At 39.1% G+C, this 72089-nt stretch overlaps 4 protein-coding genes across 4 annotated transcripts; 2 read left to right on the forward strand and 2 right to left on the reverse strand.

The window, feature by feature from the left end:
• Window positions 1–237: 237 nt before the first annotated feature.
• On the reverse strand, window positions 238–9850 carry LOC113583737 (protein SSUH2 homolog). Its single transcript, XM_027020217.3, has 12 exons — window positions 9592–9850; window positions 8866–8946; window positions 8538–8607; window positions 5649–5778; window positions 5201–5261; window positions 4998–5119; window positions 4205–4267; window positions 3300–3382; window positions 2730–2822; window positions 2336–2441; window positions 2032–2139; window positions 238–1887 (listed from the first exon to the last, which is right to left on the reverse strand). The coding sequence occupies exons 1-12, from the start codon at window positions 9611–9613 to the stop codon at window positions 1747–1749; spliced, it is 1080 nt and encodes a 359-aa protein (XP_026876018.1). The 5' UTR covers window positions 9614–9850; the 3' UTR covers window positions 238–1746.
• A 4901-nt stretch (window positions 9851–14751) lies between these two features.
• Window positions 14752–17398, forward strand: rpl32 (ribosomal protein L32). The gene is made up of 4 exons (XM_027020181.2): window positions 14752–14852; window positions 15505–15605; window positions 15824–16005; window positions 17227–17398. The coding sequence occupies exons 2-4, from the start codon at window positions 15510–15512 to the stop codon at window positions 17354–17356; spliced, it is 408 nt and encodes a 135-aa protein (XP_026875982.1). The 5' UTR covers window positions 14752–14852; window positions 15505–15509; the 3' UTR covers window positions 17357–17398.
• A 144-nt stretch (window positions 17399–17542) lies between these two features.
• cand2 (cullin-associated and neddylation-dissociated 2 (putative)) lies at window positions 17543–26400 on the reverse strand. Its single transcript, XM_027020180.3, has 15 exons — window positions 26200–26400; window positions 25517–25660; window positions 25096–25250; window positions 24759–24882; window positions 24100–24356; window positions 23503–23608; window positions 23262–23407; window positions 22677–22963; window positions 21700–21841; window positions 19919–21421; window positions 19699–19794; window positions 19335–19504; window positions 18538–18702; window positions 17964–18071; window positions 17543–17886 (listed from the first exon to the last, which is right to left on the reverse strand). The coding sequence occupies exons 1-15, from the start codon at window positions 26265–26267 to the stop codon at window positions 17662–17664; spliced, it is 3696 nt and encodes a 1231-aa protein (XP_026875981.2). The 5' UTR covers window positions 26268–26400; the 3' UTR covers window positions 17543–17661.
• A 35-nt stretch (window positions 26401–26435) lies between these two features.
• sec13 (SEC13 homolog, nuclear pore and COPII coat complex component) lies at window positions 26436–32879 on the forward strand. Its single transcript, XM_027020211.3, has 9 exons — window positions 26436–26648; window positions 27453–27497; window positions 27672–27787; window positions 28167–28318; window positions 28434–28567; window positions 28781–28914; window positions 29998–30118; window positions 30346–30492; window positions 32326–32879. Exons 1-9 carry the CDS (start codon window positions 26451–26453, stop codon window positions 32434–32436), a joined length of 1158 nt encoding a protein of 385 aa, XP_026876012.3. The 5' UTR covers window positions 26436–26450; the 3' UTR covers window positions 32437–32879.
• The last annotated feature ends 39210 nt before the right edge of the window (window positions 32880–72089 follow it).

Consider the following 72089-nt stretch of genomic DNA (forward strand, 5'->3'; position numbering starts at 1 on the left):
TAAAACGCTAACAATGGCAATGGAATGAAAACGGAAAATTAGAATCTTTAGGTTACTAATTCCTAATTAATTACTACAGAACGTATAATACTATAATGCAAGCCTGCATAGGAACATTTTAGTCTTCCTAAATATGACTCTGACTACTCATGAATATTTCTATATTGTCTAGATTAATGATTTAATGTAACATTCATCATTGCCCCTTTAAAGGAAAGAAAACAATGGAAATGGAGATTCCACTTTTAATGTTAAGTTTATTTTATGCATGTAGATGTCTGATAGTCATTTGCCTCCCTGGCATTATTCAGAAAAATAAATCAACTATTAGCAAAATTGATTTCTTTTTAGAATCCCACCACGATGACTGCCACCCCCACCCCCCACCACCGCCCAATACTACAGATGGAAGATATGCATTAACATCTACGGGTTTTGATACAGATACAGTGTACATACACCCATAATAACACACACACACACACACACAAACATCTCCACATCTCCAAGTTTTCATATAGGTAACATATACCTCCAAAGGCCCTCATAGAGCTAAAGTGTACATATAGATGTCTCAACAGGTTTTCATGTAGACAACATACACTTGAACAGGTATTCTTATACATATAGATGTCTCCACAGGTTAACATATAGAAACGTATACGACCACAGGCCCCCATAGAGCCAAAGTATATATATAGTTGTCACCACAGGTTTTCATATACATACAAATATATAGATAATATAATAGCTCAGTACAAGCCCTTCTGCACAGGTGCTTACAACAAAAATATGTAGTTCCTCTACTGTAACTATGCAGTGGTAAGGCATGTGCCATATAACATGCAAATGTTATCTTTCATCATTTAGTAGATGTTTAGCCAACTTTAAAACTGAGTGCATGCAAGTTAGTAAAAATCACACTTTTACCATCTTAATTACATTAATACTAATGCTAATTCCTTTTCAAATGCATAGCATAATCATAATTCAGTAAACATGTTAAAGACCTGACTAATTTTTTAATCTAATTGTTCCAGTTATAATATCATAGAAATGCCAAAATAGAGGTAATAAAGGCTGCATTTTTTAAACAGTGGTAGGAATAAAGCACACAATGCAAGTCTCCATTCTTTACCTCCAAGTCTCAAGTGATGTCTTTAGTGTCAAGGTACCATGTAAGTTAGGTGCAGTCAGACAGGCCAAGCCATCACATGGGCATATCAAGATTTCTGAAAGTTGTATGCCAACAACATCTACATAACCAGTAATGAGCTGCAGATTCTAGTTAACACATTAGCAGGAAGCAATTCTAAAAGGAGGCGACCGAAGATTGAGACTTTACCATGTCGTACACTGCAAGTCCATGTCTAGTCTTGATTTATGCATCTTCAAATCGAAGTCGGGTCAAGCTTTGGTTTATATTTTATCTTTTTGTCCAATTTTCTGCCATTTTTCTTCCAATTTCATCGTTATGCCAATTCCCACCCTCCCCCTGTCAACTACCAAAAGTGGAAGGTATGGCCAGCAAATCCCACAAACATCCACAATTGGCTAGTGTAGCAGTGAATGACAGGGAAGTAAAGCCATCCCAGGACTCCTGGAACCAGTGAACACTGAACACTTTTCTGTTGTGCCACTTGGCCATCTATTATTTTTTCTTATATAAAAGCAGTTTTAAAAATGAAGTCAGGTGACTGTCACATCCCCTGGTATTTATGCTTATGGGGTGTATAGTACAGGTTTTTACAGTATAATGCAGCAACACGTGGCAGGATAGTCGTCTGCCTTCACTTTTGACTCAGTACCGTAGACAAAGTAGAAATACTGTTTTCCTTTCCACTGGTAGTTCACCTTGGAGATGGGAATTAGTTCGATGCTTTGTTGCTGGAACACAGAGATTAAATATTCAGAATTAGTTCTAACATGGGTGATTAAGGACTTTCCTGGAAGAGGAACGTGCTTCAATCAGTTCAGTCACAAAGGCTCCTGTGTCATTGATCACGAATGAATTGCAAACATGGCATCTACCTGTTGCATGATACGACCAGACTGTGAATATTTGCTGCGATGCTCCATGACCATTTTTTCAGAGGCTTCAGCCACACCAGGATGTGGGAAACCAGTCATTGGATATACCTGTAACAACAAGAACAATAATAAGAAGAATGCAGATGTGTGATGCCATCACATTATGTAAGCACAAGTTGTCATGTAAAATTTAAGGGACACTGAATTCAGTATTCACATGAACTAATATCTTATATAGTCACAGACTCAAACAGTAATCAGTTCTATTATTTAATAATAGTTGGAGCAGTTTATATTCGCTAACCATTTGCAGGGCATCTTTGAAGAGTGGCTTTCCAGAAACCTCTCCCAAATTCGCTACATCCAAACCACTTGACTGCTCCACAATAAAATCTTCCACATTGTTTTTCCTGGAGTGAACAGTGCAGGTTTGACAAATCCTATTTCAGCAAAAGGTGCATTGGTTTTTAACTTAAATTCTTTAGCTATTAATCTTAAAGCATATTACTCAGTTATTACAATAATTAATTTTAAATAATATGAATGGTGTTCGGCTGCATTTAAACTGAGCTGAAAAGTACAAGAGTGAGGAATAAAGGTTTGGACCTACCAGGAGGTCCCTAGACTTTAAAGGGTGCTAAATGGCATGCGTGACTGAAATAATTTGGGGGTTGGAGATTAAAATGAAAGCGAGCTACCATTGCACCATAAGCTTGATGTATGAGAGAAGCTGCCGTTTCCCTTTACAGGTCCCACATTCCTCAGTTCCCTGACCGGAACAGTCGGAACACCTGGAAAGGCCAAAGGATAGAGTTTGGGGTAGAGTTAGGGGTCAGGGGTGGTGGTGATGGTGTCAGATTGGGGTGAACTGACGAGCTATTGCTTGCATCAAACTCACTGTGTTTTACAGAACACTGCAAGGTTTATGAGAGCTGCAGTGCATGTATGTGAGCTTATCTTCCTATATGGAGACCCACAGAATGACAGGACAATTACAAAGAATGATTTGCTTCTATATGACCTCAAAATGTAAACCATCACAATATTGAACTTAAATCTTGCACACTTGCTCATCGTGTTCAACTGTGCTCATTATCGGCGGATATCAAGAAACCATGGTCATGTGATGCAACATGTAACAGGCACAAGAACCATGACTCACTCATACACTGATGCACTGACAACCTTGATAAACCAGCAAAGCCCCCCATTTCCCCCATCCATTCAGCACCCGGATGTCCTTTATGCATGCAAGCATGTCAACGTACTTCTGTTTCCCTGTGCCATTGCATGAATTGCATCTGTCCTCTGCGGAGTCCTTCCCAGCACCCCTGCATGTCGAGCACGTTATCTGCATTCACACATTGCAAGGGTTAATTCCAAAGCATGGAATATTTTTATATATATATATGTATATATGTGTGTGTGTGTGTGTGTGTGTGTGTGTGTGTGTTCAATGTATAAATATTAAAATGGTTGATTCCATGTATTAAAACATCATTTCTTTGTCTTATTGTCACGGACTGCTCCTGCCTCATAAGTCACATGGTAGGACCCGCCGCGTGCAGGGGGATCCACATGTACTGTGTTTGTGTTGTAACCATGCCCCCCCAGGATTGCACAGACGTGCACAGGGTTTAATGTTAATGTCTTGTGTCTATTTAAACCCCTGTCCGTGTGTACTCCCTTTGTTGATCATTGTCGCTACATCTGTGTCAATCCTGATTATTATATCCATAACGTTGTTTAGTGTAATCATATATTAATGTATCAGTGTTCTATGTTTAACATTAATTGTACAGTCATGTTTTCCGTCAGTGTTGTGTGAGTGCCACCCTTCTTGTACATGTTTAATGTCATTAAATGTTTCACATTGTCAAGGGAGTCTGTGCGTCCTGCAGCACTTGGGCCAGCAGCAATGTTACACTTATTTGTCATTCAGTTAACAAACATATACATACATTATATATACATTATATATATATATATATATATATATATATATATATATATATATATATATATATATATATATATATATATATATATATATATATATATATATATATATATATATATATAAGCATAAGCTCAACATTTCTCATAATTCTGTGCTGGTAGTTGCATATTTCCAATGGACATACAATAAAGAATAAAATTTAGAATCACTTACAGACCCCGTGCCACTACATTTATTGCATTTAACTCTTCCTGAGGCTGAGCATGTGTCACAGGGCTATGAAAGAAATTCAAAGAATAAGTAAATACCAATTTATTTTAGCTGTATTAAAAATAATAAGCATATTTTTGCGATATTATTTTTCCTCAAAAAACAGCATTTTTTTTTGCCATAGTTGCTTTGTAAAGTGGAATAATGAGATCATCTCAATTTGTGTATGCCTATCTATGTCAGTTTCCACAGCTAGAGAGAATGCTACAAGTTAATGATGTACAGAATTTGATTAGTATTACGAGACAGATAGCCTCCGAGTACATATTTTAAACTGGAAGTATTTTATGCACATGATTTGTATAGTAATAGCACTGCATAAGTGTTAGCAAGGAATAACCATGGTAATCACAGATCTGTAGTCACATTTGAAGTTCAACCTGTTTTGTTCTAACTATTTGAAAAAAAAAAAGCTATGAAAAAATCTCATATACTCGTTTATGTAAGACATTTTACCTGTAGACATGCCTCCTCCCCCCACCCACCCAGCCAGCCACTGCTCACAATATTCAATCTTTGTCCCTGAAGAGATGTTTTATGCTGATTTGCAACCTAGCATTTATCTAGGAGACACGTGCTGACACAGAAGCCAATTACATGATTTATCTACTCAGTGATTACAAAAACCTGGATCAGCTTTGGTTTCAAGGACCAGGACTGATTATTAGGAATGTAGACTTTAACTGTGATGCAAGACTGTTGATTATTAAAATGCAGCCCTTTTAGTAGTACTTACCTTGATCGACTGTGAGTTAGGGATTTCAAGTTCCTGAACATGGTCTTTAAACATGACGGGGGCCTTAACTGGCATTTCCCATGGACCAGGAGGCGGCTGTGTGAAAGGGTTCATCGTCTCACCTTTTGCCAAACACATTCACAGCATTAAGGAGAATAAGACCTGGAAGCATTCCACAAAGAATATTCCAGAATAATCATTACCTTCATAAGGCTTCGTGGCCCATTCAGTTTTCCGGGACTCTGTGAAGGTCTCCAGTCGATACTGTGGAAGATGGGGATAAATGGCACACACGTGTTTATCTTAACAAAAGGTAGAAAGTGGGAGGGGGTGAAAGGGGAGAGACTAAAAATTATGATGGTCTTTATTTGTTTGTTTGTTTGTTTGCTTTACATTTGTGTCCTATGGAAGGACCCTACAACATTGTGCACCATCCCTTAAAGTTTACCCTGCAGCTACTGCAGCAGCAGTGTAACATTGTATTATGCAAGCACCATCACGCTTATTCTCTGTCAAAGAGAAGGGTTAGAGGGCACTACTAAGCCACTGTATCTAATGCAGCTTTTTAGCAACGATATATTTGTGTGTGTGTGTGTGTGTGTGTGTGTGTGTGTGTGTGTGTGTGTGTGTGTGTGTGTGTGTGAGAATTACACGGAAGGTGTTGAATTGTTCCATGCTGGTAATCACTCCATCTTTCACTGGCTCAGAAGAATAACAGCAATGAGAGTCCACAAAGCTGGTGAAAGCTTCTCTGGCAGCTTCCTCAGAGAGCCTAGGAATGCTAGAGAGAAGAACCAAAAGACACTGGACTCCCTCACACTTCAAGAAACCATAAAAACAATGCAGAGTGAAAATGAGACAATTAAAACAACCTTCTTCCCTTCACTTCCCCATCCCACAAACTTTATACACATTATAAACATTATACATGACACATCAACTTTGATGTACTTGGAGAACTGAAAAAGTTAATATTTTGTTTAGGTGTTGAGACACATATAAAGAAGCATATAAGTTAGTATTTATTATATGCCTGCATTACTGAATAATAGCACCTTTACATTGCCATTTTCCAAAGTTTGTTTTTTTGGATACACCAAAACAAGCTGTATGAGTCCTTATTTAATCTGAGGGGTTTATCACTTCATTCTCTATTTCAATAAGTTATAAGACTAAATTAGCATTCCTTTTCTTTGAATGAAGTGTGTATCCTTTGATGATCATATAGGGAACAAGCAAAATTAGTCTTCAGGAGCTGTATTGTTAAAACAATGTTTTATATACACTGCTTGGCCAAAAAAAAGGTCACACTCTAATATTTTATTGGACCGCCTTTAGCTTTGATTACAACACACATTTGCTGTGGCATTGTTTCCAGAAGCTTCTGCAATGTCACAACATTTATTTCTGTCCAGAGTTGCATTAATTTTTCCCCAATATCTTGTATTGATGATGGGAGATTTAGACCACTGCGCAGTCTTCTCCAGCACATCCCAAAGATTCTCAATGGGGTTCAGGTCTGGACTCTGTGGTGGCCACTCCATGTGTGAAAATGATGTCTCATGCTCCCTAAACCACTCTTTCACAATTTGAGCCCATTGAATCCTGGCATGGTCAACTTGGAATATGCCCATGCTTCCCATGAGGGAAGAAAAAAATCCACTGATGGACTAACCTGGTCGTTCAGTATATTCAGGTAGTCAGCTAACCTCATTCTTTGAGCACATAACATTGCTGAACCTAGACCTGACCAACTGCAGCAACCCCAGATCATAGCCCCACAGGCTTGTATGGTAGGCACTTGGCATGACGGGTGGACTCATCAGACCACATGACCTTCTTCCATTGCTCCAGAGTCCAATCTTTATGCTCCCTAGCAAATTGAAGCCATTTTTGCCAGTTACCCTCACTGAGCAGTGGTTTTCTTAAGGCTACACAACTGTTTAGTCCCAATCCCTTGAGTTCCCTTTGCATTGTATGTGTGGAAATGCTGTTACTTTCACTAATAAACATATCCCTGAGTATTGTTTTTCTACAATTTGATTTTACCACACGTTTAAGTGATCGCCGATCATGATCATTCAAGATTTTTTTCCGACCACATTCCTTCCTCGAAGATGATGTTTCCCCACTGTCCTTCCATTTTTTAATAATGTGTTGGACAGTTCATAACCCGTTTTAGTAGTTTCAGCAATCTCCTTAGATGTTTTTTTCTGCATATTTTCCACGACTACAGGATGTATCTTTCAACATGGTTGTTTAACAAATGAGAAGCTACTCACTGCATCAGTTAGGGTTAAATAACTTGTTGCCAGCTGAAACAATCATCCATGCAGTCATTATCCAATGGGAGGCTCTTACCTATTTGTTTAGTTAAATCCAGGTGGTGACCTTTTTTGGCCAGGTAGTGTATTTTTGTATAGATGTTTTATCTGTAGTCAAAGTTAAAACTGAATCTCATTCTATTTTCTATATTCATTTCCTTCATAAAAAAAATAGCAATAATAATTATCATTATCTGACAAACCACACTCCCACACACCAAGGCATTCTATCGTTTGAAAAATACATCTTCCAAGGAATCATTTGGCCTTTATTCTTTTTCCTAGTTAACTTTACAAACATGCCTAGAGGTCAGAAAGGAGGGACTATTGTTGTGAGTGACCTGTCCTAGCTTAACTAGTTTAGCTGCCATTCTTGTTAGCAGTGTTTTTTTATATTATCCCTTCATTCTCCCAATGTTATTCGTCATTACACCAATCCCCGCATATAAACTAGCTAACCTTCCCCTGACATACAACTAAAAACCCTAGAGGGTTCAGGTCAACTCAAGGAGCCCACTAGAAGGAACACATTATGGCACAGTCTCAAATGGTGCACTTGTGGCCCTGAAGTCCTGCATGTGCATTTCTTATGTTGGCGTGCCCTCTTTCTGACCTTACTGATAACTGCAATGATGCAGACTTAGAAGCGGCCCATTACCCAAAATTGCAGGTCTGCATATTGTTGATGCCACAAAAATTTTGCCTGCATCTCTGGATGTTGCAGTCATTTACAGTGTAGTTTAACAACGTCTATTCGAATTTCACTGCATTTTAATAAATGTAAGCTAATTAAAACCACAACTACTGCACATTTATTAGCTAGCCTACTTTTTTCATTCACTTAAACGTCCTTGTGCTGGTAGACACTTATTGATATTTCATCTCACCTGTCCATAGTGCCTTGTTTCAGAAACATTCTAAAAGTAAATTGTTGATTTTGTTGTAACCAAATTTTGCTTCTGTTCTTATAAGCACTCGATTTTCTTGTTTCTTCGAGTTTTCAAGACATAGCTTAGTGTTTTATGCTTACTTCAGAGACATTAAACAGAAGCTTTCTTACTTTTGAATCTTTTAAGTTAGTATAGCTTATGCTATAGCTTATACACAGATAGGTGGTACTTCACACCAAAACATCTTCACTATTCCGAAGTACGCCTTGCACGTCATAGGTAAAAATGTTCAGTTTGCGCAGGTATAACACGGGAATGGGCCTTACCTCCAGTCTTGCTGGGTTGTGTGTACTGGAGTGGGCAAGACTTGTGGAGGGGGAGGAGGGAGAAATCCACCTAACCATAACGTAAGAGTACCGATTTACAAAACGCGCTCATACAAACACTAAAAACAAACAAATAAAGTCACCTTAATTTGAGCCAACTCAAATTGGGAAAACTGATTTTTTTTTCATAACATTAGCTTTGATAGTTTTAGTACATTAGGTTTTATGATTTAGAACATTAACAGAATAGTTTAAAACCGCTGTTTAGTCTACGTGCTCAAACATTCATTTTATTATTAAAGGCCCACTCCCCGACCCCACCTCTTACCGCTAACTCCGGGTACAAGACCCTCGTATCCAGGAAAAGAGGTAGGTGGGGCTTGCATTCCAAACGCTGGTGGATACATAGCTAGAAAAATAAGAAAAACATATGACACAATCACGGACTGCTTTGATAAGGCAATCTTACGATATGAAATTAGAATTACAAGGTAGATGATCAATCAAGCGCTCGATAGCTAAATAGAAATAATAAATATAATTATTTTGTTGTTTGTTTCGTTTTTTTAAAAAACTCAGAATAGTATCTAGGACAGAGGGCGTAAAACATTCACAGGGGTACTTAAGACTGCTTTTGTCAGCCTTTCCATACAACGGTAAACGCGAAACGCAAAATATAGTGATGATCATTGTTTTATTGTATTACGGGAGCATGTTTAACAACAGCATAAAATAAAAACAAATAAATATACTGAGACAAATATACCGAAAAAATGTTGACTATTCTTTTACTTTATTAAAATGTTTGCATCGGCTTCACGTGAACCTTTGGATACAACAACACGGTGCTTCATATTAAAGTAATTCAATCACGATTAGAAACGAATCTTGTTCACAAAACCACACATGCCACACATTTAATTAGAGAAAATATTTCAATATATCCAACATAAGCGCAGTCTACGCGAGGGTGTTGGATAGGATTTCAGTTTCTGCAAACGAATAAAATCAGATGCATGCATAAATGAGAAACGATAACGGTTATGAAACTTACCTTGGTTGACTGGATAAGCCATTATAAATGTAGGGAGAATCTGCTTTGTTGTTCTACTTTTCTTTCTTTATGCTTTGCAGTTTGCGAAAGAATTCGCCTTTGAGCAGATTATATTACTGTGGGACTCCACCCCTTCTGCTCTCCAACCTATAACGTTTGATTAATCGTCTCCATTCTCAAATGGCTCGCTCTTGCTCGCTCTCCAAAGGGAAAAAATGTTACCATTTCTTTACTTAGAAGCTTCTTATTTGTCTGTATAATTTAAACTTGATAACTGAGACTTTAGGACATACCAAAGTTGCTCTTGGATTTTTTAACAATCCCCCATCAAATGGGGCGTGTATTCTGCGGGGCATAACCGCGATACTATATTCTCTGACTGTTGCTCTCAACTCCGGATATGACATAATTCATGAGGCATCTTATGATTTATAATGAACATAATCACTTATTAAGAAAATCTCACCTGTTGTATTATCACAAGCTGAAAATGTGGTTTGCAGTGTTGAATGTACGTTGGCAAGCTCATCACTGACACTGGCACTTGCGGCAGTATTAGGGGCAGGTGGATTTAGTTCCTGCTCCAAATACTTAAAGACTTGTGTCGAGGTTTTATATAGTATGGATACATAGTTGATGGAAGAGGTTGATCTTATTTTATCAACATAAATAATTATAGGTTATTAGGTGGCAAGAAATTTTACTGTGGCCCTGGGAGGGAGGGAAGTCTCAAGTGCAAAACAAAGGAGTGTCTTTATTCTGTATTAACAGAATTATACAACGAAAGTGCACATAATCACGCTGGCTACAAAGTATACAAAATACACTAGCAGAAACTACTCAAAGCACAGTAGCTATCTCAAGGCATAGCCTTCAGCCTGGCACAGGCAAGCAATGCACAGCACCGGAGGAGCACACCTGTGGGCTTTAAATAGAGGAGAGAACAAACGAGGACAACAAGGCACAGGTTCTCATGATTCATAATTTGGTGATTAGTACTGTATTTAGGGTAATTATTACTGCAAAACAGGTGCATACCCAAACACAAAATATCAAATATCCAAAAATACCGCAATATGATACGAAATACAAGACAAAGGTTTGCCATTTGTTTTATTCTACCTGATCTACCCTGTGTTTATCAGTATTGCAAAGAAACTTTTTCTTGGCAATGCAATCTGGAAAAATTTCCAGCCCTGGAAGTCTTATGCTGTGTGTATTTGGATGGGCAATGTCAGTCACTGTATTGTGGTTTGCTTGGTCAAACACTTTCATGTGATTTTTGTGTTAGCAAACAATCTGTTTTACATTAGGAATGGGGACCAATGTTTAAGCAATGAGAAAGTGTTCACTGTTCAAAAATATTTCCTGGTTGCTCATATTTACAGTACTGTGCAAAAGTCTGTAAATCTTTGTAAGTCTGTAAGTCTTTCCTGCTATTGCTTGAGTGTAAAGGGAGGTCACACTAAATACTTGCTACTGTAGCCTAGAAGCTGTTTTTCTGATTTTGTTTCCTGTTTTTTTAATACTGCATACAAATTTCCTGTATTTTCTGGTTGTATTCTAAACCAATAAACTGAGAAATAATTATATTATGATCATTATACCCTTGCCAAAACAACAAATCTAATGGTGGCCTAAGACTTTTGCACAATACTGTATTTGGAATGCAGTTTAGCACCTGATAAAAACTGTAATAATATTTGAAGTTTGTGTAAAGTTAACAAAAGCTGGATGGCAATTAATTCTCTTCTTCGGAAGAAGGGGTGACGTGACGTAAAACATTGCCCAATATTCTACTGATTGCCAGAACCTTTTGACAAAACCCTACTTGTCATTACTGATTCTAATTTCTCATTTGACACATGCCTATGTAATGTTACTAGATTGAGCAATATTGTTAAATTGAGGCATATGCTTTCCTGTTCAGATGCAGAGAAATTGGTTCATGCTTTTATTTAATCAAGATTGTATTATTGTAATGGTCTTTTAAATGGATGCACTTATAAACATTAAATAAAGCATTTTCTTTTTTCAAAATACACCAGCCAGACTCTTTTTACGAGAGTTAGAAAGATGGCCCCACAGTATGTGAGTGAACCCATTGGCTACTATAACCTGCCATGCCTACTGTGTTCTCAAAATGCAGGGTTTCTTTTAGTTCCCAGAATTAGTATGATTAAGGAAGAGCCTTCCCCTATAAAGCCATTCAATTATGGAATAACCTCCAGCTTTAATTCAGGACTTCCAATCTTTAAATCTAGGTTAAAAACATTCTTATTTACTCAAGCTTTTGGTTAGCTTCTTGTATATAAAGGTGCAGCACCTGACACCACCAGTCATAGAATTTCTGGTAACCTGAGATGATTACGCTGTCAACCAGCCACTTCATGTTCACATGGGTTTGAAATGATGATATGGGTAGAATGCAGTTTCTAAGAGAGCCCACAGGTCTGTGGTTACTCTCTAGCTCTCACTTTTGCTTATGTTGCTACATATAAACCTACCGACGCTGCAAGCTATCCACTGGCACATGTCTATTGTTTATGAACTATTCATGTGTTGGTCATCTTTGCAGATGTAACTACATCCTTATTGCTTTATCTACTTGCAGTCAAACATTTGTAAAGCTCCTTAGTATCAAAGTGTGTGGTATAAAATCTTAATCATAAATGTATATATTTAATAAATTTATATTATTTTGACTTTGACTAAGCTCTATAACAAGAAATTATAGTAATACCATGTGACTAGAATAATGACATCAAGAAACAAAAGAGTTATAGGGCATGTGAGTGATTAGTACTATAATAGATATAGTAGATATATTTCTCAGAAACAACTTTGCAACAGTGCTTATTTTGCAGCAGACCGGTAACTGCTATTGTCTTCCTGTCTGAGAGAAACGGGAACTAAATGGTGGTACATTATGTGGTTATAAAGGGATGGATGGGTGTGTGTGTGTGTGTGTGTGTGTGTGTGTGTGTGTGCTGGAGAAGTGCTGCCTGCTGATCTCACAGCTTGTCTCTCCAGTCAGGATGGTTGAATAAAGTAACCTTTGCTCACTTAAACGTGGTATATATCCTTCCCAAACTGGCCATTGGGGAATAATTCCTCCAACACTGGACAAGAAGATAGTAACTCCTGCTGCAGGAGCCATGGCTAAAGAACCTTTGATCTGCTCACTGGTTCAACAAAAATGTAACATTTTCTTTTCCTGAGTGTGTTTCCTAAAGAAAAATTAAGTGTGATCTATAGTTACCTGACAAAAAGAACCAAACAAACAAGTTTTCCTATTGGTTGTGTCTCTGAGGCTCCCAACATTCATTGAAAACAAGAGAAAGTTTCTTGCTTTTAGCTAGTAGTATAGTATCTGTGCTGAAGTAGGTTTGGCGCCAGCTATATTTCATATTACACAAAATAACCCATCCCTCCACAACACCACTGTGATGGATACTGTCACTTAGGAAGGTTAAATGGGTGCTCTGGCTGCTGTGCCAAGAAGCTGGCTCTTTGGTACGGTGGTCACACCTCATGTTTAACTTAGTCCTGGGTTCAAGCCACCAGGTAGGGATGCTGCCTTTAACCTTCATTACACAAGGTGTCAGAAGTGCAATGGTGGTGAGCACATTGGGAGTGTGTCACAGGTTGATGTGGTGAGGGGACAGTGAAGCCCAGTTTGAGGAACCCTCATAAGGGGCATGGGTGTGGCCTTGATGGAAAGGGTAGTTGTGTGTGGAGAGACGTGTAAAGTGTCATGCACAGGGATGCTCCCTGGAGGTGAAGGAATTATGAAAGAGAATGTCACTCCTTGAAGGGGAGGATGGAGTGACAGAGAAATTATTCTTTCAAATTATGTAAGATTTACTAAATCTGCTGTGTTTCCTGTGTAGGCTATATTAGTTAATTTTGTTAGTTTGGTTGTGTTGTTTTTCCATTTCTCTTATAATTCAGTTAACTCCTGTGATTGGGTTAGGGTTAGTTTTAATAGTTCAAAAGTTTTAATTGCTGTATGGTTAAAATGATTACTAATATTGGTAGGGACCCTGTTATTGGTTAAGGATTATAATTCCTTGTGGATACCTGACTATATCATCATATTAATGTGTGTATGTATTTACCAGATCTTAATTTATTTAAATTAACAGTGAAACATTACGTTAGAATATATAATATATTATTCTTAGAATATTTTATGATCTTTTTTTATTTTAGGGAGTCTAACTGAAAAATGTGGAGATAATATTTACATTTTAATTTTGTTTTAGTTATATTATAAATATAAACAGTAGATTTAATATTTAACATTTAATTACAATTAGTAATGAAAAGGGAAGGAAAACAAATTTTTTTTTGCTACGTATAATATGCTAATACACTTGAGTGCCTCAAGAAGGTTGATGTGGTGAGGGGACAGTGAAGCCCAGTTTGAGGAACCCTCATGAGGGGCATGGGTGTGGCCTTGATGGAAAGGGTAGTTGTGTGTGGAGAGACGTGTAAAGTGTCATGCACAGGGATGCTCCCTGGAGGTGAAGGAATTATGAAAGAGAATGTCACTCCTTGAAGGGGAGGATGGAGTGACAGAGAAATTATTCTTTCAAATTATGTAAGATTTACTAAATCTGCTGTGTTTCCTGTGTAGGCTATATTAGTTAATTTTGTTAGTTTGGTTGTGTTGTTTTTCCATTTCTCTTATAATTCAGTTAACTCCTGTGATTGGGTTAGGGTTAGTTTTAATAGTTCAAAAGTTTTAATTGCTGTATGGTTAAAATGATTACTAATATTGGTAGGGACCCTGTTATTGGTTAAAGATTATAATTCCTTGTGGATACCTGACTATATCATCATATTAATGTGTGTATGTATTTACCAGATCTTAATTTATTTAAATTAACAGTGAAACATTACGTTAGAATATATAATATATTATTCTTAGAATATTTTATGATCTTTTTTTATTTTAGGGAGTCTAACTGAAAAATGTGGAGATAATATTTACATTTTAATTTTGTTTTAGTTATATTATAAATATAAACAGTAGATTTAATATTTAACATTTAATTACAATTAGTAATGAAAAGGGAAGGAAAACAATTTTTTTTTGCGACGTATAATATGCTAATACACTTGAGTGCCTCAAGAAGCCGGCCCTATAAGCATTCTGGACCAACTTCCGGTGTGTTGTTGTCGATTTCCCAGGGTTCCACGGGGTATTTCCTTCTCTTCTCTTGGACTGTCTTTTCGTGAAGGCAGACCCAAAGGTGAGTGGAACGAAATCTATTTTCATCCTTTCATTGTCACACTTTTGTGAGCTGACTGATGCATATTTTTACACATAAATGTTATTTGGTGAGAAAACATGTCATATTTTGACATTTCGAACGTTTTTAATGACAAATTTATTGCTGGTCGACGTGTGCTGCAGCATTGAATGTAGCTTATCTCATTTAAATAAAAATGTTTCACTTCTGTACATTTATCTTCAGGAATTTATTCTGCAAGCTGGTTGAAGTCACTCATATTTTCATTTTAAAAGTACTCGCCCAGAATATTGCGAGTCAAGCCAGAAGCTAGCTAAGTTCGTTCATGCTAGCCAACCATGTTGAAGTTACAGGTTACTGGCTCATGGCCAGTTAGCTAGCTAACGGCACACAAATTTTAAAGGTGGCTTTATGTCCTATCTGTACCTAGTTTGCTGGTGTAATCCATTGATTGTTTAAGAAATGTAATTTTAAGCCTTACAGCAAGCTGTAAATATGAACGTGGTTACGTAGCTTCCTCCCGAATTGTAGCTAGCTAACCATTTTTAGGTGGCAAGTCCATGTAGCTTAGCTGACTATAGGGAAAACGGGGCATGCCGGGTTTTTTTGTTTTTGTCAATTTTTTTCACACATTACCTTGTATTGCTTATAGCCATCATGGCGGTCCTCAGACCCCTTACCAAACCGAATATCGTGAAGAAAAGGACCAAGAAGTTTATTAGGCATCAATCAGACCGCTATGTTAAGATCAAGGTAAATGTTGTCTTGCGTTTACATTCTACTTCTGTCAAATGAATAAACGTGACTAATGGGCTCTGTTTTATTACTTTTAATGACCTGTCATTTTACTGTAAGGCATCTGATCAATTGCATTCATCTAAATATTGACAATACTTTGATGTAAATACTCTGGGCATGAGGCAAAACCTTCAATGTGCATCCCTAAAATTACAGTTGAACTCTTTTTGCAGAAAAACTGGCGGAAACCGAGAGGTATTGATAACAGGGTCCGCAGGCGCTTCAAAGGACAGATGCTGATGCCAAACATTGGTTATGGTAGCAACAAGAAGACCAAACACATGCTGCCCACTGGGTTCAAGAAGTTCCTGGTCCACAATGTCAAGGAACTTGAAGTCCTTTTGATGAGTAACAAGTAAGAGTTTGTTGTAGCTCATACTGAGGCTTGAGTAGAAACCACTGAGGGATGGCACATTTGTTACTCAGCTGAGCCAGTCATGACTGGTGCCATCCTCTCTTGGCATTAGGGGGAGGGGGGCACCATGGAGACATAATTACTTTGTTCACAGTAAAGGGCTTTTCATGGGAAAGCTCAAACGTTATGATTTTATATCAGCAGAAAGGCTTATTGACTAGTGTTGCTAGTAAACATTCATTTGGCAGCTGTGTAAAAAGTTGATTTTTTTGATTTGTAACTTTCAGGAAGTGAGGCCCTGGATTTGTAATGTACAGTGTGAGAGAAATGGACTGCAGTTTCTTTGCAGTTCTGAAAATACCAGTAACTTTAGTAAAACAAAAATGAAAGTTTTAAGCATATTTGATTTAAACATCATATTGTCATACACAAATACTATGATCAAGTTATGAAATGCTTTCAGGCTGTGAAATGCAGTCTGTCCCCCTTGCATTTAAATGAGTACAGGTTTTATTTTGTGTATATAAATCATTCACCTGTATAAAGGACTTTGGCTACAAAGAGGCTTTCTGAACCTAAGTGGGTGTGAAGGCTCATTTTGCAAGGTAGTTGAACAAAGCTGCCAAGCAAAAGCAAAACACTTTTTGGAAGTAATGGTTTTGGTGCCATTTCTATAAACATGATGCTGAGTGACTCTTGTGGTGTACATTTGTTCACACACTCCAACATTGAGGCCTTAAGATATTTAGTATACTTGCCATGATGTACCATTTAATATAGATTCTAAATTGCTTTGCTTAGTCTTGAGCTGCCCATCTCCATGGATTACCTGCTGAATCCAATATGTTCATGCCAGGTATTGAGTATGGAGAGAGAGTGCAGCAGAGGAGATGCCCATTCCATCTCTGGCTCTTTCCGTAGCCTAGGGGTGGAAGCTAATCTGCAACAAGTAGATAGCAGAGGTTCTCTGAATGCTCAGGATTTTAATGTTTTGAACATTGTAGACAAGTCAGTGCATTCTAGCATCTTGGGCAGCTTTGTTGTTTTGCTTTCAGTAATATTGCAGTATGCTGGTTTTTTTGTTTGTTTGTTTTTTTGTCCATATCAAATGTTTCCTAAATAGCATTAATGTTTTCTCATGAAAAGGCAATGCTACTTGTAGCAAAGAGTTGGAGTTCTGTTTTAAACTGCAAAGCACTAATCAAATTTTTACGTCTACAGGAGCTACTGTGCCGAAATTGCCCATAACGTCTCCTCAAAGAACAGGAAGCTGATCGTGGAGCGGGCGGCTCAGCTGGCTATTAAGGTCACGAACCCCAACGCAAGATTGCGCAGCGAGGAGAACGAATAATCTGGCTTTTGGTGTATTTACAATAAAGTGAAATATGTTAAATACAGTGACTGGATTTCATGATTCCTCCCTGATGGTCTGTATATAGGATCTGTCGTGGGATGCTATGTTCTGGAAGGATTTTAAATTAGTGTTCTGTTACCAGAACTAGCTTAGGACTCACATGACTTGCTCATTGAAAGAAAGTAAGGATGCATTAAGCTTTATTATTTAATCATAACTTATTCCATGACATAAATAGAAGCCTTCCAATATATCCACCTTTAATGACATTTCCACTGTAGTGCCCCTCTTGCCTAGATATCTTAACTAGTATCCATAGATTCCACAGCCCCTGACATGGTGTCTCTTTGGATGCTTTCAAAGATGGTTGCCATCTCCACATTGCTTCTGATCTGGTTGGCAAAGTCTGCCATTGCTGGGCTCTTCTCCACGTCACGAATGGAGAGGAGTGCTGCAACTGCACGCATGGCTGAGCGCCTCAGCTCCTCCTGCTTCTCAAACTCCTGCTTTACCGAGCCGGCCTTCACCTGAATGCAGAAGAATTCAGAAGCGGAAGGCAGTATTTATAATGAGTGGTCTTGTCTGTTCATTGCCCAGGCCTTACCTTTGTGGTGCATGTAGCTCTGAGAGGCCCCACCAGCCTGTCCAACCTCTGCACCACAGCAGCTGGGCACAGTGAAGCAAGCCTGACCAGCATTATGAATGTCAGCATCTGGAACCATGCACGATGAGCATAAGCTGATTTACAGTGCACTGGACAGTTAATTAATGCAGATACATTTGACAATATACAATAATGGGAATTGTTCCATTTTTAATTATTGCATTATAGCCTACATTAACTACAAATTAGCTGATCTGTGCATGGATAACAGGAGTCTACTTGTATATGGATGTCTGGGTCAGTAGATTTCCAGAGCCAGAGAAAAGCTACCTGCCATACAGTGCTTGAATAAGAAAGCTGAAATAGGATGCTGTGGGTTTTTTGTTGTTCTTTTGCCTGAATTTCCTACCCTCTGTACCATTAAAAATATATAAATGAAAATTATCCTATTACATAAGCAGAAACTATTAAAGATCTTTTTTAGTAGAAACATTAAAAAAAATCTTTTATGAGGGCTTGTGTCCTTTTATAGAAATAACAACATGGTACCACACTGGTGAATTTGCACACTCACTCTAATGTCATAGTGGTCTTTCAGGCCCTCTTCCACATGGTCAAGGAACTCAAAGATGTCAAGGCAGTCCAGGCAGCTGTCCAGGAGAGTGTACATACACTCAAAGGCTGCCTTACGCACATCTAGCCCATCATCCACTGTGTGTTTAAAAGGGCCCATCTCCACCTGAAACATTTTGTCACTTTACACAGAGTGATCACTTTTTTAGTGCATTCGCCATACAGCCGAACCAACTAGGCTACCATATATTTTATAATCAGTTGTAAGAAGTCCACCAATGCTAGCATCCCTGTTGTGATCCAAATTGATTGTTTACACCAGGAAGTTGAACCCTACGTACACTGTGTTAAACTTTGTAGACCTCTTGTATGACTTTTATGACTTATGGAACAAAACTCCATGTATCCATTTTCCAATTGCTCATTTATATAAAAAAGGTCACCTGGTACCAAGATGAGTTACCATTGATCAACTGACTGCTGAGTACATAGAGCTGGCAGCCTATAGGTACAGCTATAATGGGGATGTATCCAATAAAATAATCGTTCACTGTACATTAGCACCATTTGTTCATTCCATTAAAACCTTAAATCTGGAAAAAGTATACTATTTTATATTATTTTGCTCATTTTATGCATAATTCACATACATAGATGCCTAGGTGATATTTACACAGACATAGTTAGTCTATTTAAATACAAGTATACATACCCTACAAAAGCATATATAAAAGCATGTCAAAGTTTGATATGACTCTGTTCAGTGGGTTATCAGGGCAAGCATGCATTGGTGTCCACCTCTCGAATGAGGTCTTTCCTGATCTGTGTCTCATTGTAGAGGTTAGGGAGGACTGTGGTCAAGAGACCACGTATCAAGCCGGGCTTATTGTGGGCAGCTGAGTTGAACATCACCAAGGCAACACGCCGCACATTGAGGTCAGGGTCTTGGATCGTTTTCAGGAAGTCACCTAGTAGAGCAAATATTGTAAACATGTGGCTATGGTTATAGAATGGAGTGTATGTGAAATCTGTTTTGTTTCCTCCAATATAAACTTGATTCTTCATATAAAGTTGAGATGTACTTAGATCATCTAAAAATGCATAATATTACAGATTTGATCATAGATTGATAATCTAATATATTACAATTGAAAGGTTTTACCTATGCACCCCATAAGAATGGAGTCAATAGGCAAAGGGTGGTCTACAATGGTGAATTTCACAGCTGTCACAACGGTACTGCGAGCAAATGAAGAGCCTGAAACAAGAATACCTGCAGTGAATGCTCTTCCTTTACACATTTAATACTGATTTCAAATCATCTAGTGCTAAAGCAAAAATGTGAACTTAATGTGGTTAGTGCAGTTTGAGCAGCTCTTTACCTGAGGATAATTGCTTCTTAAGCCTAGGCAAGAGCTCGGCTGGGTTAATCAGTGTGAGTTTGCCCAAACATTCAGCCACAACATTACGAGTGCCCTCTTCAGCACATTCACAGTTCTTGAAGAGCAGAGACCAAATGTTCTCCACATGAGGCTTGAGACTCTCAGCTGACAAAGCACTGATCACTTCCTTCAGGGAATGAAGAAGCAGGTACTGCTTCTTAGGCTGGCCACCAATCTCTTTAAGCAGGAATGGCAGGTAGTCCTCCAGATTCCCGACGCAAATGTTGCCGAGGGCACATGATGCTGCAGACTTCACCTCTTCATTTGGGGAGCTGAAGGCTTCCATGACAACCGTCTTAAGTTCCTTGTGTCCTCCCAGGTTCGTGGAACGCCCAACTTCCCCAAGGCAAAGGAATGATAGGATCCTCACAGACTCGGATGTCTTCTGATTCTTCACCTCTTGAATGAGGTTGGTGACTGTTCCAGAAGCTTCCTTGGGACATGCAGAGCTCAGTGCTGCCACACACTTTGCCACTGAGTAATAGGACTGCCTGTGTACAGACATGGAGTCAGCTGATTTGGCTTTATAGAAAGGAGCTGTCAAAGCCTTTATAAGATCCCTGTAGCCTGCGTTGCTGGTCTTGGTCAACACAAGGGCTTGGAGAAACTCAACTATGGAACAAAGGGCACCTCCTTGTAGTAATGGAGAGTGCACCAGGTTGATCACTTCATGCAAGATGGCACCTCCTATCTTGCCTAATGAGGATGGGCAAACTTTGGTCATGCAGGTGAGAAGCATAATAGTCACTTGGGATACGTGCATATCACTTTCCTGAATCAAGGCAGGTAACTCACTCAACACAGATTCTATCATAGCAGGCTTGAAACAGTCACTGTAGTTTGTGACAGTGATGTTCAGGGCTGTTAATGTATTTAACTTAAGGGCGCGCTGTTTTTTTCGTAAAAAGGAACCAAGAATTGGGATCCCTTCAGTCAAGATAGGCCTTAGGTCTACCTTAAGTGAGGATGCAGCAATGAGGCACAACATCTTCACTGCTGTAAGCCTGGTGATTTCATTCTTTATTCTTTCTAGAAAGATCTGCAGGGTTGGCTGAAGGTCTCCACCCAGCTGGTCACCTAGGTGACTGATGATGTGGCCCATGCAGGAAATGGCCCTCTCCTTCACCTCCTGGTCAATATCTGCTGCCTTCAATCTCTTCAAGGTACTGGTGAACACATCCCTAACAAAGGGCTTTGCATCAAAGGAGGACTGTTTGTCCAGGGGTCGCAACATCTTTACTATCTGCTGAGTCACTTGAAGGGCTTCAGATGTGATTTTATAGAAAGGGTCTTCAACACAGTGAATCACAGGGGGCAGGATGACTTTGATGTGTGGGTGAAAGACCTCTGGAGTGTGGCTAGATAGAAGGACATGTAGGAAGGAGAGAGCATCGATCTTCATGTTTGTAGAGGTGGACTTTTCTGTGAGGGAGTAAACAATACCTACAGAAAAAACAAGTCTTCATAAGGGGTAAGTAACAAGATGACTGATTTGTAATGTTATAATCAGTGTGTTTTAGGGGGTTATTATTTTCCTGATCTGGTTTCCCGTAGAGATACTTTGTACATTTCCAAAAAGAAATGCAGGATCATATATGAATTCATCTGTCCAGATGAAAAAGGCTCATTGTGAATGTGAGTACACATTTGTTTGCAATATGTCCTGAGTGACATAACACCTCATGAGTTAGGTACTGTCTATGTATGACACAGATATTCACCAGGAATTAAGGCAGGAATATGCTCCCCTAAGGCTCCAGGAAGTACAGTAGCCATCTCTGTTAGTATACTGAAACAGCCTTGTCTGGACTTCATGCTTCTGTCCTTCAGTTGTTTGTGTAGGGCTTTTATTACTGTGGCCACCTATGAATACAAGGAACATCTGATTTAAGAAATGTATTGTCAGAATATCTCATAATATATTGTAAGTTGTTAGCAACTTCGTCCCAACAAGATGAACTGAAATCCTTTAAAAAGTGCTACTGTATACTGAAAAGAAATAATGACAATGTTGACTATGAGCATAGAACGTTAACTTTAATTTTGTGATGTATAATTTGTTCATTAACAAAAGATAAGGCTTGATTATCTCCCTTAGGTAATGGTATATGCTTGTAAACATCGAATAAAGAAAAATTGTATTGAACTCATAGCCTTTTTTTAATGCGGCACTATTGCACTGGTGTCACACCCTGGTTGGCACCCAGTCAAGACTTCACTCACACTAGCAATCAGTTTCTCAGTCATTCTTTGTCTTCCAATCAAGTGCCCTTTCCCAACCACCTGCTTACTGATAATTGCATTGCATTCACCTGTTCCTCATCACACCCTTCCCTTTTTTTACCTCACAGGAGCCATTTTTCACCACGTAAGCATTCTTTTTAAATTAACCTATTTGTTTCCATCACTCACGCCTTGCTCCTGTATGTTGCAATATGTCCTGACAAAGCATGCCATTTATGTACGTCACAACTTGTATTTTTAGGGAGCTTTGTTCATGATTAAGATAAAATTTTAAATGTGCAAAAATATCTTTACTTAATACTTCAAAACAAATTTCTTGGATACTACAATATGATGACTCATCCCAAACCACACTGAGCATGTGTTTTTGAGACAAAGGCAAAACACTCTTAAAAGAAGCTGAAACTTAAACTGGCTAAAATGTGATGGCCCAATACAGTGAAACTAGTCATACCTGCTTCTTCAAAAGAGTGACTGCCAGATCCTCCTTACTGCCAGGATCCAAGGTGGAGCCATAGGGGGGTCTAGTCTGCCTCAGCAAGGCCACAAAGGCAAGAAAAACATCTGAGCGCACATTCTCCTCCCGTTCCCTGAAACGGGATACCAGTGTTGGGCAGACAGACCTGTACAGCTCCGCCAGCATGTCTCTCCGGCTGCTGATCACTGCCTCCAGGCACTTTACAGATGAACGTCTCACCTTCCAGCTCATATCATCATCATCGCTGTATTCATCATCAGATTCTATTGGACAAGATATGTAGGTGGAAAGACAACTTAGGCCAACTTAGCATGCTTTTACATGCCTTTCAATGGAATTTTGACAAAATTATATGGAACTGGTCTTCTGTGATGTGAAATCATAGAGAAGATGAGTTATAAGTTCATACATGAGGCTGGTTCACATTTCCTGCCCTAAAGAGAAAACTTCTTGAATTCTATCAGAAATGTACACCTTTGTTATCCTAGGCAGAAATATTTAGAATGAAAAATTCTTATTGTATTTAGGAAGTATCTATGCAAAGAACAATTTAAATGGCACCCTGGTCTTCATCCTCTGCACTGCCAGTGTCCATGGATTCCTCATGGTTGTCATCTGCCTCATAGTTATAGTTGGGATCGTAGGCAATATACTTTAGGCACAGTTTAATTACCATGGTGATGTGAGGAGACATTTCCTTGGGACATCTTGAAAAAAGTAGACAAAGTTTTACATTATGTGTCTGCAATGTAAAAATATTTCAATAGACATGCTATGATGTTGGCCAGATGCAAAGATGTACCTGCGAAGAAAGGCCTCAAAGGCCTGAAAGCAATTCTCCCTGAGTTCGTCATCCTCCACAGAACAGAACTTTACCACCATTGGCATAATCTTCTCCAGGTGCTCACCTTAGCAAGATATACAAGATTTAATGCAATAATAATGTTTTTTTCTCATTTTAACAAAAAAAAAATTTGATAACCTTTTTATGATATATGTATTACTCTTGCTTTGGACATCACAATAATCTGTTTACACAGCTATCATATGTTGGCCATACTGACACATACCCAACACAACCCCTGCAGAACAATGCTGCTATAGAGTTTATGTCCAATTCAGATTAAATGGCACACGATGTGAGCCTTAAAAAGGATTTCAGCATTGTCTGATCAATGCTGCTAGGTGTGTGATGGCTAAAACCAAACTCTCCACAATGGTAATTTTGCAGAAGTGGATTTGCTGCCTCCTCAACATGTAAATGGTACAACATTACACAATATTTCACAAACTAAAGAAGCCGTTGATCCATCTTTCAATCTATCTTCTACGACCTCTGATTAAAACCTCAAAGTAATTTACACAGATGTCCGGACAATGAAAATGATGCTGGCCTCACCAATTCTGTGTCCCCCTTGTCGGCTGATGGATGCAAGGCACTGGAGGTAGGTATGGGCATTAGTGGCAGAAGACCCATGTGCCAGCTCCGCTATGACATGCTCAGTGAGCTGAGCAAAGAGAGCAGGGTTGCAGCTGGGCACCAGGTGACCCAGGGCAATGATGGCACGCTTCCTAACTGCCATGCGGGGGCTGGTCAGCTGTGGAAGCAGGCTGGACAAAATGGACTGGTGAAAGCTCACCAGAGTGCCGCTTAGCCTACAGACACAAAACGTCAAAGTGGAGCCAACAAACCTTTAAACATCCATACTCTGGTTTTAGACATAAACACGATGGTATGTGGAGATAGCCATGACTAGAAAAATTGATTCGTTTTTTGACCATAAACAAGTGATGCATATAAATCAAGACTGTTACAGTGGACCAAACATCCATCCTAATGTCAAAGTTATCAACTCTGCCTGTGTGATCCATCAGCCAGCCAACCAATCCGTCATCCATTGTTCCATTCAATCTTCCAACACATCTGAGTCATACAGGTTGGAGTTGCGGATCATATTCAGGTGTACTACTATCTGCATTACAGCCAAAAATGTCAAACTGGGAGACAAATGAGTGGACAGTCATAGAGTGCCTCTATAATAAATATTAGGCACCTACCTTGCCAGCATATCAGAGAGAATGTCCAAGGCTTCGAGCTGCACAGATACATCTTCCTGTTTACCCATGGCACCAATAAGCTGAGATGTGATCTTTTTACAAACATTAGCAGTCAGACATACCCCTTAAATTAAGAGAAAGTCACAAAAAAGTGTTAATAAATTATATGCAATAAATTTATGGGTCAAAGGGTCATATTTTAGCATACTTGTTCAGATGACACTGAGCCTGGTTTGTAGCTCAGAGAATCACAAGACAAAGAAAAATATAAGAAAGTGGCATAGCATATGGCAATACTTTGTCATGAACAGCAAGTACCAAACTTTAATATTTATACCTGCAGAGGCTGGGGGCAGCTCAGCGATAACCGTCTTTAGCCCCATGCTAGAGATATCTCGGAGCTGCTCTTTGTCTGAGACCATGTTGGAGCACAGGGTGTCCACCATAGTCTCAACCTGGTATTCCTTCACTTTGCTTACAAGAGGACCTAGGCTGCACATATCATGAATAATTCATTACCCATAGTCATCTTTATCATAGATCATGAATAATTCATAATCCATAACCATCTTTATTTTAGGAAATATACAACTGTATATTTGGAACAATGTATATTTTCCACTTGTTGGGCATTCACAAGTGTGCAAGGTGAAAGTATGATAAAACATGTCATACAAAATACATTTATACTTAATATTTATATGCACTTTATACAGGGGTTATTAAACATAATTTGGTGAAACTGACAACTTTCTCACCATTTAACAGCAAGGTTCTGAACTTCACCATTTTTATCTTCTAGAAGCTTCAGGAGCATGGCTACCACTTTCCTCTCGCTCTCCTCATCTAGTTTTATGGAATCTTTCTGCAGCTCCATCATAAGGTCATTGGTGGCCATAAACCTAAAATGAAAATTAAATAGGCCTAGTGACAATCTACAACCCCCCAACTAGAGAAAAAACACAATGCCCCAAAGAATTCTTCCTCTCCCCATTAGTTAATCATTTATCTTTGACAAAAACCTTGTTATTGTGTAAGAGAAAGTCTCCCTTGTGATCTGCAAGTGGAAGAAACTACCACACAATACATCACCGAATCACTTAACTATCCAGATGACACCCACCATAAGTAAAGGATTTGAGCACTTAAAACATTACTCTCAATTCATCGTGGTATGAGCATCAATGCAGCCTATTAATTACTATTATTATTCAATTTATAATTTCACAATTCACCTGCTTGATACTGAAGTTTTTTCCATAAACAACCAAAGTTACGTGACAAGCCTGTTGCTTTTGCGAGTATCAACAGTAATAGGTAAAATAAAGTATTTTAAAGTATTTTAAGTATGAGGACATTCCATTAACATCCTATTTTTACAAGTCTTAGTCATGGGTCTTCCACGCAACATGCCAAATAATGTAATGCTAGGCGGTCTTACCGAAAATCTTTGTCAGTGGATGTCATCTTTTCCAGCAGGTTGGAAATGTGATAGGTGACATTCGACATTTCGGATTAGTGTTAACACCTATATCAGAACAAAAGTGTTCAAAAAAGAGGGAAAACTTGTCTGACTAATACAATAACGTGTAGTTACGCTCTCTGCCGTAGGAAACATGACACTTGTAGGTTGTTATAAATAGACAGGAGTGAAATTAATGTCGTATGTTTGCCTGCCATCTTGTGGCACCTATGCGAATTGCATTATCTGGAACCATTTTTTCATTACCTCTTACTCTAGCCGGAGCTTTTATAGAACGGAAGTATAGTACTTTTGCTCGTCGGTCCGGTTGCCACGTCGAATATATTCTCAGCATTTTCGCCGATTATCCTGTTTGGATAATCCTTTTGATTAATAAAGTGCAAGAGCAGATTTTCTGTTCAGATATGGTAAGTGCTACTGTTGTTCACATCTGACCACCTAGCTACATAATTACGTTTGCCTAACAGCTAGGTTAAATTTGTGATTTGCTTCATGGGTTAGTTAGCTAGTTAGTCAGTAGTTAGTTACCAACTAACCAACTAGTTAGTTGGTTATTAACCAACTAGCCAACTAGTTAGTTAGTTTGTTGTCAACTAACCGACGATCTAGTTAACCAGTTAGTTAATTATTAACTACCCAACTAGTTAGCTGGTTAGGTAGTTAGTTACCTAGCTAGCTAGTTATCTCGCTAGCTGTCCTAACTAACCTAGGTTAGCTAATCTCGCTTTCTAGGTAGTTCATTAACCAGATGAAGGATAAATCGCCCATTAGCTAAATAAATACCATGTCTGTTAGGTGACCCAAAGTTCTGAGTTAAACTAGCTAACACTAGCTAGCTACCCAGATAGTTTAGTTAGGTTACCCATAATCGTAGTTATATAGTTAACTTAAATGTTGCTGGCTAGCTAAAGTAGTCGATATGTACTAGCTATACTATTCGATCATTTCCTATTTACATTAGCTACTTAACTACCCAGTTAACGTTACTGCGGGCTTATACAGTGTCTTATTAATAACATTACAGTGGAACTTTCTTGAGGCATGAACTAGCTAACCTAGCCATCTCTTATAATATCGTATTTAGTTAAAACTATCCCATGATTTTGAATGCATGGTGTAAACCATCTGAACTAGTTAGTTAACCTAGATAGCATATAACGTTGCCAGACGTGCAACGTTTATTCGCCTAATGCCGCAGTATTCCCTTTTAGGTGTCTGTTATTAACACCGTGGATACCTCGCACGAGGATATGATTGTAAGTATTTTCGGTTTTAACTGTTGGCACCTTTTTTTCTGCTTGATCCTCTGTTGTTACCCTAGCGATGTAGCTACATCATCACCTATTTATATTAAGATGAAACACAAACAACGTTCGTTGCCAGGCTAAGGCAAACCTAAGTAATTCGTTATACTCATGTTTCTCTTTAAGCACGATGCCCAAATGGATTACTACGGCACAAGACTGGCCACTTGCTCGTCCGATCGCTCTGTGAAGATCTTTGACGTAAAGAATGGCGGCCAGATCCTTGTGGCAGACCTGCGAGGGTAGAGAGGCGGTCTTAGTTTTGACTCTCCTTGTTAATACTTTACTTAGATTTTTAAATGTGTTTGGAGCTCTCTTCGTGTAGCTCTCGTTTTTCTAAAAAAGGCGGTTGAAATGAAAGACAAACAATACAGTCATTAGGTTGTTTTGGCTTACTGAAATATTGCTGCTTGATTTATCCACAAGCAACAGAAAACTGGAATGTGTAACACACATCTTTTGTTTCAGGTAGTCTGACCTATTCTGTCTGATGACACAAAATTCTTTCCTTCACTCAGTCCTATTTACTGTGTACGGTGGGAATAATGGGTGTTTGCTCTCTTCAGCACAACCCTCTTCACCGGTCAGTCTTTTACTGTTTCTCTTGTCAACTCTGGGCAGGCACGAAGGCCCTGTGTGGCAGGTGGCCTGGGCCCATCCCACCTATGGCAACATTCTGGCTTCCTGTTCCTATGACAGGAAAGTCGTCATATGGAAAGAGGAGAATGGGACATGGGATAAAATGTACAAGTACACAGGCCACAACTCCTCAGGTTCTTTCAATTGAAATTCCCTGTGTTTTTGGCTGATTTCAAATGATTACTTTTTGTGTGTTGTATTTGATAATAGGTTTCTGAAAATAAATAATACTTTTCTGGTTTCCTGTAGTGAACTCTATTTGCTGGGGACCCTATGACTTTGGCTTAATCCTGGCATGTGGGAGCTCTGATGGTGCCATTTCAATTCTAACCTACACTGGTGATGGGCAGTGGGATATCAAGAAGATTAATAACGCTCACACAGTGGGTATTCACTGCAAGCTGGGATTCATTTGAAAATTCCTATACACATGAGGACTCCACATAATTGTTATTTGCTGGGAAGCTCATATATAAAGGCCTACAAGTGCTGTTTGCCAAGAGATGCCAAAGAGATGTCAGCTTCAAGGCACTTTGAGAAATGTCCTGCATCTTTATTTCCACAAGTAAACCCTTCCTCCCTGCCGTCCCTGCCAGATTGGCTGTAATGCAGTAAGCTGGGCACCAGCTGTTGTTCCAGGCAGCCTCATAGACCAGCCAACAGGTCAGAAACCCAACTATGTCAAGAGATTTGTGTCTGGAGGCTGTGACAACTTGGTCAAGCTGTGGAAGTAAGTGATCGCCTCTGGTTTTATGTTTTCCTTTTGCATGTGCAGTCAAAAAGTATGATGATGGGTTGGCTGTGATCAAATCAATGCTTCACAATGTTGTATTTGTTCCAGTCTTTCTTGTAATCTTCAGCATGTGTAGTGCTGTGCAGTTGTGTGCTGTTCTGTGAATGAAGTGTGTAGTCATTACTGGTGATCTGATCCAGTGGATCGGATCCCAACCTTTTTGGCCAATACCCATTTTACTTTAAAGAGGATTTCAGTGCAAGATGGCCAACATTTGCTGCTAAATACTGAAAGAAGAAATGGAGAGAATGTGGAAGGTTAACAACAAGGTTGTCCCAGTGGCCCCGTGACCCTAAAATGGAGGAGTGGCTCTAGTTCAGTATAAAAGAGATCCCCTGAATATCAATCTCATTGCCGTACCCTCAAACTCCCAAGCCTCTGGTAGAAAGCCTGAGTCTGAGAGAATTTTTTTTAAGACGACCCACTGGAAGAGCAAGACAGAAATTGATTGAGTCACATTAATGTTTATTCAGATTTCCATGTTCTAGTAATGAATTTTTTTGCAAGTCATTTTCTGTTTTATTTCTGCTATTGTACATGTTTTGAGGAAGAGTAGACCTCCTTATGTGTTAAGGGCCATGGCACTTTAATGATATGGTATGCAAGAAGCCTTGTTTGTATAGTTTCTTCTGCTTCTGTGGGTTTTTATTTATTTATTTCCCTTTGCTGCTTCTTCTAAATGTTAACATAGTTTTTAAAACTGCTATTGAGTAGTTGTGCCATCCTATGAATAGATTGTACATGTTGACCTGAAGTGGTAGTGGGATATATTACGAAAACACTATATGAAGTAATTCATTGTTTCATACAGACTGAATTATAATGCATTATAACCTTTTTATTCTAAAACATCTTTACCATTAAAATATTTTTTCACCATGAGATATTGACAATTGCTTTAAGAATTACTGATCAAAATAATTTCACCTGAGTTGTGAATGATGCCACACTGCCTTTGCTATTCAAGTAATGAATTTTGTACTGAACTGCTGTTGACACTTTACTGATTCTCTTCTGTAGAGAAGAGGATGGCCAATGGAAAGAAGACCAGAAGCTCGAGGCCCATAGTGATTGGGTCAGAGATGTAGGCTGGGCCCCATCCATTGGCCTTCCCACCAGCTCCATTGCCAGCTGTTCTCAGGTAATGTGTGAGTTCAGTAATAACCAGAGACTATTACAGGAAAGACTGTCTAAGGGGACCCTAAGCAATAGTTGATCAGATCTTTTATAACACAAATTATAATGGAAGTCTATTAAATACATTAAACAACATTTTGTGGACCAGAATGTGGCCCAGTACGGCTTAGTTTTACATGCGCATCAGGGGTTCCCACGGCAACCCACTAACTTAAGTGCATGCCCCTGCAGGACGGAAGGGTGTTCATCTGGACGTGTGACGATCCCTCTGGAAACACGTGGACAACGAAACTGCTGCACAAATTCAACGATGTTGTTTGGCATGTGAGCTGGTCCATCACAGGCAACATCCTAGCGGTGTCTGGAGGGGATAACAAGGTAGGAAACAGCAGGTGCACTTATTTTGTGAATGCCTCAATTTCTGAAGATTTTTGCCAAAACAATAGCTGCAAGAGAATCTCCCTGAGCACAGCTTTGAATTATTTTGGTGATGAGTGATTATGAAGCTTATTTATGTTTCCATGTACAAAACTATAAAAATGAACTGGATTGCAGCTATATAAAAGGGGCACAAACAGAAAATTTGTTTGTCTCATGCTGAATAACTAGAGGTTTGGATTTTGTCTACTAAGTTCTATAGTGGTCTGGCATTTGAAAATGTTTGATCACCAGTGATCTTCTGATCTGGAACTGACCATTAATTACGGGCTTGAAGTCGTAAACTGTATATGACAACAGATGAACAAGGTGAATCTAATTAATACAGATTTTTGGGCGTGGATTGTAAAAATCGCACACCTCTGTACATTTTTAACCAAGCAGACTACATTTGGAGCATTAACAGTGAATTAATTAATATTGAAACCACCCTTTTGTACTTTGTAGCCTACCCTATCGTATGTTTTAAAATAGTTTATTTTCAATGATACATGTTTATCCAACATATTTACATTAGTTTCAACAAAAACAGTTCAGAAAAAAAGGATACAATTTAGGTGATGAAACCACAAAGAAGATCTGAAAGACTCATTGTTTCATGATCTTTTCAGGTAATGGATTGTTAAGGCGAGGTATAGGAGTAGGCTGTGCACAGGAAGTGATTGCTAAAGGGTTGGGCTGGACCAACCCTTTAGCAATCACATGTTTTTGGTTAAATCTAGATGCTCCCAGAACAAACAAGGGAGTACTTGAATAGGCTTCATTTTAATTTGACAAGATCTCTTCTACCAAAGCTCAAGTCATTTTCTAAGTAAAAACACTGAAATACAAAGTTTAAAAGTACATTTTACACACCATTTCTTGACTCCCATGCAATAAGAAGTACCAAGGTAGAAATGTTGTTTACATACACATGCAAAGCAAAACTATTGTAGGGTTGCAGTTTCTCAACTATTTAGAAGAATAGCTATTTAGAAGAAACCCAGGTTTCCCTAGTACTTTGGTTAACGACTGCATTTAGTTCAACTGCTAGGCCAGGGGCAGCAACCAGACAGACTCCCCTCTAGCTCTTCATCATTTAGATGAAGGTTCATGAATGGCTTTTGGCACTTTCAGTTCCACTGCTTTGTTCAAAATTTCAGGAACATTGTCAAGCATTTTATTCAAATGCGCTATTAGTGAGTATATTTGTGCACCAAAGCAAATTCATACTGTTGTAAAATCTGCAAAGTGTGCATTAAATGGAATGACCTAAATCAAAACAATTCTAATGCACTTTTAAAGGAGTAGCTTTCCTGAAGCTCTAAACGATTTAATTTATTTTATTTAGCGCACCATCCGGTCCCCCCACCAGAGCTTATGGAGGTGTTGCTTTCCAATGTGCTGTGCTTGTAATAAACATGAAATGCACTTTTCAGTTGACAAGTGGCAGCCCACAGAACTTTGGCCAAACACTGAACAAGTTTACTTTGTACATCAACTTATGGTGTTTTACTCTAATGTTATTAATGCTAATGTTACTAACTTTGATTGTATTAGCCGTTAAATAACAGGATAATAATTTGAGGAAAGCAACAGGTGCAAGCAAAAAGTTAATCAAGTTGAAGAAGAGCTCAAACTGAATAGAAAGTATTCTGAAACTGATGAATGCAGTGGTCTAGCATGCATCAAATAGACTGGTTATTGGCCATTTTGCAGCCATATAGGTGCTCGTAGTTGTAAATACAAGTCATCTGGTCTGTAAGTGACCTTCTCGGCACTCTTTGTTCCCAGCTGACCCTGTGGAAGGAGTCTGTGGATGGGCAGTGGGCCTGCATCAGTGACGTCAACAAAGGACAGGGGGCTGTGTCCTCCATCGCAGACGGCCAGCAAAATGAGCAGTGAGACCGGAGCTGGTGACCACCACCTCATGGAGACCCTGCCTTCATGTCTAGAGTTGGAATTCAGAGGTGAAGTTCAGAGGCAGGACTACTGAAGCCTCACTGAGACCACTGAGATTTTTCTACATTGCTGATTTGTCAGTGCCCCCAAAACATCCAATTAATGTTCAGTAAAAAAGCTAGGCCTAGCTAAAAGACATTGCATTTCAGTTGTTTTTTTAAGATGCCTTCCAAAAAGGTTTCTTTCCCTAAGATAAGTTAACTACATTTTTGTGGTTGCATTTGAGGGGCATGTGTGTAAAAGAAGATTCTAGCCAAAAATTCTGCAGACTGGCGATATGAAAGTTACAAACCTGGATTTTGTCTTTCAAGTGGCTTAGTACACATTTTGAATAAATTCATTCAGTGCCACTCAGATTAAAAAATAAATACATTTTTATAACTGAATGATTACTTTTTGTTGTTCTTTCACTTACTATTGTAATTTTTTTGAAAAGGCAAAGTGAATAATTTATGGTTTGAATGATCTCATATTATCTATTTATCTGAATATAAAGTCAAAGCAAATTCTATTTTAGTGACACTTAAGTAAAATGCCGTTAGGATCAAATCTTAGTAATTGTTCTAGACAGATGAGCACAAGTCATGTGTTATAAACATCAGGTCAAGCAGTACACGATATAGATCAGCTTTGTCACCAATTGCCACTGGGTGTATTTAACCTTTGTTCGTTTTCAGTCGTTCATTTAGACTGACCCTTTTCGAGGTAGCTTGATAGGGATACAGCTACACGTAATAATTCAGTGGAAAGTTTATAACAGTACCTTAAAACGGTATAGCATTTTCATTGTCCTTTCGCATCAACTCATTAAAACCGAAGAATAAAACTGATAATGAACACATATAAACAAAAGACATACGTTACACTGTTCAGGTCAGTAAATAGCACGGCGTAAACAATATCGTAATCAGAGTACATGGTACATAGAACAGTAAATAAACGATTGTAAAATCTGCAAAGTGTGCATTAAATGGAATCACCTAAATCAAAACAATACACGGCACATAGAACAGATTATACAATTATTAGTCTAATCTTGAAATTAAGACATTCAGACGCTTCTGATCGCATTTCATGTGTCCGTTTCATCCGGAGTTTGTTCGACTACCGGCGACTCCACGAGGCGCAGTTTTACACACTTTTGTCAAGCGCAGTGACATTAACAAGTGAGTCATTGCATCTCCGCCTCAGTAGCACCGAGTGCGTTCTGTTTGGAACCGGATTGGCGCGCGCCTTTCTTCCTCTAATGGACCGCTGCCTGGATACCAAAGCGCACTTTTGGTTTATTGCCACTGGAAATTTTTTATGGCTCACCTACTCGGGGAGCTGCAGCAGACGGGGTTTCTACTTTTGACCATTGGTCCCCTGTAATCGAAATTTCCAGTGCACTGGTCTCGACCTTTATTCAAGTAACTGTTTCGCCTTTCTCTCCACACGTCGCCAAAACTACGTTTGCCATGCCCATCTGGAGAAGAAATCTGAGTTTTTGCCTGCAGAAAATGCACGACGAGGGTAAGAGGCGTTTTCTTACTAGACTGTTACGTACGGTGAAACCCGAATATTCATGGGTATTAGGAGGTATAGCTACTTGTCTATGCAGTCTCCGCATGTGTGGTACGCGTTAAAATTCCCATAGATTGACCACAAGTGTCAATGTTTTGTTCCAGGTGCACGTGTGTAAATGTCGCATGTTTTTCCCGATGTTTGGAGTTTCTGCATTGTGTTGTGTTTATGCCCGAACTAAGTAAAAACAACAAGCCTGACCTGACTTTTACAACTCGTTTATTGTAAGTTAAAGGGCTTACTTCGCAGGGTCCGAATTAATCCAGATGCTTTTTCTGCTGATACGATAATTGCGGTTTCTGACTCTTAGTGCGATGTGAAAAGCTTCATGTGCTGAGGCCATGTGATGGTTTATTCTTTTTTTTTTCCTGCGGAGATTTTTTACATTTTGACCTACGAGATTAACTTAAAACACAGTTGTCGTGCGTTGAATCAGTTCATTGTCTCATGGAAATGTATATCTTGCGCGGGCGACGAGCAGAGTATGCCAAACTTCTGTTTACCAGAGTACTTGCATTATTAGCATACGTTCAGCGTTTATTCTGTGCTACAGAAAACGATATGGTTCCTCCATGTTTTTCACTCTTGTTATGAACGTCAGTCTTTGGTACATTGCATGATAGGTTATTTGTATCTCTGTCTTTTAAAGTCCTATGATTGGTAGCCGAGTGTTTGGTAATCGTCAATAAGGAAAGGTCACATTTTTCCATACAGTATTTATGTTGGAAACATGCAAATTACATTTTGTACACAGCTGGCATAAAATGTTGATTTCAGTGAAAGTGGCTAAAATGAGAAACTGTTGACAGATGATATGATTTTGGGAGTAAGTTCACTGAGGTTCAGTTCACAGTTCTTGTGTTTGTGTGTGCATGCTGGGCCTTGAGAGATGCAGCTGTGTCCAACAAAAGCGGAAGGTTACTAATGATATCTTAAAACAGGTGTAGCAAACCAGGGAATACTTAACTAAATTTGCTCCTTATCTTTACCAGAGCAATTTTGTAATTAGATGCAAACTTAAGACTATATTTAACTTGAGACTATATTCATGTAATATTTTAGCTATGTGAATATGAATTATTCAAATTAGTTAAGTCTAACATCTTATCTTTTCTAATTCATAAAGATATAATAAGGATAAAGATGGCGGATGCCCCCAGCCAGCCTGCTCCCTTTTACTTAATTAAGTATTGCACATATAAGAGATAAAGCATGCAGTAGAAAGTAATGATTTGCCTCACAGGAGGCTAAAAGAACCATTCTGCATTCATTCCTGTTTGTGGACGACTGAGTTGTTCCGCAACATAAGCATGGAGATTACATTAAATGGAGGCCCTCAAGAGATTCACATTTTCTAAGTGATATTCACAGCGTGAGGGAGCCTGTTTCCTGAGGTCTGAAACGCCTTGGCTGGCTGAGCTGCAGTTTGCCGCGGAACTTTTAGTACAAAAATTCCTATCAGGCTCTGGGGTGGCGGCAAGATAATGCAGAGGATCCACCCAGCTGCAGACGAATGTTCCCGCCACTCTTATTCTCAGTTTGGGATTACTGAGAGTGGCAGGTCCCTCCTTGAAGTAGGCTTCTCTCAGATCGTGTGGAGACCTAATTCACGACCAGCTCCTCACAGACAGAGCCAAGCATCAGTCAGCCTTTTCAATTGTCCAGTTGAGAAACCTTTGCTGTAGGGCTGTACAATTGACAAAAACAATACTTGCTATTATGATGAAAGACCTTTCAGAGATGAAAACCTTGCTGTGAATAATGCATTTCAATACACAGTGGCACTGTCTTGCACAAAAATCTTTAATTTGTGCAAATTTGTGATTTGACTGCAATAACATTAGGGATTTTAGCACTACAGTGCAAAAAAACCCCCAAAAAACGTTTTAATCTGTAATGCTTTTAAGACAGAAATGCTTCCTTGAGATGCAGTGGTGAAGATACCAAGCAGAACACATTTAGCTATTATGCTATCTGCAGAGACCAAAATGTCAATTTGAATGAATATTTATTAAAATTGTACATGGTAATATTTTCACCATCCCAAGTTAATGCTTTATGACTCATCTAGGTTTTTACAAAAATTATACTTTATATGAAGAAGGGATTATGTGAAGCAATGTTCTGACTATGGCAACTTTAGCAAGCTGCTTTCCTGTTCCACATCTGCCACAGAAATGCTTCCGATTTGTTAGAATGCATGAACCCCAGTGACTTGCCAGATTCACAAAACATTATCAGGCACTGTGTTCCTCCTCCAGCCTTACTGGCCTGCCCGTGTTCTCTGTCATGCATATACTAAAGACCAGCACCTGTTCTGCACTCCTGCTTTGCATATTCCAATCAATCTATAGACTGAGAGGCCTCTCTCTGGGTGGTTGGTCCTGGCAAGGTCTTGCCAAGTTGTTTGTGTGGTCCATACCATACCTCTCCCCGCTTGACTAGCTTGCCTTTGACCCAGTTGTTATCTCTACCCTGGGTCTCTCTGCCCTTTGACATATCTCTTTGTTGTGCTTTGGACCAGTGCCTGTATGATGCTTCCCATGGCTGTCTCTTTTCTGCAGCATATCCATCTCTATACCTGGTTGTTACAAACTATTTGAGAATGCATTGGTTAGGGTATGCAGACATTTCCCAGAAAACAATAAAGGTTTGGTTGATTTGTCCTTTGGTGAATGGTAATATTTGTAATTTCTTGATTCTGAATCTTATAATTTATTAGGGGAGCCTTTCATAAATAATACACTTGCAGGGAATCCAGTCTCTGCAAAAGCTAGCTAATTGTGCTGCAGTACAATTACTTTAAAAGGCTGTTAATGTACGTTAGTATAAATCATCAAGTCTTCAAACTGCACCTTGAATTCAGTAAACTTTCAGGAAGGTTTGAACTTGCATGTATATGTAAAAAAATACTACATACAAAAAAATCTGATGTTTTAAATCTGTTCTGTTTTTGTAATTGTTCCTGTTGTGAATGGGCTAATGTATATTTGTTTACTCTTAGTTGTTTTAAGCAGTTGTCAGTTGCCATAATAGGCCACACCTATAATTAGGGCTAGGTGTGACCAGATTAGAGTTCTTGTAATTGCTTTTGGCTTTGTCTTTGCATAGCCTTGATGAAGCCTATTGACTGAAACAGTTGCTTCTCTGGTTTTATCTTCACCCTGTTTACTTTACACTGGAGCACTATAAAATAAAAAATATATCTTTTGAAATCTTTTAAAATGTTTGAGATATTGTTACATACTTTGTACTTTGTTTTGGTGAGTGAGTTGCCAATTTGTTTGTTTGTTTTTCTATAAGTTACTGTACATTCAAATTCTTCCCACCAAAGGGAACCACCATTATTGTATTTTTAGAATGGTGTGGAATGGCAGGGATTGTGCATGTCACCAAAGTGCAGTCATATCAACCATTGTTTATGCCTTGCACAATTCAGACAATTCCACTCAACCTCAACACAGAATCAGCAGAGCTAATTCCATGTGGTTATTTAGCCTAAATGTTGTCTGATTCCTAACAAGTATATTTCAGTTATTTTTAATCAGACCATTTAGGGTGGGTTTGAAAAACATGGCAAAAATTTTAAATGATCCTTTGCCGCTGGTACCTGTCTCCCCAGAAAGCAGCTAGCTGGTCATAACTTACCCAAGGCATGTGCTATAAGCATTAATCACAACCCAATTAATTTGTCATATGTTCTTATGCTTTGTTTGGAAACAGCAACAAAGATCCTGAATCTCCATCACTGGGTTAATGAATCTTACACACCTGTGAAAGGATAGACTCACTCGGCATTTAATATTTGCTGTTACAAAGAAATATGTTAGAGTTGCCTTTGTGGTGTTTGTTTATTTCATTGGGCTGGACTTCCCTTTGACAAACAAACAACAAATATCAGCCAACTCTAATAGCAATGGATTCAGTTGAATATGGTGGTAACTGGACACTACACTAACTTCAAGCTTCAGAGTACAGAGACTGGGATGCCTTTGTGATCCAATATCTTGCCTTTCTCCATTCTCATTAAAGTTCTTTTTCCATGTTTGATTCCCTTAGCTGGTTTATAAAACATTAGTGTGTTTTAAGACATTTCTTTAGATACTGTTAAAGTAGTCCACACCAGGGAAGTATTCTGGATCATTTAGACAGCATTTCTTATCAATTTCAGAGATATGATAGTGTCCTATTTGCATAATCTCATTTGGTGCCGCACTTAACAGAATCTCTTCTCTGCAAATCTGCCTAATAAACCAGTTCATCATCAGTTTCCACAATCAACATCAATAGCAGAAGACATTTGTTATGTTTTATTATTATATCCTTTTGCAGATGATATTTTTGGCTGGAAGATATGGCATGTTATTGCCTTGTGTCAAGAGGTCTTCGGATGATGGCAGTCTCGCCCCCCATCTCGCCACCATCTCGCCACCATCTCGCCTTGGTCTTGCCCCGGTCTCACCCGGGAGTGACATGAGCAGATCTCTTCAGCTTTCATCCCCCAGTTGTGCTCGAGTTGCTGTTCAAGTAATAATCACTGAACACTTCATGCTCTCTGGGGGGATTCTGATGCCTACAGGACCTCTCTGGACTGTGCAGAGACCATAAATGAAGACGTGCCAGCCTTAATCTTTTGCATTTGAATAGGCGTTGAAATCCAGTGAGGATCAGCACTATCCCTAAGTCTGGTTGAGGAGACAAGATCCTGAAGTAATGAACTCACCCCAAAGGCTGCCATCGTGAAATTGCTGTCAGGCTGGTTAAGCATTTGAGCAGATTACATTATTTGTAGAGGTATAATTAACTGCTGAAAGGGAAGAGCAGTCACATGGAAATGAATATATATTCATGGTGCTTCTAAAAGATTATTGCATGATTATTTCTGGAAGGTTATAAGAATGGCTAAACAGCTCACATTGAAGTCTTGCGAGGCATCAGAAATTTCTTACCTTAAGAGCACTTTGGACTGAAAGATAATTTGGATTTGTTTTATGTTTGCAATATTACTGTAATGTAGTGAATCTGTAAAACTTTATGTAATGAAAGCATCCTTTTGTTTTACGTAGGGTTGATTGTGTCTCTGTGTGTGTTTGTGTGTGTACGTTTGTGTGTGTGTGTGTGTGTGTGTGTGTGTGTGTCTCTGTCTGTCTGTCTGTCTGTGAGCTCATGCGAATGCATGCAGCCAGGTGTACTGGGCCAAATATAAAAGCCTGAATACTGAAAGGGTTGTGCCCACTCCAGACATATTTATCAAGCACTGAGCATCCAGGGGAATGTGTTCATTTTCAGCAGTTATCTCTTTTCCTTTCTGGACAGTCAACTATAATGTCCTGATTTGAAGACCAGAGTGTACAACATGTGATATGCGAGCCCATGTTGTTTGTGAGGGCAGTACTGCTTATTTAGGTGGCTCCCTCAAATTGTTAGTTCCATTATTTGATGACTCACCACAGCGGAGAAAGTCTTAACACCTTCTTTCTGTCCTCTGTCTCCCTTGAGCTTATCTTTTTTCAAAGCTGAGTCATTGACACATCATTGTGTCTTATGTCATCCAGCCCAGTGGGGAAAACAGGGGCTGTGTTTTAATGCGTCACATCAAATGTCTTGTGACAGTGGGTGCTGTTCACTATGACTCGTGAGATCAGTGATGCTGACGTGAGACCCGTGATGCTCAGGTGAGACCAGTGATGCTGATGTTTGCGAGCCATGATGCCTTCAGACTAATGCTAGACAGGCTGGTCTTTTGTAACACTTCACCAGCAGGGGGTCTTGACCAGCAGTGACCTGTAAATGATGAATGCGACACAGCACGGTGGTATCCCAGCATCCTGCATGCTTAATCTGAGTGCCAGGATCGAGACAGTCACAGAGAGAAGCACATTTTAGTATGCATCACTTCTACACTCTGGTTTATATAAGACCAGCAGTGTATATCTGTCTATATCTGTATATCCCAGAATGTACATTTCTTGGAAAGGACCTAAACTGCTAAACTTTGCTGCTTTGCTGATTTCATTGCAGAAGAAGGACCAGCACCCACATTTAGCTGTTACATTACCACACGGTGAAGTGCATGTTCTATGCCTCTTCATGCTCCAGCACTGCCCAGTTATTCATTGCAAACCACAGCAAAAAAGATGAGGACGTGCCAGAGTTTGGCACATCTTGGTTCTACGGCTTGATGTATTCAACTCTGTTTATGTTCTGGTGGACACGCTCATTTGTCTTGGTGCTCTCTCAGCTGTACTCAGTGAGCTTGGCAGCAGGGCTGAGCCTGGCGTCCCCAGCAACCAATCACCAGCTCCCAAGACAGAGGGTGTCCAGGGGAGAAAATGAACATCCCCACAACTGAATTTATGGACAATCAATGGCTCTGATTCTGTTCTATCTGACTCTCTCTGTTTCTCGCTCTCTGACTTTCTCTGTCTTCTTCTTCTTCTTCTTCTTCTTCTTCTTCTTCTTCTTCTCTCTCTCTCTCTCTCTCTCTCTCTCTCTCTCTCTCTTTCGCTGTCACTCTCTTTTTTGCTGATTTGCTCAACTTATTTTCTCACTCACTCACTCAAGCATGAACCTTGCATTCCAATGGCTACATTGCTACTCAAACCGAGCTGTCTGAATTAGGCTTAGGTTGCCGCATGCTAAGTGCAAAGAAAAAGCTGCGTAGAACGTATTAGGCCGTTTTGTTAATTTTACAAATAATCTTTTATTTGTGAAACATTAGAGGTTGCCAAGGAACATACAAGGGCCTTCAAATTTCAGTTTAAATTAAGAAATGCCACCCAGAAGTGTCTACACTCATTTAGGTGAAACCTGAAACTACCATAAAGGCTTAACATACCATACTGCATTCTGGAAAACATTTGATTTATTCCGATTTGTTTCTGCCACAGATGGGGTAGATGAATTCATCTGCTTCTCCCATATTTGCTTTTACTCTAAAAGCCCCCCATTATTTAATTATAGTGTTGAGCCCTAATGTGTTTTAAGTTATATAGTTTTTCAGGTATTAAACAAAAGTCTTCTACTAATTTTATACGGTACAGTAGAAAAGGGTAATTCTTTGATCAGTTAGTCCCTTCTCCCTAATATTGCTTCATATTTAGAATAGGTTAGCGTATTACAATTATTAACAATATAAATGATCTAAATAGATATTTATAAGAACTTTCAATTAAATCTGGAACAACTCTATAAGTAGACATGACACACAAAGCTAATTCAGTTTTTATGCTCTCTCGGTGAATAGGCCTACAATACACTCATCAGTTCTTACATTCCAGTAATGATCGAATCCAGTAATATTGGATGGCTCATTAGAATCAGCAAATGAATAATCTTTTGCATCACTTACTGTGGTTTTCCCCTGAGGCAGAATTAGGGGTTGGTTTTTGGAGCAAACTCGTGAGCTACTTTGTTCTTGCCACCAAGAAAAGTAGTCACTCTAACTTAAAGCATCCAGACAAAAACAGTCTCAAAGTGATATACTATGATGTGTTATGATGTTTATGCCCAGTAATTATAAAGGTAGTTGCTCTGTGAATGCTGAGGAACCATCCAGATATCCAGATATCCGATAGTTTGCCACAGTGCAGCTTTGCAAGCCATACATAGCTTACTCTCGTTCCTCTGCAGTTTTCAGTATAATGTTTCTGTCTCATAGGAAGTTCAGACATTCACTGAAGGCCATGCTTTCCCCTTTCCTGTATATAAGTTCTCATTTAAGATAGGGTCCTACCTCTTTGATCCCTGCCTCTTTGGTAGAGTCGTAACCCTTTGATCCAGGTTACCATGGGATGTAACAAGATGTCCACCTCAGCTGAATCTCAACATCTTAATTATGTCAGTTTAGCCCCAAACCACCATGGCTCTGTTGTCACACATTCTGACCAGTACTAAGAGAGACTGATCAACTACTTCACATGCATGTCTAATCTACTGCATGAGCAGTAGTGTAGCATGTGGCTAATCTTCACCGAGAGAAGTTGAGTTTGAGAAATTATTGCAGCAACTGTCAGGAAAGCACCATAGTCACAAAGCATGAGGGCAGTGATGCTCAAGCCCTGTTGTAGGGGTGCCCTGCTCTGTGCAGTAGAGTGATTTCCACTGGCCACACGCCAATGATTATGCCCAGTGGCTAAGGCACCATGTGCTAACTGGCTGAGTCAGGGATACCAACCAGGATTTGAGACTGAGGTGCAGTGCTCAGGGAAACCATGGCTTGTCAGCACTTCAAGCAGTCTCTGTCCATTCCAAAAAATAAATATATATATAAATAAATATTCCTCCTGCCCACCCCTGCTTTGCTGGATTCAGCCCACAGCCACACTTGCTGCCTGCATTTCCTCGGATGGAGATTGTGAGTCATGGAGCACCTGTAGGTGGAGCTCATCAAGTGGAGCTCATCAGGTGGAGCCAGTGAGTAAAGGAGGGCCTGCACTGCTACGGTTCGCTGGTATGGTGGAGTTTGGGGGGGGAGGGTATTCGTCAGAAGCTGCTATTTTTGATTTTTGATCTTTCTAATGGGGTTGGACATTAAAGGGATATACAGGGCAGGATGAGGTGGCAATCCACTCTCCCTTGGAGTGGAGGATGAGAATTGAAGATGAAAATCTGAGCACAAGCTTCTAATCCTTTCTCTGTCCACTCTGAACCTCCTTCTGGAAGTGCAACGGAGGCAGGATGGTGAACTATGCAAATAATAAGAACTAAGGTGGAGTTCAGGGCATTTAGAAGTGAGAATACTTGCACTGGCAAGATTTTTTTAAATAAATATTTTAGCAGGGATTAGACACTTAGATTATATATTTTGGATTTTATTATATTTGATAATTATTTGATCTTGCGTTTCCCTTTTGTTAGAACAGGATTATGTTAAAATCCGAAATACAAAAGAACTATAATCACACTATCCACTATTGTGAAATGAAGCAGGACCATCTAACACACAGCAGATCTGCATTAACTGCCAGAATACACTAACAAACCTCAGTCAGTGCATTGCACACAAATGTCACCATCCCAGATTTTAAAGATCAGTATACACATTACGGGGACAGATGTTGATTGTAGTCTGGATTTCTGTAATCAATAGTACTTGTTTGAAACAGCTGTTTGTCATTGTGTGAGCTATTGATCATATTCCACTCTGGCTCTGAGTGCTCCCCACTGCTCACTTGGGGAAATTTCTCTGCAGCAATTTTGGTCCTCTATTCAGAAAGCTCAGAGATGAAGTGAGTGCAGGGATCGGACTTTCTTTACCGTTCCATAAACGGTTATCCTTTTGATTCTTGCGCTTTTTGTAATTTGCACCACGTAGACTATTTGACTGTCTCGTTGAGGCTTTGCTGCGAGGGGGCCTGGCTTACCAATTATTTGCAAGAATCACGGATAGTTACCTTTTCACCAATGGGCTTTTTGAGGTCGACAGAAACCAGTAAATGCTGAACGGTACTTTCAGCAGGCCAGCCCAATCAATTCAGTAAGAACTTTGCCATGCTACACTCCAACCCTTTAAAGAATAAGTTTTCTGAAGAAGCTGCTCAATTACGACGCACCACTCAAACTGTGTTCTTATGCGTTCTCTCAAAGCACTGCAAGAGGGTCGGTGAAAAGACGGAATTACACTGCCTGGCCAAAAAAAAGGTCACACATTCTAATATTTTGTTGGACTGCCTTTAGCTTTGATTACAGCACATATTCGCTGTAGCATCATTTCCACAAGCTTCTGCAATGTCACAACATTTATTTCTCTCTAGTGTTGCATTATTTTTTCCCCAAGATCTTGTATTGATGATGGGCGATTTGGACCACTGTGCAAAGTCTTCTCCAGCACATCCCAAAGATTCTCAATGGGGTTCAGGTCTGGACTCTGTGGTGGCCAATCCATGTGTGAAAATGATGTCTCATGCTCCCTAAACCACTCTTTCATAATTTGAGCCCGATGAATCCTGGCATTGTCATCTTAGAATATGCCAGTGCCATCAGGGAAGAAAAAATCCATTGATGGAATAACCTGATTGTTCAGTATATTCAGGTAATCAGCTGACCTCATTCTTTGGGCATATAACCTTTTTAAACCTAGACCTGACCAACTGCAGCAACCCCAGATCATAGCACTGCCCCCACAGGCTTGTCCGGTAGGCACTAGGCATAATGGGTGCATCATTTCAGCCGCCTCTTTTCTTACCCTGATGCGTCCATCACTCTGGAACAGGGTAAATCTGGACTCATCAGACCACATGACCTTCTTCCATTGCTCCAGAGTCCAATCTTTATGCTCCCTAGCAAACTGAAGCCATTTTTGCTTTGCTACTGTTGTTTTTCTATGATTTGATTTCATCACACGTTTAAGTGATTGCTGATCACGATCATTCAAGATTTTTTTCCGACTACATTCCTTCCTTGAAGATGATGTTTCCCCACTGTCCTTCCACTTTTTAATAATGCATTGCACAGTTTTTAACCCGATTTTAGTAGTTTCAGCAATCTCCTTAGATGTTTTCCCTGCTTGATGCGTGCCAATAATTTGACCCTTCTGAAACAGATTAACATCTTTTCCATGACCACAGTATGTGCCTTTTCGACATGGTTGTTTAAAAAATGAGAAGATACTCACTGCATCAGTTAGGGTTAAATAACTTGTCGCCAGCTGAAACATAATCACCCATGCAATAATTATCCAATGGGAGGCTCTTACCTATTTGCTTAGTTAAATCCAGGTGGTGACCTTTTTTTTGGACAGGCAGTGTATATTGCAGTGTATTTATTCCTCACCACTTTTTGTCATTCCAATAAGGTGGTGTTTGAAAAATCGGCCTTTTTATATCAAACGGCTACCTAATACTCGCTATTCCCTTGGCGATCAAAACTCGATGGGTTAACTGAATGTGTAGTCTGCGCTCAGAAATTATTAATATGTGAATGAAGAACACTGACAATTAACCACATCTAAAATGGCTGCTAAATGGTAATAAATGTTGCTCTGTCCATTCTGCATCCTGTGATTGCGGGAGTCTGAACTCGGTATTCCACATTAGTTTTTGCCTTCGGCATCGTGTTTTATAAGCTGCAAGCAAAGCAGCGTTTAGCTATTGTGCTGCTTTCAAACGGAACCAATCGTCAAAGGATATTAGAAGAGACCCGACACCAGATGTTTTTAAATCTAAACTAAAAAAATTCTTATTTGGCCAGGACATCGGCTCAGGTTAAACACCTCTGATCGTGTTGCACTTTTATTTATTTTTATTTTTAATATATTCTATATTCTTTATTTTCGTATTTTATCTGAACACTTTATGATTTTTAGATTTTTTAGCGTTTCAAATATTTTATTAATCATGTTTATTTTAATTTTCTTTATTTATTTACATTTTTTCCACTTCATTTCGTTAACGTTACTTTTCTATTTAAATCAACTATATTTAACTTTATTTTAATAAATTGATTTTGTAACAATATCCTTTGTATTTTTGGCAGAAATCTTGCCGAGAGTGTTGGGTCTTGGCATGCAATAAGATTTATTATTCTTCTATATCTATGTGAAGCATTTTGAACTGCCACTGTGTTTAAAAAATGCTATACAAATAAACTTACCTTGCTTTACAATAACAACCAAAATACTTTCCATCTGGTTAGATCGTGAAATAACTATAAAAGGATTCATTTTAATTATTTGGATTGACAGGTTAGTCGTTGTGCTAAATTCTAGCAGCGATTTGACTCGGTGTCCAGGCACCGCTCTGCTGTCTGCGCCGCCCGTGCAGCGTTTGGCCGCGTTCCCTCTCACCTGCGTTATCACGCTTGGTTGGCGCTGGACCCCGTGCACCCTGAATCTCACCGACTACGTGTTAGTCCACGGGCCTCTACCGGCTTGCTGTCGGTCACGATGTTACCGGTCCAGCAAATCCAGCGACGTTCTCGCAGGCTGCGAATTAGAGTTGCTGTCTGCGATGGGAGCGTATTGCGACCCAGATGTCCTGCATTGGTTTTGGTTAGCTAATGATATGCAGCATATGATATGAATATGAATAGAACAGTAAGGACAACATGCATGTTACTGTCTATTATGAGTGAGACATGGTCCTGTCGGTTTCTCTCTTGTTCAAATAGACACAATATCAAAACCTTTTTCAACAAGATCCCTGCTATATTTTGTAGTTGTGATATTTCTTCTAATGTCCAGAGCAGGGATCTTGAATAATTATGGAGCCTGATTGTCCAATTCTTTTTTATGTGAGTCACACAAAACACACAAACAAATGTGTTTTTTTAATAAATGATTATTAATTTATTTAAATGTCATAATCCTATTTGTTAGTGTCGATTGGCCAGATTTACTCTGTTTCTGATTATGATCTGCTCCTGTTGTGATTGATGGCTGTGTCGGATGCATTTGACAAAAAGATAGAAGAAACATGAAAACATGAGTTGAAAAAGAGATTGTTAGGATGATTGCTGATTGTTATCTCTGCAGCTGTCTCTTTGATCTGTGCAATTGGTGCATATTAGTCAGGAGCTCAGCAGTGTTGTGTTGGTTTAATGCTGCTGTTCTGCTGGAAACAAATGATACAAGTATTCTCTATAATGTCACTGACTAGTGAGTTGTTCACTATATTGTAAAACTACCATTTTAAGTAAAGTGTGCTAAAATTCCTGTGGTAAGTTAGAACAGAAGCAGTTTGTAGTGCAGATGTATGTTTACATGTTTTACAGGTGCACACAAAATCTGTTGTCTGCATTATATACCAGCACTACTTATTCATCTGTCAATCCAAGCTACATTCTCCATTCCACTTTTCTGTGCCACTCAGCATGTGAACAGCATGCTTCTTTTAAAACAGGCCCAAACCCATTATATTGATGGGTCATGATAGCATGGCAAAGAGGTTGAGAGAAATTCAGTCATCTGAGCACATTTTGTTCCCTGTTCCCAGTTCTTGTGTTTTGGTGGACTGCCACAGCATACACCAGCCTGATCACATCTTTTCTTTTCCTTAACAGAAAGATGCCATGTGAAATCACGCAGTCACAGGTGTTGGAGGCTTCTTTCTCGGGCTCCTTTTTTAAACAGCATGTGACTGGGTTATTGTTGCTTTTTGTGTTTTAGTTTAATGAGCTATAATTCCATTAAAATCTTAACTGTATTATCACAGATTATATATATATATATATATATATATATATATATATATATATATATATATATATTACAGAATTTCATGAATTATTTTATAAAGTACCTGTTCTGCAATTCCAAACCACTATTTCTTGTGAATAGATAAATTGCAGAAATCCATTTCATTTGCACTTAGAAATGCTCTTTGAGGATTATATTTACCCTTTGTCTAAAAAAATCTAAATCTCTTTGGATTTCTCTTAAACACAATTCTCTTAAATCTTAAAGAAAAATAAAGTTAAGAAAGAGGTTTAGGATCAAATGCTATATGTGGATCAGAAGCCTTGACTGAAAGAAAGCAACAAAACTATCAGCAAGCTTTTCACTAGCAGACATTCCATATCACACTTCAGCTATTTTCATGCCATGAGGTGTTAATGAAACTTCTGGGAACCGAAAAATAGAGTCAAGGTAATGTTCCTCCCGACTGCTCTATGGGTGTTAGAACAGCTGCCGACATCTGATAGAATCAAAGGCTCAGACTGAAGCAGTTTGGTGAGAATGGAATAGAATAGAATATCTTTATTGTCAATGAACAAGCTTCCTTACAGGATGCTATTGTATTTTGAAAATACAATATATAAATAAATAATTAAATGGGCAGTTGTAGCAAAATATTTGTATATATGTTTTATAGTTTAAACAGAGTAGAGAGTAAAACAATAGATGGTAATAAACATTAGATAGTAAATTTACAGGTACATCTTTAGTGCAGCAGTACTTGACTGAAAGTGCAGATGGTGCTTACATGCAAAAGTGGTGCATACATGCAATAAGGATTTTTGGTATTGATACTGTTAATAGTGATGTGTCAGCCACAAAGCAGCAGCAGTCCTCACAGCAGTGGCCAGTGGAGAATGGACTCTTATTACTTAGTTACTTTGTTGCTTATTAGTGTAGTGCAGTGAATGTATGAATTATTTGTTGTAGTGCGGTGTGTGGTAAGAGTTTGCTGAAGGGTGTAGCAGTTCAGTAGGTATGAAGGATTCTTGAGGTGCTTATGGCTGTGGGGAAAATAGCTATTCCACGGTTTGAATATGTATGTGTGCATAGATGGCTTTGCATCATCTGCTGGATGGAAGGAGGTTAAACAATGGTATGTGTGTGTGGAGACTTTACAGATGCTGGTTGCGAGTGCTGCAGGTGTTCTGCAGGGCTGGAAGCTCAGTCCCCATGATCTTTCGAATGCTGGAGACAACTCGCTGCTTTCCTAACAGCTGCTGTGCAGCTGAGATACCATACAGAGATACCATACAGAGATGCAGTATGTGAGGATGCTGTCTGTGGTGCTGCAATAGAAAGTCACCAGCAGCTGTTTGGGCAGGCCTGTATTTTTTCCCAGCATCCTCAGGAAAAACAACCATTATTGTGCTTTCTTGATGAGCGGAGTGGTGTTGGTAGCGAATTCAGTGACAGTCATGTGAGAAGAGGAAGTGGAAGATGGGACTCGGCATGCATCCCTATATGCTGGTGCTCAGAGTTATTGTAGAAGACAGGTGGAGGACCAGGCTCACTGCTTGAGGACACTCTGACAGGAAGTTCAAGATTCTATGATGCTTGCTGGGGACAACAGTGTTGAAAGTGGAGCTGTAATCCACAAATTGGTGTACGTGTCCTGTTTCTCCAGGTGAGCCAGGACAGTGTGACAAACGAGCGAAATGGCATCATCCTTGGATCTATTGCTCCTGTATGTGAGCTGAAGTGAGTTCAGGGAGACAGGGATGTTGACTTTGGTCCGGTCTCATGACAGTCTTTCAGAGCACTTCATTATGTTGGATGTGAGAGCACCTGAGCAATAGTTATTCAGTTTGCTGATGTTTTCTTCGGCATAAACACTATGATGGCTGACTTCAGGCACTTCTGAAGGTGGTGGGTTAGATGTGTTCAGTTGGACCTGAAGTTTTTGATCAGATCAGGAATACATAGTGTGTCTGATTTATTGGCCCTCAGCCCTTTGGTTCCTTTATAAAGTTCTTGTTAGTGTCCCCTTATATGTGTCTGACCACCTTTGACAGCCACTAAACATAGATAGAAGGATAGAACATATATATGGTCCTTAAACAAAACAAAAACATTTTTTTGAGTATTTTGGGAGTTTTTTTGAGACATGCTGAAAGAATTGTAAAAACACATAATAACCATTAACATGGACACGTACAAGGTGCACTGACGTTAAACTCTTACACTTGGGTAGAGATTTGTGTCTGCCTCTATTGGATAAAAAGAATAAAATCCCCTTGGTTACTGAATTAGATTATAGTTTTGAGCACTGCATCATCATCATAAGGTGGCTTGTTAATATATTAAACATTTTACATTAGTTTAGCACATTTATAAGCTTTAAATAATTGGTATTTTATCATTTTTGGTTGTAGCATCCTGATGTACAAACTCAACCAACAAAAATACGATTTTTACAATAAATACGCAAAAGAAAAGTAGTATAAACTCTTATTCACTGCTAAAAGAAAATGTTACCTGGGTAATCTGTTTTTTCCTTCACATGCATGTATTAAGCTCAGTCTGTCTTAACTGTGATTTTGCCTGAATGTGTATGTGTGTCCAGGTGAGAGAAACCTGTGTGGTCATAGATTGATCTCTCTTTCTGGGCTCCTGTCTGAAGAGCTGCACTATGCATAGCTACAAGACAGACCATCAAGATCAATGAGATTAATTTTAACTTAAGTCTTTCCAAATAAAACCAATCTGGATAATGCTGTACATGGCTAGATAAACATGAACAAAATGATTGGTTTTATTGTCTAGGAAAATATTCAGATGCTTAAAATGAACTTCTCACACAATAAATCTCTACTTAAAACTCTAAATTTCCCTTCTGTGACTCTTTTTGGGCACTTCTGTATAAAATCTTTTTCCGTGGTATGTCTCTGAACAGCTCATATATGAGAGGAAAAAATGACCATAAATGTTACCACTTTGGTGTGCTTTTAAATTTAGGTGGGGCACATGACTGAAGTTACTTTGTCAGAACCTTTATGTGTACCATAGGCCAACTTATTTATACTCAGTGTCTTAATTTGGGCAGATAATAAAATTTCCTTCTCACCTCACCTATACATATAATGGCACCAGTCTCCAGTCCTCCAGTGCCTGTCCTTGAAATTTCAGTCTTAATAATTTGTAGTTTATATTTCTTGCATTAAAGAGGTTTGCAGTTTGTTATTTAACCTTAATAACTCTGCTGTTAAAGATTTCTGTGAACTAGATATCTGTTACAAGGTACTATCCTAAGATATACTTGTTATAGGGTACTATATGTTAGAGGGTACTATCCTGGTTCACCCTTGACTGCCCATGTCTAAAAGTGAATCACCAGCGTCCAATGTTGTGTGTGCAGTTAGGTTCTTAGTAGCCATGCAGATTGCCTTGGATAACGGCTGATCAATCTCCTCTCTGCAATACTCTTTTTCCTTATTAGAGGGAAAAAGCTCTCAAGCTCTGTGTTCTGCTATTACTGCATTTACCATCATGGACGTTGCGATGGTCCATGCACAGCAGAGAAGTTAAATGTCTAGTGATGTAGTGTGCTGGCAGACCCCTTGCTGCAGATTTAAACCTGCAGAAATGTTGGCGTCTGCTACCAGGAATTGACTAGACTAAAAGAAAATATAAAAGTGCAAGAGTCCTTTAAATGTGCTGTTCATGGTAAAGCATTATTAGTAATGTCTGCAAAAATGTGAAGCCAAGCTAGACATTTAAAAACCCACAGCTAATGAAATGTATAGCTACCAACATTTAGCCAAACCAGTGCTGATGTATATGTGCAGTTTGAGAAGTCTGGAATGAAGGGTGTTAGAAACCAGTGGCAACTCGTATTCCATGATAGTCATTTTTCTTGAGAGTGAATAGGAATGAAAAGAGCACTCATACAGTTTTGTATCTTAATTAGGACCTGAGATATGCTGAAAAGAAGGTGGCCAAGTCATCAGAATCCACTGTTTGATAAATCGCCATGAGGCAAAAACATTTTTTTCAAAAATGATTTACGCCTCCACTAAATGGCATCAAAATCTGAGATACCAACTCCTGGATAAATCGGTGTGGAATTATCCTGTTTATGTATTATTGTTTATGCATTTATGTTTTTTGTAAAATTAATACAACTATAATATCTTATAAAAAACTTCTCAATATAATCTCAGTGTAAAAATAAATAACAGAGATGACCTTTACATATTCATGGTTTCGTGCACCACAAACTAATCACAACAGTCAACATGCTTTATGAAGCAGATGAAAACTCTAAGGAAGCATTGAAGAGGACAATCCATGCCACACTAAGCAAGCACCACTCAAACCCTGTGCTGGGAAGGTATTTACCCACCAGTTGCCTCCCATCATTAAACTGTTGAGCTTTCATTCCAGAATTATTCCAGAATCCAGAAGGAAAGAAAAAATGTCCTCCCACTTAAGAACACTACAGTGAAATGTATATTATAGAGACATACTAGTTCCCAAATTAATGTGAAAGGAAGATGGACTTGGTTATCACAAGCTTATATCTGTGGTGAATTGGTCTAGCCTGATTTTGTACTCAGTGATTATCTAAATGATTTTCAACTTTATTGGCTGTCAAAATAGACAGGTTGAATTTTTATCCTAATACAAAACGCTATTGGAATGATACCAAACCAGCAAATTATAGAAAGCCAAACAGCATATATTACAACATTAAAAAATATATTTCTAAAATTCCATAAAATGCAGCTGTACCAGATTTATACTACAGCATAATTACTATTACTATGGTTTTATTACTGTGGCATCAACTGCAGCATAAACGATGCTCTAACACTAAGTTATGCTGAATTAAAAGTTTTATTTTTGTCTGTTTATATTTTGGCCCTTTTGGTATTTCATACCACATCCATTTTCATTAAACTGCTGCTTGTACCCACCCATCCTTTTAGTTGACATCTACATCAGAGTCGGTTGCAGCAAAAGCTGAAATGGTTTAAACTTTTTTCACCACACAATGATGCATGGTTTTCATACATGCTTAGTTGGCTGTAGTCCACCAGCGCTAACTAAGCATCCAGACTGAAATACACTAATCAAACATAACCTTAAAACCACTTGCTTAATATGATGTAGGTTCCCATTGTACCACCAAAATGGCTCTGACCTCTCATGGCATAGACATCTAAAGGTGTCCTGTGGTATTTGGCACAAAGACATTAACAGCAGGTCATTTACGTCCTATAAGTTGCAAGGTAGGGCCAAGTCAACACCTTGATCTCTTAAGGTGTTGTTAAGGTGCCGTCAGGTAAGCAATGCACACACCCCCAGCCTTCCATGTAATGTAAAAGAAAACATAATTCATTAGACCAGGCCACCTTCTTCCATTGCTTCACGGTCTAGTTCTTATGCACATGTGCCCACTGTGGGTGTGGGATCAGCATGGGCACTCTGATTGGTCTGTAGCTATGTAGCCCCATATGCATCAAACTGTGTGCACAGAACGCTGTGTTCTGACAGCTGGCCTGAACTTTTTCAGAAATCTATGCTACCGTAGCGATTCTGTGAGATTAGACCTGACAGGCTAGCCTTTGCATAAGCAGTGAGCCTTGTTCACCCATGACCCTGTAGCCAGTTCACTGGTTGTCCTTCCTTGGATTAATTTTTGTAGCTACCAGCCACTAAATACCAGGAACACCCAACAAGATCTACTGTTTTGATGCTCTGATGTAATTGTCTAGCCATCGCAATTTGGCCTTTGCCTTTTCCTGCTTGCAACACATCAAACTGACTGTTCACTTGCTGCCTAGTTTATCCTATCCCTTGACAAATGCCATTGTATCAAGATGTTCAGTGTGATTTACTTCACGTGTCAGTGGTTTTTATGTTGTGGCTGATAAGTGTAGATTGCAGAGCTGTTGCATGCCGTGGCAGCCTCTAGTGTGTAGGGTGTATGCACCCTTAAACATGCTGGGGGTAGGCACCCTTAATCTCTAGGTATATTACTAAAACACAGCCGATGATCTTCAAGGCCAGCCTAGCGGCATGGCTTTGCCACTGCTCAAGTTGTTGCTGTTCTCATACTGTCAGGCAGCTTAGCAGTGCGATGCGATTGCTTTCCACTTTCCACAGTGCATTAAACCCATAATTAAACTTGCTAGTTCTCTTTTGTTCTTGCAGGAAATGTATATGCGAACATTAAGTCTCTAGTAAATGTGTTTTTTTATCAGTAATGAGTCATGTAGAGTAATGTGGATGAAGTCTTGCTGGCAGCAGTATGTGAAAAAGAGGCATTGAACATAATAAATGGATCCTCATTGCTAAGCGGGTTGTCTTATTGTGCTGCAGAATGTTCTTATCTCGCAACTCTCATATTAACAGCTGTGATTAAGCTGTGTTATTTCATAAATTTCATAAATATCATTCCATACCTTACCCCACGTTTGTCTCCCATGATCCCATGTTTGCATTAAATTCACAGTTGCAAATTAAAATGGTTGTGATAATATTTATTTGCAACACTTGAAAATAATTTTGAGAGTAGTTAGTTGGTAGTAGCCTTTGAGGCATTCATTGAGGCCATGAGTGGAATACTTTTTAGCTGTACTATAACCATTGGTAGCTGGAACAACTGAATTACTCCTTGAGTTTAGGCTAATAATGTGTATCTTAATGACATGAGTAAATCAGATTATTAAATTTTTATAGTTTGAGTTAGTGCCTGATATTTTGTCTTCCTTATTTTGATTTTATTGAACATTTTGATTCATTTAGATTTAGTCTTTCAAGGTTTCATACACCATAATCCACCATGTCCTAGTCAAGTCAGAAACATTTTCAATCAAAGGTTTTTCATTCAATTAAAAATGTACTTCAAATGAGCTCTGTTAGTAAAGGCAGTGTGTATGTTGGAGACTGTGAACAAATTCTCTGGTGCTGTGGCATTGTCATAGTAGATTTGAATTGTCATAAAGACACTGGAACACAAAATCAGGCAGGCTGCTCTGGAACCACCTCCAGTCTCAAGCAATGCTCCAACACCAGACCTAAGAGTGATTAATTTTAAAGCAGGAAGAAGAGTTCATGCAGTTATTATGTCAGGGCATACTATGAACAGAAGGTTTGGTTCTGTCCACTAAATTTTCTTAAATGCCTTTTGTTGCACCTACTTACTGACATAACTTATCATTAAACTGCATACTTGTGTATTGTGGCATTTACATGGCAGACAGCACGTAGGGTACAGCGAGGATTCCTAGAATGCTGTGAGTCTCCTGGCAGGCTGCATTTAGTTTAAAATTAATGTTTAATGTTTAGAAGTTTCAGATTTTTATGTGTGTGTTTATTTAGTTCAGTCTCTCTCTTTTAGTTTGATTAGCATTTTAATGTTACCCTCCTTGTTTCTGCCTTTTGGTCTTCCCTACAATTTCCCAATTAGTTTCAGGTTCCATTTCTGTTAGTTTGCTGTGTCTGAAGCTTTTTTTGAGCAGAAATGCTGTCTTCCAAATCTTCCAAGGCACCGAATCTACTCTGGTGTCAGAAGTGGGGTGGAGCCGTCAAGCTGGATGAAACTGAGCAGCGCATCAAAGAACTCAAGAGCAGACAGCAAAGGAGACACAGCCTGGAGAAAGGGGTACTGAGCACTATTCCTGTCCCCTGAGTACTGAGTCCATCCAGCCAAGAGCAAGATGGCTGAATGGGGAAGACAGAGAGGACAGCAGTGCAGAGAGGCTCAGCCTGGCTTGCTCCTGGCGCGAGAGAGGTAAGGGCGATGGCAGAGACAGTACACATCTGCCTACCACACTACAACTACAAGGGTGCCTGGTAACTATTCTGCACACTGCAAGTAGCTGCTTGTGGCTGGATGATGGCCATAACTGGGATACAGCTGTGTTTGTCGGTGTAGGGGAAGGTACTTAAGCATTTATCATCGGAGCTGCTTGGTGACCTTGCGGCCTTGACCATGGCCCTCCAGTGTTTCCTGTAGGTGGCGTTGCCGTTAATCAGCTGCTTTTGGACAGCCGCAGACCGCAGGTAGTGTGGCTACTTCCTGAACACACTTCACCCAGAGAAGCTGAGGCCACATAGTGCAGGAAGATGGGACACCGTGCCAGTCAATGCCATGAACCTAAGCTAGCTGTGGAAACAGAAGCAGGGCTGCTCAGTGACTATTCTTTCGCACTGATGCTACAATATGAATAAACTGTGAGCTGAATTTTTTCTCGTGTCCTCATCATAGCACTAAAATGATTATATTACGTTTTTTTTTCTTTTACTGAGTCTTGAGTGTATTTGAATGACAACCCTGCGGTTTGATATCCCTATGTCAGATCTTGGCAGCACCTGGGTGTTCCTGTGGTTTGTTAGTCGAATGAAGGCCGTTCATTTCATTTCATTCATTTCATTCATCCTCTCTGCCATAACATAAACAAGCACTCTAAAGCCTGTGGAGCTGGTTTTTCCAGTACAGCTGACCAATTGCAGTCACTCCCATTGCCCAGGCTTTAGTGACAGAAACAGAAAAGAAATTAATGTCTGCTTGCTGTTTAATCGTGGACCTCTGCAGCCAGAGCTGTTTAGCTCTGCTCTCTACTTTTCACACTAACCTCCCCTCAGCTTCTAGGCACACTGGGGGATTTCTGCTCACTCAGAGAACCTCTGGGGTAATCCTTCAGTAAGGAGACAGTAAAGGGACATTTATAGCTGCAATCAGTAAAACGCCATTAAGGTGTGCTATGCTTCCTATAAAAGATAGTAGTTACTTAAAAGTTATTTAAGTTTTTCGTAAAGACTTTAAATTTAGCAGTCTTTTGTACCATGTACCAACATTCAGATTTTTATCACATTCTTAGATTCAATGATAAAATGAAAGGAAAACAAAGAAGAAAAAAATAATTTGAAGTTTCATACAATGCAACTCCATTAAGTGGTTTTTAGGGTTTAATATGCATAGCTATATGTGTAGAGGGCAATGTGCAAAACACATATACTGCAGTTTATCAGTGAAATGACAGCTGACATGAATGGTATTGCTTTGATAGAGGAGAGAGGAATGTTCAACCATCATATTGTCCGTTTACCATAGCTTAAAGCATTTTAAGAAGTGTGGTTAGTATTCTGATCATGATTATTGAACTGTGCCTCCATTGCTAGGACTTCACTGTGGATTCTGCCTGTTTTTATTACTCTGTTTTTTGGCCAGGTGCTCCCTCAGGAATAAAGCTTGTGGCTTTACTGTGCAGACTTTCCTGATCAGGGTTTTTAGTGTTACCACACTGTACAGCATTACAACTGGAGCAAACCAATTCCCACGGGGGCAGTAGTAATTCAAAAGTGCTTCTTTTTTTTTTTTTAAACACCTCAGGAAATCTTCTGGGGCTCTGTATGGTATGCGATTCCTTCCACTCCTCCTGAATTCAGCACTAACCTGTGGTATGGAAATTCACGGCCAGCCTGCCATCACTGATGCCAGTCAACACAGTTGGCACTGTTCTAAATCACATTTCAGTTGTTATTATCAGTCCTGTTATGTTGGTATCCTCAACAAATATACTTGCCCCTTGTTTGTTTTTGTTTGTTTGTTTGCTGTGCAGCATGACGACTACCAGGAAGCTATACCATGCATACCAAGACTGAGACAACCTTGAAGCACTACTTTTGAGATAAAGATATATTATTTTGCCCCAAACACCCATTATTTCTTGCACTTCCTGCCTTCCTGACAGACAGCCTGGCATCTAGCTACATAAGGCTTTCTTGCTGCCTGAGTTGCAGTGCTACAGCCGATATACAGTATCCCTGACACCACACATTCCACTTTGTCTGTAGCTTGTGATGACAACTCCACCTCAAGTACTACAGGAAACTGTATTATTTTCTTCTCGGATTGTGTTGCATCTCTTTGGTTGTACCTTTTGTTTTGTTTGATTGTTTGTTTTCTGAACATGCACATGAGAGCAAGGCTTGCTGGGAGTTAGTTGTCACTGTTCTCCCTGCTAAACAGCATGCTGAACCATTTGGACATACATACAAGACCAAATTGCGGCGCAAGTAAGACATCAGCCTGCCTTCACAAACTCAGTAGCATTATTTCAGGACACACCATCTTATCTGTAACAGGCACTGCTGGGAAGCTGCCATGCTGGAGTTTTGAGTGGAGCTGAACACTGGCTTAAACCCTAGGGTGTTCACTATGTGCAATGTGCTGCTGTTTTTATAGTCGCTTATTGTACTGTGTAATCCTGTGAGTGATTGGTTGTTTGATGGGCAGCAGTCCAACCTTTTTCATCCTGCAACAAAAGTGTGGAGAGATGCTGAAGTTATTACCATAATAACTTTGTTTGCTCTGAACCAAATTGACAGGTGTGCTGTTTGAAATGGGTTGTTGCAAAGGAGCAATTTCAAGCAAAAGTGGTCATAACCAGATGGTACGGCATTCCCAACACTGCCGTATGGAATATGCTCATGCTGGGACACCGCCGTGATCAGCATCCATGTGAAGCTTATTTATGTTCCTGCGCTTATGGGATAGTTCATATAAAACTATTAGTCAGGTCAACAGAGCTAAATTAGATTTGTTATACCAGAATGGTTCTCATCTCTCCTACTGAGGAAATCAGTATGTGATTTGTTACCTCTCCCAGCCATGTTTTTGTTCTTTCAACAAGTAACCTTTGGCCTCAGAAGTAGTAATTCTTGCAGGAGTGATCAGATCTCGTCCTGGTGTGTCTCTGCTGAGGAAGGGCTTGATAATGAGGTGAGAAGATGAATATGGCAGCTTCTCACCCTCTTCAAGAGCAAAAACCTGCATATTAAACTTATTACATTATTGCTCTCCTGAAAATGGATTAACATATCAGCAAATTAATTAATTATACACATAAATGGCACATTTCAATATCATGTGGTTGAGGTCCATCCTGTTTGCTAGGATCACATGCTGGTTAAGAATATCTGTAAGGGGTACTGGAAAATGCCAAGCTTGCCAATTTTAGCTGGCAAATTCTTAAACAGAGGATGCAAGACAACTGTCATAGAGATATTACACAGCAAGCTGAATCTCTTGTAGCATTTTGAATATACCTGAGAGATGCAGGAAACAATGTTGGGCCCCCCTCCTAACACACATACACAGGACATTCATCAAACTTACAGATTCAGGGAGCAGCATGAGTGGTTTCGACATCCCCTGTGCAGGTCCACTCGCACCCAGCACTCTTTGGCTGCTTGGCTGTAATGCTTGCCTGTGCTTCTTGAATACCTAAAGCCTTATCACACTCGCACACTGTGCCTCATCAAAGAACATTGGATTTGTCCTTCCAGATTAAGCACTGAAATATTTCCACAGTACCTAGCAGGTGTGTGGATGGTATTTCCCACACATTGCCATAATTTCTGCCATGCTAAAAGCAGTTCCTTTCGCACTGTACAGTTTAAGTGGAATCATATTTTTTGCAGTGGATGTAACAGCTTTGTCAATTGGTTAGGTTCCAAATATACCACATGTCAAACTGTTCCTGGGGTGATGCCTAGTGTAATTTTTATCAGTATTTCTGTCTCTTAAGTACTTTGTAATGACTTGGATGTTTGGGGACTTTAATTAGTACAATGCAATTCATTATATAAATAGATTTTTGAGTCTGCATTAGATGTTATGGATAAAGTCAACTGGTTTACTATACCATGAATATTAATTTGTTATTTCTTACTAAAATACCCCCTTTCCTTTTTTGGTATTCCATTTTAATTTGTGTAAAATTATTGGAAAAACAAAACGCACTTGGGTGTTTCTGCGTGAACAAGCCAGTTCATTTTTGAGAATTCAAGGCCCAGTGAAGTTCTCCAGACAGCTTCAAGGCTGGTGCTACATTTGAGGAAATGTCCTGTGCATACAAAAGCCTCATGGAGAAAATGCTTGTATCAAGATATATGTATTTCATAGCACATCCAGAATGTTTTATTTTAAATGTTTTGTTTTACTCACTACAAGTACAGCTACTCTGTATTACTTGCCAGTAATCTTTACCAGGAGCTAAAGCTGACTGTATCAAAAATAAATGCTAATTCACACATTATCAGAATAAAGGAAAATTAAGTAAAATAACTAGACAAAGTGGTTGGAATGGTGGGTGACAGTGACATAGCTCTGTTCTAATTAAATAGGCTAAAAAATTATATCCTCTCTCAAACAACAGCATGTGTTAGAATAATCTCAGGGTATGGTCACTAAAGAGAACATTTTGGTGAAACATGCTTAAAAAAAGACTAAACCCTCCAGACATTTTGTCATTAGTAAATAGGACAGTGTTAAGTCAACATAGTAGGTACTTGCATTACATTTACCTGACACTTTTATCCAAAGCAATTTACAATTATGACTGAGTACAACTTGAGTAATTGAGGATTAAAGGCCATGCTCAGGGGTCCAAGAATGGCATTTTGGCAGGGGTGGGGCTTGAATCCACAATTTTCTAATTACAAATCAAGTACCTTAACCACTGAGCTACCACATACTTGTAACAACATTACTCACATCATGATTTGTTAGTCTAAAATCACCAACCAACACCCAATCTGTTCATAACAGCAAAATTGTTATATTTACTGAAGACTTGATTTCTAGGAATGTATTAAAAATATGAGTATTCTCTGTTAGCAAAATGAAATTATTGCCTGTGGTAGGCTCAGCCAATCAAAGATGTTCCAGTTAATCCCACAGTGAAAACTGGACCTAGTCCAACCTAGCCAACCACACAGCAGAACTCGTAATGAAAGGTGTTACTTTGATCACATAGGGGTGCTTTAATAACTATAGTCTTGGCCGGTTCAGTTCAATACATTCAGTATACTCCTGCCACAGTTCACAAGAAAGCACAACACCTTCAACTGATCTTCTTGAGACATAAGAGACAACTGATTTAGACCCATCTGCTTTTTTTGCACTGCTGTTCTTTTACTGCGTCTTCACCCAACCAGACAGCAGTTCTAGTACTAGGTGCACACAGGTTCCATATAGTGCTTTTATGTCTCATGTGCTGTACATTTTATGTAATTCTATTATAGCATGTATTACATGAACTGTCTGTGGTAAGCTTGGGCAGGGTATACAAAATTTCATGTATCTGATTAAAACATGATTAACATCTCAGGTTTTAAATGCTGTGCAAGAGAAAGTTAACCTCTCAGCCCTGTCTTCAGAAGGATGGCATGTCTCAGTTTCATGAGAATCTTTGTATGATTCAACCATACTCTATACTAATTTTCATACAGCATATATGTATGCTTGCAGTGTGCTGTTGGTATATTGTAGAAATGTCTTGTTTGGTGATATAAGAATCTCTGGCAAGTAAAAGTCCATTGTGCCTGAGGTTGTTTCTGTTACAATTAAACCTTGAGCAGTTTCTCTGTACTCTATTTGACCTGATATCTAATGCATTGGCCAATGGGTTTCTTTTTGTCTTTAGCCCGACTGAGATTGAAAAGCCAATATAATGACTGCCGAAAGACCTCCTTTTGTGCCTGAGTTGAGGAGACTTCACCAAATGATATGCACATCAGTGCCTGAAGATTAATGGCAACCCTGAACCATTATATTGCAGGGCCCAAAATAATCAGAGTGGCTTCTCTAATCTCCAGTTTGATGAGCTCCTTCCTGTGTGTGTGTTTCTCTGTGTGTGTGTGTGTGTGTGTGTGTGTGTGTGTGTGTGTGTGTGTGTGTGTGTGTGTGTGTGTGTGTGTGTGTGTGTGTGTGTGTGTGTGTGAGTGTGAAGGAGAAAAAGAGGCCACCTACTTCATGGCATACCTTGGAGATCCTGCCAGTCAGCCAGTGGAGAGCAGGATGTTCACTAAAGGATGGCAAAAACCCATGCTCCAAAGGTTCCAGTTCTTTTTATGAGTTCAACATCAAATCTGTTTATGTTCTGTTATTTGTTTTCCATTTGCCTTATCTGCCTCAATAACCATTTCTGACCATCGTACATACACAACACAGGAAACGTTTAATAAGTTACCCATATAAATGATTAAAGGGGACATATAAAAAATTAACTTTTTCAGTGCTTGTGTTCATATTTGTTGTATTTTTAGTAGATAGGGGTTTTAACATATAATGCGTTTCATCTGACTATCCATAATACAATTTTAGATCTCTACAAATTAGTTTTGACTAGTCAGAATTAGAATTTGACTATTCAAAATGACAGTTAAGAATATCCAAATTCACGGTCATGCTAGTAAGCCTGGTAATTCAGGATATATACAGTTATACTTTGATATCTTCAATGACACCATCAGAAACATCATTTGAAGTGACACAAATCATGAATGATAATAACAGATATATCTAATTCTAAAAGACCTAGTATATATGACATTTTCAGATATCCGAAAACTCATATGCCTCATGGACTGTGGAACACATTTCAAATTGAGCAGTTGATCATAAACATTAAAGGGGAACCACACAAAATGGTTACGAATACTTTGCTTGATGTCTGGCACATTGTTTTGCAGTAGTTTTGTTATAAGGTTTTGGCCAAAAACCTATCTTTTGAATAACCTATTACTTGTTCATTATGCCTATGTTACCTTTTTTTTAGCCTCTAGGTACAGTCTTTCAACGTGGCTAACACCAGCAACAATTTTTGTTTACAGTTTTCTTACCTATTTTGAAAGATGGTAGAGTATGTGGAGTAGACTTGCTTGACTCAGGTATTTGTTTGTGTGTGAATTTGGGTAAAATAGTGTGTAAAGTTTATACTATACCTTAAAGTAGTTTAAACTAACAAGGTGTATTATTTGTTGCACCACAGGGGGCAATTTTTCATGCAAAAATACATTATTCTGTTACTAGTCAGAATAATTGTTCAGGATATCCACAAACAAATTGTGAAATCAAGAATTAAATATTTACTAGTAAAAATGTATATTTACATGTAAGAATAACATTTTACTAGTAAAAATATATTTTCTAGTAGTACAAATTGAAATATGTTAATCAACTTAATTTGCATGTGAATATGAAAGAGGAGATCATTTACATTGAGCTTTTCTTTAAGGGACAACACCAAGTATTGACTCTTCTCATAGTACATCTTGCACTTAACAGATTTTACAGCAAAAGAAAGTGCTCCTTTCTCCATGGTGATGTGCACACAAGATTAGGCCATACTGTTTAAGTGTAGGCAACCGTTAAACTCTGGCAATGACCGACTTAGTTCTATCACACATTATGAGGAGAGTCAGGCTAACTGAGAAACTTACAGCCAAGCAGTAATGGATGCTTGCCTCATGTTGGTATTATTGACTCTCATTGTTAATCTGTGTCATATTGACAATCATTTGAGGCTAGAAATATCCACAGAATTGTTTGAGAGTATGACTGCATTACAGTCTCCAAAACTACTGATGTGCCAACTGCTTCGTACTCTGCCCAGCATAGTAGCACTGCTAAGCAACATTAAAGCACCATGTAGGTCTGCTGCAAATAATCTTAAACATTTTGGACAGTTCTGTAATTATGATTTGCACATTGGCTTTTATTCAGTGTGTTGTTTGCATTGACTATTTCATAAAAGTATATTATTATATATTTTATATTTATTATTATTATTATATATTTCACACAAAATTATATAAAATCCTAGTGTAAAATAGTTTTCCCCTGCGACGCTAGCAACGCTCCAGGCTATATACCCAAAATGACAGAAAAATCCTGTTTTTGACTCATGATCTACTACAAGATGTGCTCCTAATTGACTAAATGTTGAATAATAGCTAAAACAGACTTCCATACATAGATAGTTAAAATGTAATTAGAAACATATTTAATTAGCATTATATGTAGTTGTAAATTAATTACAGATATCTGTCTTGTAAATCTGTTCAGATCAATAAATATTAAAACCACTTCCCAAACCAGCCCACAAACTGTGAAATGAGACAATCCAGGCTGTGTCCTAATTGTGTACTATATAATCAAAAACTAGTTTTTGAGTATATAATATGTAGTGTAGTTAAAATTGTAAAATTTGAGTAAACTCAGAAAGCCAAGATGCATACTTAGAACTGGTCGGTTTTTGAGTATGTTTTGAATGGACACTATTGTCTCAAAATGGAAAAGGAGGAGCTACTAGCGTCGGGAAAATGTTGAAAAAAATTGCGGACAACATAGATGGTTCAGCGACAACTGCTGCAGGTGAATGGTCTATAAATGTACAACTTGGATTTATTTCTTTAAAACAGTGAAATACTTAATAAACATAAATAGTTGCTATTTTAGTAAGAGGCACCTTAAACACAGCTGTGTTGTAAATGTTTTGCTACTCAGACCCACAGAGGGGGCGTATTCCATTAGCATATTAATGTCAGCGTATACCATCCATGTGATAAATATGGTAAATGTGTGAAGGCTGTGGTTTAATTCACATAAAGGGAAAAAAAAAACTTTAAAAAGAAAACTGGAACCTACATGTAAGGTTAGTAAATAAAGCAGCACTCTTTGGGACAGTCTTTGTCATCGTAAAGCAGTACGGTGAAAAGTAGCGTTAATTTCTATTTTTTGAATCCAAGAACATCTTTAACAAGTTGTATCTTACCATTACGTTTGTTGACATAGCGATGCTTCATCATTTCTTGTTAGTAAGATACGAATTAGTACGTTAATATTTTGTGTACTAACTTGTCAAGCCCGTAATATTTAGATCAGTATACAGTATGTACCTCATAGTGTGTAGTATGTAATTGATATGTTACCCCAGTCCGGTTTGTGTGTGTGTGTGTGTGTGTGTGTGTGTGTGTGTGTGTGTGTGTGTGTGTGTGTGTGTGTGTGTGGGCCGCCTACGTCAGAAAACGGCCTAAAAGAAGACGTTCAGATTTGGCCCTCCTTTTCTACGTCAGAAAAGAGGTATTAGTATTATACCGCCCTAATCTCAGTATCTCCACCCACTACAAAGGCGCTCCGCTGCTCCAGTTGTCATTATGTCAAAACTAAGAGCTCAGCATGGGACTGTCCTGTTAGCTGTACAATCCAGCTAACGGCAAAAACTGTGCAAGGCTAAATTACAAACGAGAGAAAGGTAAGTATTTAAAAATAGCTAATGCTAGCGAAATAGGTAGTTTTGTGGGTTTTTTTGGCTCTCTTAGCTAGCGCCAACGGCTGAAGTAATATACTGAATGCAGTTTTCAAGAAACATATTGCTGTTACATGGCTTACTTGCTTCAGGATCCACAATAACGTTAACTTAGTTTGTTAATCTATTTTATCTAGTTGAATGTCTAGATTTAAGATTAACCTGGTTTTATCAACAGGTGAAGGTAAAAATTACAAAGTTACAGTTGTGTTCCACTCAGATTAACAGGGGATAGCGAAATTATCTTGTTGTACTAGGAGAAAATGTGCTCTACGTCTATCTGTAATTTGTAGGTATGTAAATGAACTTGCCATATGTGGAAGGTTCTGTGGGGAATCTCTGACCAGGATTATAATCCAGTCTGCTATGAATGTGACATTTATACTCAGGATATACTATCCATCTCTTAGAACATCCCCCCAATCACTCATGTGTTTGAAATGCCTACTACTACTTAGGCATCAGGTGCAGTAGGGGAGAAAGCACCTAACACAGATAAACCAATAACCATGCAAAAGTGCCTAACAGGATGGCAGTACTTCAGGATTACGTAGCATCTTGTAATTGGCCAGGAGCACCAGTGCACATTTTTAAGTGCTGTGCTTTAAATAACAGGAGATGTATGTAGGTAGGAGGCTAAATGCTGTGTACTGGGGAAGACAGAGGGGCAAAGCAGCCTGACAGGGACCATTGGAATAATTAATCTCCTATTCCATTTCACAATGTTCCAGTGTGAGAGACTGGACTGTAATGATCACGAGAACCATTTGTGATGAGTGTGTTGGGGTGATTAACAGTGATACCTGCTTCTTGGCATGTTGTTATGGTCTTAAATTACTTTGCAATTAATTGTTAGAGCTTAAGATATCTTTAGGCCAAGAGTAATTACTGTAATCGCTGTTTGCTGTCCAAGTGCAAAGTTATTACACTTCACCCATTAAGTTAACTTTGTTAATTAAAAACACCTCACCTTTAGGCCATTTTGTGAAGTTTTTTTTGTAAAACTTTGCATCAACCCTGAAACACCTTTCATATTTTTTGACCATTGCATCAAAAGCATAAAGCTGAAAAGTTGTACTTTAAGAAACTATGTAATTCTATCATCAGACACAGACAGATTGCTCAGTGTGTCAATCTGCTCTGACCCTCTCTTCTTAAGTAGGGTCTTTATGCGAACTCATGTAATTCATAAGATGAAAATATTGCTCTTCGATCCTCCCTGTGTGCCTAGCAGCTGCTACAGTGAGTCATCTTGCATGTAGGCGTGTGCTTGCATGAGTGTGCGTTCGAGTGTGTGTGCTTGTGTTTGAGTCTGGACTTATATACACACATGCAAGTGTGCACTCATCCAGACACTGCAGAATGATTGGCTTATTGTGATCAGATGAAACCAACACATTGATTTTTGGCATCTGACTCTATCCTTGCTGTGAAGCCTTGGAATTGCTGCAGCATTTTCCAGTTCTGTCCCAGTAAAACCAGCAGTCAGTCCCCTTCTCTGCTCTATTCCAGCTCCCAGAACACCTGGACCAAGTATTTAGTGCCCATGCTTGGCTCAGGCATGGCTGGAGGGGATGATGGAACAAAAATACAAACTGCTTGTGCTCGAGGAAACACCTTTTATGTTTTATTGATTGGGAGACCCTGCTGTAGCCCCATATCAAGCCATTCATTCAGATGTAGCCCATGTCTAGCTATTTGCACATATAGCGCTCTGCATTTCTGTTCAGATGAGCATCTAAGAGATTAAAGCTGTAGAGGTTGGCAGTGCATTTCGTGAGCTTATTGCCTTGCGCAGTTGTCACAGCGATGCAGGATTGTTGAGCTTATCACAGTCTGATTAGCATGTGTTGAGGTTTCACACTGTCTGGCAGCTTTGACACCCAGTTGGTACAGATTCATCAATTATATCTACATAACATTCAACAATTTTGCAGTGAAAATAAAAGGATGCAAATCCCGCTTCATCATGTTGTCACTTGATTTACTAGAAAAATGCCCTGGCTATGTGATATTGTCATCTGTACATTAAGACTCCTAATGTGACTTTGTAGAATTTGTTTTACTGAGTATACGGAGGAGCACAGAGATTTGCAAAGCTATGCAAGATATGTGGATTCCGTAGTCTTAAGGTGTGGAATGTGCTCCGCCTCTCCTCGCTTCTCCGGCCCTCCAGACAAGAGTGTGTTTATGGTTTATGCCTGTGTGTGTGTTTCTGTGTTTATCTCTGTCGATTGTGTGTTAATGATTCTGGTGTGCCACAGCAGACACACACACACACACACACACACACACACACACACACACACACACACACACACACACACACACACACACACACACACACACACACACACACACACACACACACACACACACACGTTATTTACCCTCTTCTCTTTCTCATTCTTTCTTTTGCTTCGTCTTTCTATTACTCTTCCACACACATACTACACATTCCATATTCCATAGACTTGCTTGTCCTTCTACTTTATTTAGTTATGTGAAGAGAATTGTAGCATTACTGTCATATTTCTCACAGCCAACTGGTCATAATAATATACCCTCTTTTTATGAATATTTTTTAGTTAGGTAGATATTGCTAAAAGTCATCCCCTTTTTTCAGCATACTTCTGTTTATGGTAGCTATATTTGATGATGTATTAGTATTGCATAGCCACAAGATGGGGCTACATTCATGTACAAGCAAACACTGAGCCATTCCATCCTAGTGCAGGCCTTGCCCAAGACCACTGTCTTAGATCTTGGAGTGTGAAAGGACTTGCAGTAGCTCATCATGTGTGATAGTAGGCTTTAAGGTGAAAGAACAGGAATGTATATACAAGAAATCACTTTTCTTTTATAGTGCAGAAAATAGATAAGCATATACACTGCCTGGCCAAAAAAAAGGTCACACACTCTAATATTTCGTTGGACCGCCTTTAGCTTTGATTACAGAATGCATTCGCCGTGGAATCGTTTCCACAAGTTTCTGCAATGTCACAACTTTTATTTCTGTCCAGAGTTGCATTAATTTTTCCTCAAGATCTTGTATTGATGATGGGAGATTTGGAGCACAGCGCAAAGTCTTCTCCAGCACATCCCTTTTCAATGGGGTTCAGGTCTGGACTCTGTGGTGGCCAGTCCATGTGTGAAAATGATGTCTCATGCTCCCTGAACCACTCTTTCACAATTTGAGGCCAATGGATTCTGGCATTGTCATCTTGGAATATGCCCGTGCCTTCAGGGAAAAAAAAATCCATTGATGGAATAACCTGGTTGTTCAGTATATTCAGGTAGTTTTTCTAAGATTTGATTTTACCACACATTTAAGTGATCGCCGATCATGATCATTCAAGATTTTTTTCCGACCACATTCCTTCCTCAAAGATGATGTTTCCCCACTGTCCTTCCACTTTTTAATAATGCATTGGACAGTTCTTAAGCCTTTTAGTAGTTTCAGCAATCTCCTTAGATGTTTTATCTGCTTGATGCATGCCAATAATTTGACCCTTCTGAAACAGATTAACACTTTTTCTCGACCACAGGATGTGTCTTTCGACATGGTTATTTAACAAATGAGAAGCTACTCACTGCATCAGTTAGGGTTAAATAACTTGTTGCCAGCTAACCAGCTGAAACAATCACCCATGCAGTCATTATACAGTGGGAGGCTCTTACCTATTTGCTTAGTTAAATCCAGGTGGTGACCTTTTTTTTGGCCAAGCAGTGTATTTCTGCAGAGCAAATAACTAAGAGTCCTCTAATAGTGTAGCAGAGCAAAGCGGATGTGGTTTTCCTAGTGTAGCAGGTAGAGCAAAGTGCGAACAACACTGAGATTGTGGAACCGCACACTGATATAGTGATATGGTGATAACATTTACAGCATATGGCAGGCATTCTTATCCAGAGCAATTTACATGTTTATCATGATGAGAGTCCATGGGAATCAAAACCATGACCTCTGTGTTACTAGCACTAGTTACCTTGCTTCCTGACTACTCTACCATTCTCTTTATCAAAGACAGTTTAGCCTGTCAACTCCCTTGTACCAGGAGAATGGTTTTGGGTCATTGCCCTTATGGTATACCAATATGCAGAGGTCCCTGACTCAGGGTGGCCATTTTAAACAGTACTTACACAAGGTAGTCATCTACAATCTGCTTTTGTTGCCATCAGTGTAAAACCAACCACATAGGTTTCCAAACCTCTAGGCAATAATGGTGTTATTGCAGTTGATCCGGCTAGTGATTGCATAGCGGTTTTTGGGGTTTTTTTTATGCTGTGGATATCATTCAAGGTTCCAGTGACCACTAGCGAAATTGCCTGAAAAGGGCTTAAGCCAGGAGGGACGCTGCAGAGATGCAGGATCGCTCCTCCCCAGCTTGTGCTCGTGTTTGTGTTCTTGTTCTCCCTATGGAGGATAACACCATTTGACTGATGGATTCAATTTATGTGTACAAGTGCCCAAGGGGCACAAGCAGCAAAATGCATCGATCCAAATGCTTGATACAGAGCATGTTATCATGTAATGCATTTCCATAATTCAGAACATCTGAGTGTTTTGGTGTTGGGGAGTTAAATGCAGTGTTGCTACATCTATCAGTTTCATATGGCAGCATTTAAAAAAATGGGAATAGTTGGTGTCAGTCTGACATACAGTTCCAAGCATAAGTTAACTGTAAATCCAATCACACTGGAACACAGTAATATTGCAGCTCTAAGTAACAGGCCATTTTATCAAAAAGCATGTTGTAAAACTATAACTCTGCAAGGGTTTTGTGAGTTCTCTGTCTGTTTTTGTTCTCATCTCGGTACCTAGGAACATTTAAATAAAAAAACTTTAAAAATTAGTTTGCAAAGTCATGTCTCATGAATTTGCTTGGTTGTTCGTTCTTTGGAGAAGGCCTCTTGCTGTTACACCATTTTAGCAGAAGTAATGTCCACTAATGTTAAGAACTTAATTTTATGTGCATGTCCTGGGTATGGGTCAGTAATACCAAAGTCAAAGAAACAAATAAATAGTGCGTATTTACAAGAGCAAAGCACTGCTGTTAATTTCAGCTCAGAAGTATAAAACAATGCAGTCTGCTGGACTGTTGCTTGGTTTCAGAATGGTACGGTATCTTCCTCCTTTTGGGTTAAAAAGACAACAAGAAAAAAAGCAAACCCACACCCAAAGCCGTAGAACCCTAAACCATAAGTCTGTAAGCGTAACTGTACCACTAAATGTTACATGGTTTCCATGTAGCTTGTCAGCTCCCTGTGAACTGGGGCACAAATACATCAATGCTGGCAGAACTTTGCTGGAGGTGTATTGTCCCCCGTGACTGGTGATTGTCCCTCGTGCCTCCCACTTCCCTTGAGAAAGACATGCTTCCAACAGAAATTCTCTCCATACAAACATTGAGAAAGTATTATAGGTGGTACATTTAACTTTATCCCAGTTTTTTTCTTTTTTCTAGTGCAAGAACCACCCCAGTATCTAAGAGTAGCTGATGTTCTCTACCAGGTACTTTGTAACATTCATGTGGAGGTAGTTTAGAAGTCCAGACAGAAGTAAAGCCTCAGTCTTTTAGAGATGTATGGCATATTTTAAACTATTTGTACTGTATTAATTCACTGCACACTGCTCTCCAAAACAGCATCTTACAAATGCTGTAAATGTAATCCATATCATCCAAGATGACCCTCTTATTTTGGAAACACTGCAAAATGTTGCAAAAGAAAAAAAAATCCTGACTTGTTCACTCATCCATTGCAATGGCAGATACAAGTAAGCCAAAATTAGCAATGTTACGCTTGTCAACTGCAATAAGCTTTGCAGAGATATACATAATCTTTACATCCCCCTAAGGCTTAAGATGTTGTTTCATACTTAATTACTTTCCACAGAGTTCCCTGGTTGTTATTCTGTAAGTGCAACATACTCAATTTGTAGTGAAATGGCCAGGGTTGTGGCTGCACTGGAGGAAGTCCCAGCTGGGAGATGATGGCCCAGCTGTGCTGGAGGATCTTCATACAGTGAGACTCATTTGGAATCTTCACTACACTGCACTACACCAGTAAAGCTGTGAAGGAGACTGCCTGTGATTAAAGGTACACCAAGGAGTATTATTAGATTGAAATGCTGCTTGGTGTACCTTTTAAAGCCCCATATTACCAGCTTTTTTACTTGTAAGGTAACTTATTCTGACCTTGGAATATGAAGTAGCCTACAAGGACTTTTAAACCACTAGAAATGATTGTATTTATCCAACTCAAAAATTATTCTAAACATTCTATTCTTTAGTATTCTGTACTGTAAAACTTCTGACACATAGAGCATCTTGTTTTTCAAATGCAAGAGGATACATAAGCTGGTCATACAGACCTGTTACACAAGCAGTAATGAAGTGCTGTTGACGCATGTTATTTTTCTTGCAACCATACTGTAAGAAGGCATTCTACTTGCTGTCATACTGTAACCCATTATAAGCTAAAATGATCCATGTTGTTCCATGTCAACTCTTTGATAGCCAAACCAGACAATTAGATGCCTGGTTATGATGACCTGCACCTTGGTTGTCTTTCCAGTGCTCTCAAAGTGTGGTTCAGGTCTGGGTTAACAAACATGGTGGCAGACGTCCTTGCACCCATTTTCTCTCATTACCTTGAATCTCCAGGGAAGTGCGTGGGCTGGAAACAAACGCAGCACGGGCCCTCGACTTAATGATCCCTCACAACACGCAGCTGCAAGCAGCAAAACAACGTACTGAGGATTTGTTGAGAGAATCTTAGGGGAGTTCTTGATATTTCTGTCTTATTTAGTAAGGTGGAGGGAGGCACGTGTGTGTTCGTGTGTGTTTGTGTGTGTGTTCGTGTGTGTGTTACTTGTGAGAGCTTAATTGTAATTCACACAACATGCAGAGTTTGGCATGTTAATGCAAACACTTCAGATTCTTCTACTGCATTAAGTATAAGAGCAGGATACTCTATAATGCCAAATGTAAACAGTACTGGGTTTTTACACTCTGAATCATGTCTTTTGAAAGCAAATTGCACTGTATAACTGTGTATAACAGTGAGGGAACCAACTGGGATGGCAGCTGGCAGTGGCAGGGAACCAACTGGGAAAGCACCCAGAAGAGGATGAGCATGTTCTACAAATTGAGATGCTGAGAGAACTTGATGGACAATTAATACAAAACAGTACTGACTGTGCTGTTTGCCATAGTATTTCAACCTAAGATCTACAACATGTTCATCACATCTGCAAATGATCTGAAAATTTAGATAGTGAGAGAGATGTTGATCTAAGGTGACAGTTGATGCATGATGGCACTGACAATATTTTGGCAGCTGGCACAGTATGTCAGTCTATAAGTTTTGCATCCTGACACATCCTGACACAAATTCAGCATTGGAGATCTGCAGCATGGTGGCTGAGGCCAAAGGATTGGAAGTTAGCACAGTACATCTTGAAATGAATCATCAATGACAGATTATAGAGGCTGGCAGAGCAGGTGAAAGATTTATTTTCCTCCAGGGCTGGAATCAATACACCCCTGGCTGACCGGGTAATCTGCTAAAGGATATAATTCACATTCAGTTTGAAAGCCTTTTTATCAGGTCGATCAGGCCCTCACTAAGGGCTGGAATTCACCATGATGTTTCATTATGTGTCAAGTCCCTGCGAATAAAGCATGTAAATCACAGGGCCACAGTACTGGGCAAATTATGTCTTGCCCTCATGATCTGGCCAGAGATGT

Source organism: Electrophorus electricus, chromosome 22 (assembly GCF_041902795.1).
Source record: "Electrophorus electricus isolate QZ-2024a chromosome 22, ASM4190279v1, whole genome shotgun sequence".
NCBI classification, from domain to species: Eukaryota; Metazoa; Chordata; class Actinopteri; order Gymnotiformes; family Gymnotidae; genus Electrophorus; species Electrophorus electricus.

What these genes read in the sequence shown, in the direction of transcription:
- rpl32 (XM_027020181.2), top strand. Translation starts at nt 15,510, where the DNA reads ATGGCGGTCCTCAGACCCCTTACCAAACCGAATATCGTGAAGAAAAGG. An exon ending in ACCGCTATGTTAAGATCAAG is followed by an intron (nt 15,606 to 15,823) that starts GTAAATGTTGTC and finishes CTCTTTTTGCAG; the next exon opens with AAAAACTGGCGGAAACCGAG. An exon ending in GTCCTTTTGATGAGTAACAA is followed by an intron (nt 16,006 to 17,226) that starts GTAAGAGTTTGT and finishes TTACGTCTACAG; the next exon opens with GAGCTACTGTGCCGAAATTG.
- sec13 (XM_027020211.3), top strand. Translation starts at nt 26,451, where the DNA reads ATGCGAATTGCATTATCTGGAACCATTTTTTCATTACCTCTTACTCTA. An exon ending in CTTGTGGCAGACCTGCGAGG is followed by an intron (nt 27,788 to 28,166) that starts GTAGAGAGGCGG and finishes AACTCTGGGCAG; the next exon opens with GCACGAAGGCCCTGTGTGGC. An exon ending in CCATTGCCAGCTGTTCTCAG is followed by an intron (nt 30,119 to 30,345) that starts GTAATGTGTGAG and finishes ATGCCCCTGCAG; the next exon opens with GACGGAAGGGTGTTCATCTG.
- cand2 (XM_027020180.3), bottom strand. Translation starts at nt 26,267, where the DNA reads ATGTCGAATGTCACCTATCACATTTCCAACCTGCTGGAAAAGATGACA. An exon ending in GGAAAGACCTCATTCGAGAG is followed by an intron (nt 18,703 to 19,334) that starts GTGGACACCAAT and finishes AAAATGTTTCAG; the next exon opens with GTGGAGATGGGCCCTTTTAA. An exon ending in GAGCTACATGCACCACAAAG is followed by an intron (nt 17,887 to 17,963) that starts GTAAGGCCTGGG and finishes TTCTGCATTCAG; the next exon opens with GTGAAGGCCGGCTCGGTAAA.
- LOC113583737 (XM_027020217.3), bottom strand. Translation starts at nt 9,613, where the DNA reads ATGGCTTATCCAGTCAACCAAG. An exon ending in GGCTTATCCAGTCAACCAAG is followed by an intron (nt 8,947 to 9,591) that starts GTAAGTTTCATA and finishes TTATTTTTCTAG; the next exon opens with CTATGTATCCACCAGCGTTT. An exon ending in TCAAAGATGCCCTGCAAATG is followed by an intron (nt 2,140 to 2,335) that starts GTTAGCGAATAT and finishes TTGTTGTTACAG; the next exon opens with GTATATCCAATGACTGGTTT.